Here is a 57,421-nt window from a genome sequence, read left to right on the forward strand (position 1 = left end):
ATGAGGAGTCTTCATTTCCTTTATTGTGGCATAATTGAATTGATTAATAGGCACATTTGATTATACATAGCCATAGAGAGCCTATAACATGTAGACCTTTTAATTATTTAACCACTGAAAGCAGCAAGTTGTATGGGCTTGGCTAAGGATCTATTTTTTTTAAGACTAGGTGAGCGTTAGGCAACCAGCCTATTTAAATATAGTTTATCCTGCATCCTCTGACTATTTTCAGATCGTCGACATATTGTCCGTGAGAAGAAGCGCAAACCCGGGGCGTGGAACTCTGAGCGATGTTGGTCCCTAATGAACGTACAATTAGAATATCGGACCTCAGAAAATATCAAAACTCTAAATTAAATCATAAATGATGAATGTGATCCGTTCCAACAATTAGAAATACAATCTAAATTTTAGGATCATTTAAATTGGAGTCAGATTGAATTCGGAGCTAAAAAAAACTAATATAAATAAATTCTAATAAATAATAAAATTCTTTTCAGAAGCACTAGAAAAGGCTTACATGCATTAAACCTTCGACCATGCTGTTAGTTTCGTCATTGGGCTAATAGATGGACTCCTACAACAGATAATTAAATTGAATGTGACTGTATTATAACATTTTTTCATTTTTACAGAACAAGTCAGTTACTGATTTGCTCAACCCCCATGCCCTGGAATACACAAATAAACTAGAAAGCTACAAGAAACTCACAAGGGCGTTGATGGATTTGTTTTTTTTCGGCAGAGGAGATGTCGAAATGCTCAGTCACTACAAAAAATGGGGTTCTTGGGGATAAAAGGCCCAGCCTTAACCAAGAACAGGTAAGTAGGTAAGCACACTACAATATTACTTGCATTGGACAGTTTATATTTTTATGCAGGTCTAAAATTGGATATGCAAGAATTGAATTTATATGCAGTGATTGTTAATGTACTATATGCAACAAAGGCTCATTCTAAAATAGCCTTATATACATTTTTGGAGATCGCATATCAAAAGCGAGCGATTGCTCCATGTTTAAAACTTCTGTCCAGAGAGGTCATGTTTTGATCTAAAGATCTGCGCGGGACTAAATTTTGAATCCCGCACCCGCCAGGTTCTAGATCGAACCCGACTGCTCCCGCTTACATTCAGCATTTGTTGTCCCGCTGCCCGACCCGCCGCGCCCGATTCCGCTAAGGAGCAATGGGAGAACAAAACCGAAAACCACCCAGCTATACAGAGTCCGGACAGCCTATAACAAGCTGTCTGTATAAACACACACACTCACAGACAGACAAAGCTCTCTCTCATTCGCGCGCGCACTCACGCACTAACACACACCCACACAAACATAAGCACCAAGCACACACACAGGCAAAGCTCTCTCTCATTCGCGCGCGCGCACACACACATACACACACAGCAACAAACAAGCTAAACACAGCATCGCGCTATTTCATTTACACACATACATACGCGTGCTCGCTCGGGAGTCGGGAGTGATATTGCTAGACGGCCCGCTCCCGTCCCAAATTAAACCAGTTACCGACCGCTCAACCGATTTATTCGGAAATTTATTCCCGCGCCGCAAAAATCTGGTCGGGTCCCGCGGCTATGGTAAGTGTTATGGTAATGTTATTAAGGTAAGTGTGAGCGGCTTGAGGACCCTGCATTAGTACAGGGCTAAACAATCACATATTTCTGAAATAACATGGAGGTCTAATATTATTGACACTTATCCAGACAAGCAATTATTAACTCCTACAGTTTATATAAGCAATCCAGACATCAGCTCAAGTTCACCTGATTACTGATGTACAAAACAAAGCAGATTACAGTGTGAGAATGACTGTACTAGGTGAATGTGTGTGTGAACGCTCAGAATACAGATGTAGAGGCAAAATTAGATGATCATAACTGATGAAAACAGAAACACACACACACACAGAAGAGACTGTAGATCATCTCACTGCTACTGACTGATCCTGCAGAGGATTCTGGGTAAATCTCCCATCAGTCTTTAACACAGTTTCACCGAGGATCCATACTCAACCCAAAACCCAGGATAGAGCGGCTCAGTGAATGTGGTCTGGACTGAGTGGATGAGGCTCATTGAGTCGCTATAGATGTTGTAGAAGATCAGAGTTCCCACACTGTGATCCACAAACACTCCTATTCTCCTGCTCATCAACTTTACTGGGAGACGAGTCTCTATCATATTGTGTCTGAATGCGACTCTGTTAACGTAGCAGATTAAAGCCCAGGACTGAGCATTTTGTCCAAGCACACACTCATAACCTTGTCCCTTCCTCTTGATGCTCTTATATGACACTGCTATATCCACACGATCTCCTGCATTCATCTCAATCTCCCAGTAACAGCGTCCACACACACTCTCTCTGCACAACACATGAGCATGATGATCAAATCTGTCTGGATGATCAGGATACTGTTGTCTCTCTCCCACTCGGGTCACCCTTCTGTTCTCCTCAGACAGTCTGAGTTCAATGTGTGCTGTGTTTGGAGCCAGTGTGAGGAAACAGGCATCTGAACACAAGAAGAGACACATTTATAACACAACAACACTCACCACAGCCGTGTATGTGTGTGTATTTAGACGTACATTTGTGCAGTCCCGCTGTAAACCACTTCTCTCCTCCATGATCCAGACTATAAACACACACCGATTGACATTCAGTCAGTACACAATCACTAAACACACTTTATTTTAAGCAGCAGCAGTCAGAAATAAACACATCAAACATCACTAATTATGTACACTACTTTAATTCATTCATGTTTACATTAGACGGCTGTTATGCTTGATTGTAATTAGCTAATTATTGCATTATATTTATACTTTAATAACTGCATTAATAACTCCTTTAGAGTATCCTACTTCGTTCTGTCTAAATAGTAAGTAAAATTCACATAATAGCAATATAGACTCTTCTCATCCATCACAGTAATGCATATCTGGCTAACCCCATAGAGACTGTGTCTGTTCCTCATACTATAAGATCAAGAAATGAGCGTACTGTGTGCTCCAGAAAACAATCCATTTAAAATTAAAAGTTGGAGTTAAAAAATAGACATTATTTAAAGCTCTGTCTCCTAAACATCAGGTCACTAGCACCTAAAGCAGTTATCATAAATGAAATAATAACAGATAATAATATTAATGCACTCTGTTTCACTGAAACCTGGCTGAAACAAAATGACTATATTAGTTTAAATGAAGAAACTCTTCCAGGATTCTTATATAAACACGAGGCTCATTAAACTGGTCTTTAGTAATATTCTAAATGTTAACCAGAAAAACTCACTTATGTTTAACTTATTTGAAGTATTAGCGCTTAATATTATGCTTCTGGATATTATGAAAAAAAACAAAAAACTGTTATCTCCTGCTTTAATCACCGCATATAGACCCCCAGGACCCTTTGTCATTTTTCTAAAAGAGTTTTCTGATTTTATTTTCGACTTAATAGTCAAAACTGATAAAACACTAAATGTAGGAGACTTTAACATCCACGTACATGATGCTAATGACACAGTAGGGCTTGCATTTGCAGATGTGTTATAATGAGTCCCACCGCAAATTAGTAATAATGACTTGACTAATTCTTTCAATGATAAACTAGAAGGCTTCAGACAGAATATTGAGGATGTAAAAATAGACTTCAGATTCATTAAACATACCAGTAAATCAATATAATCTACAGTGCTTCAAAATTATAGAATAGGAAGAGCTAGATCAATCAATCAATCAAGCCTGTCACATACACTTTCATGTAGTGAGATTAAGTCTATTATTAAGAAACCACAACTGGACCCCGCCAACTGAGCTAATTATACATCGATTTATAAACTCTGTCAATATCTGTCTCGAAGACATGAGAAACATACCTGTATGAAGCCTGAAATGTGCACTTTTAAATGAGCCAACTATTCATATGCAATATATAAATGCAATGCAGAATTCTCCTTCTGAGCTCAGTATCCTGCTGATGAGTTCTGCCTTCTACATTCAAACACAAATCATGACGACCAAGGTACCGTTGCTATAATGGCATTTGAAAACAGCTCACTAAAGCTGTGATTTTTTCAATACATTTAACAAGTTTGCTAAACACTTAGCACACCAACACACCTAAAATATACAATTGGCTAAACAGTTAATTTTATGCTCAAAATCACACATTGTAAACTAAACCTCTAAACTAATGTTCAAAAGTTCAATTTACTAATGCTTTCACACAGTATGTCAGAACAGATAACATCATGTTCTAAACAGAACCTATACAGGCTATATAGGTTCTATATATCAATTAAAACACAAATTATATATATATATATATATATATATATATATATATATATATATATATATATATATATATATATATATATATATATATATATATATATATCACAGCTGATTCCCATCTAGTAACCACAAGAGGTTTATCAAATCACATGATCATACTGTACGTTCTAAAAGAGGACTCATAAGGATTTATAAAGGAACAGTAAGCGCATCAAAGAACTCCGTAACCAATACGTCCAGGTAAGGTCATGCAATATAGTGATTACTTTACTATGCACAGTGTGTTTTGCAGTAAACTACTCTATTAACCTGGTGTTCATTAGTACATAGGCCTACATTAGTTATACAGTACAGTGAAACATTTACACTGTGTCTAATTACTTTTAGAGAGTCATGGAGTTGGAGGCCAATCAAGTCCCACATGAAATTATCTATGTTGCAAGGCTGGCTTCAACAAGGCGTCGCCGTAGGAGAAACATAATAGGCCAAAGGGCCACCATTACCATGCCGGGCCAGAGAAGAAGAAGAAGTCGGGCAAATGCAGAAGACCGGGCAGAATAGAAGATTAGTTTTTTTTTTTAATTATTATTATTGCGGTGCTTTTTTGGTGTGTATATCTTGCAGTAATGTCCTTTTGCATATAAAGTCGTTACTGCAGCAATTCTGTATCTGTATTTTTTTTTTTTTTTTACAAACAGTAAACTATAAATTTTTTAAAGCTACTCTGGGATAGTCGTTATTTTTTGTATTGAATTTCTGCAGCATAAGAAATAAAATGCATGAATTTACTGTACTAAACCCAACAACACAAAACTGTAGAGAGGCTTCAAATATAAGGGCAAAGCTGACACATAAAATAATGCAGTTTCTGTAATGTCAGCTGATGATAGTGTTTTTATTGTCAGTGTTTTCTGATTGACTGAATGTTTCTGTTGGAAGAGAACATGTGTTAGTGTTTTGAACAATTATTTCATTTTGAAACATGTTTACAGTGTTTTGTTAGACATGGTGTAGTGTATTTGTTTATTATTGTATTTTGGACATTAGTTTAGAGGTTTAGTTTACAATGTGTGATTTTGAGCATGAAATTTATTGTTTTGCCAATTGTGTGTTTTAGGTGTGTTGCTGCATTAAGAGTTTAGCAAACTTATTAAATGTTTTGAAAAAACTGTCATAGTCATTGTAAAAAGCTAATTTCATGTGCTACTTGGCTGGCCTCCAACTTCATAACTCTCTGAAAGTAATTAGACACAGTGTATGTAAATGTTGTACTGTACTTTATGTCTACTGTTTGTACTAATGAACTCCAGGTTTATAGAGTAGTTTACTGCAAAATACACTGTGTATAGTACAGTGATGACTGTATTGCATAACCTTACCTGAACGCATTGGTGACGGAGTTCTTTGATGCGCTCAATGTTTCTTTCAAAAACCTCAAAAGTCCTCTTTTAGAACATATGATCATGTGTTTGTGAAAAACTCAACACATAAGTGTGGTTTCTAGATGGGAATCAGCTGCAATAAGCTGTTTCTCACTGGCAATGGAATAAAATACAGGGAATAATTTTTAATTGACAATATAAACAGCTGTTCACTTTGACTTTAGCCTATATAAGTTCTGTTTAGAACATGGTGTTATCTGTTCTGACATACTGTGTGAAAGCATTTGTAAATTTTACTGTAATATTACATTGTTTTGGTCTTGGTTGAGTTTGTGTGTAAAAGAAGTTCAAGCATTTTAAATTGGCTTTAACTGGTTGCATTTTGTGTCGAAGCAACTACAAATGTGTAAAATATATAGCCAACAAAGACGGATGTTGTGCTAATCATGTTAAGAGTTTAAAAAACTCGTTAAATTTATTGAAAAAATTGTCATAGCCATTGTAAAAAACTGTAAATGATGTGCGGACAGGTTTCACTTCCTAGTGCGGCTCATGGCTGCTGTCACTGTGAGAAAACACATACATGCAAATCAAACCTCCCTCACGGCCCTCAAACGATCGCTCTGTGCAACAAACTAAACGTTATTTACAACTTTATTACCTGTTATTCACAGTATATTGCAGGTTGTGTTTACTAAAGTAAGCGTTATTTGCGTGCACGCACACTTTCTCGGCAGTAAACAAACAGTGCCTCAGCTCACGTGTGATTTTATGTCCTTGAGTACATCATTACATGAAGACAGGAATAACATTTTGGGTGAGTTATACCTTATAAATACAGTATGTGACACTTTTAACGCCATTTGAAGGTGTCAATGTTGCTGTGAATACTTCTGCGGCTGCCTTTTCTTCTCTCCTGACCATGAAAATATAATTGGCTGAATCGTAGAAAAAGCTGAATTAGGATAATATTGAATTAAGATTGTGATCTTTTTTCGATTAATCATGCAGCCCTACGCATGACACTGCTTAAAGTAAACAAGGAATATGATGAAAGATTCCTCTCATCCCAGTCACAAAATATTTAATGCACTCCCATCTAAAGTATTCAGTGTTGCACCAGAAGACTCAGGAACAGTTTCTTTTCCTCAGCTGTAAACTTACTGAAGAACAACCTCAACCGCTGAACAATACTCACTAGATCCGCCATTTTAAAAACACAAACTTAAATGATGTAATTTACAGCCTCTGCATACCTCGCTGTACAATATACCTTTTACTCATTATATACTGCACTGTCTATATTCCTGCACCTTCTATCATACCGTTTCCACCCCCAAACCTACCCTCCACCCTTAATCTCATTTACCTTGCACTATATCCTATAAAGTTGTGCATACATATTTTTATACATGTATATTATTTGTATTCTTGTTATTTGCGCGTCTGGTTAGATGCTAATTGCATTTCATTGGCTTTGTACTGTAGTAAAACATGTTTTTGCTCCTCCACATACTTGAGTTTGTCCAGTGTGTAGTTTGGATCCTCCAGTTGTTCAGAGAGCAGCTTGACTCCTGAATCTCCTGGATGATTGTAGCTCAGATCCAGCTCTCTCAGGTGTGAGGGGTTTGAAGTCAGAGCTGAAGACAGAAAACCACAGCCTTCCTCTGTCACCATACAGCCAGACAATCTACAAACACAGATCACCATTAGTTTGACAAATGTCACTAACACGGCAGGAAAACAGATCAAAGGAGCACATGGAGAAGGTCACATGACAAAAACACAGTTGCCTGACACTCCTCAGGTACACAATCATACATTCGTTTATAGTAATTAAAATCAACCAATATTCTTGCTTGCAGAGCTTAAAATGATGCAACTACGTTCTTTTCTACATTTTGTTCCACCCATTTCATCCTGCTTATGAAAAAAATACAGTTTTGCTTGGCACAACAAATAAAAAAAATGACAAACAAATGATCGATTCATTAAATATTTAAAACAAGTATATAGATTACTATAAAAATACACTGTTCAAACTTATAGAAATGCATAGATTCAAGTGATGCAAAGAAGTAACACAGACATACAGGGCCTTAAAATTGAGTGAGAACATGCAGACAGAGCATATGCAATACATTTAGACAAATGTATGTTTTGACCAAGATGAAAACAACCCTCACTAAAATAACATACATAACGAGAATCATTTAGAAAGAGAAAACAACAAGATCATATGTAAACATTTTAAGCACATGTTATATGACCTATAAGATATGTAGAAACAGGTGGGGGGCTCGATCAGCCATCTCTGCTGAAACAACAAACTGCTTCACTTGAGAACTTCGAAGACCTAGGCTTCTTTTTTGCAACCAATAAATTTTTTTTTTAGATCCAGCATAATTTTCCACTACATTATTTCCGCTTATCTTAAAGCGAAGGGCACTTCGGCTGCTTCAGTAGATTATCAACTAAAATAGTGGCTGCTATAGTTGATGACACAGCTAAAAACTTGCTCGCTGTAAATTTTGACAGCACTGTTGCTTCGAGCAAACCGCCATAGAATGCAGAAGTCTTACAGGCAGATGATATTGACCAAGAAGATGAAGTAGTGGCGCTCACTATTTGGAAAAGAAAACTCACAGAGACTAATCTCTAATTATTAAATAAGTACTGTAATAGTCTAAAAGTTAAATGTAGATGCACTTTTCCTTTTTCCAGTATTTAAAGAATGCAATGCTCAGTTGTTGGCACACACACACACACACACATATATATATATATATATATATATATATATATATATATATATATATATATATATATATATATATATATATAAATAAATATATTTATATAAATCTCATTAATGTGTTAGGTGTCTCCCAGCCCATAGCTCTATAATTGTCAATTATAGAGGTGCCATGTGCAAACACAAAGGAGGAAGCAAGGTTCCTTGTTTAGCGGTCACATAAGCGCAGTGCAAGAATAGGACACAATAATGAAATGGGCTGGGTCTGCCTCATTCACAGGCAATGCTTGCAGGTTCATTACCTGGTCTAAAAGTGAACGCTGAGAACCTCGGGCACATAGTTGGGCCAGGGGCTCAGAAAAACATGAGAGTAGACTGGTCTAATTTCCCTGCATGATTCACTGACCTAAAATGCTTCCAGATATCTGACCCTTGTATTAATGCCAACGCAACCAGCAGAGCTGTCTACATGAACAGAAATCTTAAAGGGTCATGACACCCCCCACTTTCGGTTCAGGTCCACCTCAGAATACTCACCTCAGAGCAACGGGCAGGAGTGGGTGTGGCCAGCAGAGCAGGGGAGAAGGAGGGGAGTGAGCAAATGTTGTCAGTAGGTTCACAAAATGAGACACAAACCATGCGGAGAACTATGACTTTATAGTTTACAAAGTTAAAAAGCAAATAAATAAACAGTAATTTAATGTCCTGCTGCTACATTTGTAATTTCATATACAGATAACCACAATTTATATCATTATAAAGATAATCGTGTTCATATAAACACTAAATGAGGACTTTTCCCTCAATGCCCGAGTCTAATGGAGACTCAGTGCAGCAGTTCTCTACCCTGTCTATTTTAACCATTAGCCCTGCTGGTAATCTGGAGGATTTAGGCGAACACAGCAGCACGGTGATGTGTCTAAATGTGAACAAACTCCTGATGAAAGACAATGTCCGCCATTCTCCAATTCTCGTACTGCTCTCCCGACAAAAATGCTTGCAGCACACACACACTTTTGCAGTCTCGGCCCTGATAGGATCGCAGGGAAAAACATACAACAAACCCCATGGATCATGGAAACAAACACATACGACCCTTCATGAATGGCTAAATACTGTGTGCCGTGGGTCCGTGGACGCGTCTCACCCAGTCATCAACGTAGGATTTCTCAGCTGAGCTTGGAAAGCACGTGCTCTCATGAATAATTAAGAAGCCGGCTCTTCTCATAGGATAAGAAAACTCCGTTATGAATAATAATGAAAAAACCGACGCGTCATCTTTACACTTGCAGTTCTCCGCTATGTCGCAGATTTTGATCCTGCCTCAAAGCTTTTCCTGCCCCAAAAGCTCAAAATTACCCGGTGTTCCCCACAATTAAAGCTAACATGTGCTAACATTGTCCTAACTGATGCTCAACACACAAATCTGTTAAAATCTCAAAAAAAGTACTTGAGGGTTTCGTGAACCTTTAAAGAGACTGAGTTGAATGGATCGAGTGGACCTCGCTGCAGACAGAAGAGGCTACAGAGAGATCTCCAAGAAGGCATGAGACGGGGGAAGGATGGATCCGAAGACAGAAACCACCGCATTCTGAAATGCATGGTCAAAACGTCTTGACTTGTCAGAACCGCATCTTGTAAAAGATGAGTTATCTGACCGTGTTGCTTTCTTAGGGAAAGTGCTCTTTCGTTAGACTTCTCTTTTAAAAGTACCCTGTGAAACGCCCAGAGAGAGAAGAAAGGACCCAGCTTGACCACCACTGCTCACGTTGTCGCTCACACTGGATACAGGAGAAATGACTGTCTCTGTAGGAGGCAGCTTTCTCTCAATTTCTCAGAAACTCAGACTCGATCAGCAAACTCAGAACTCTCTCAATTGCACGTGAGGTTTCTGAAAGTGAAAGTGTGTTGAGCTCTCTGCAGCTGATGGCTTCATACACAAAAACTTTGCGTACGCCACGTTTCACGCTCACTTTAGGATTTGCTAACGATGAAATAAACGTGGAAATGCGCAGGTCCACGCCAACTTCATTTCTTGTGTGTGTGTGTCTGTTTTATTTCCATTGGTGACTCCTAGAGGCAGTTGTGTTAAATTGCACTCTACAAAGTGTCTTTGAGCCGTGTAATGGCAGCTGTATGAGACGGGTTCATCCGCATGTCTAGCAGGTATATAAGGTTTCCATACCATGCAGTTGACCAGCCAAACATTAAAGAGCAATTTGCAGCAGTCGCAGTTTTTCCCAATGTAATCGGAGCGATCTACTGCACACACATTGCTTTAAAGGCACCATCTGAAGATGAATTTGCATACGTGAATCAGAAACATTTCCATTCAATAAATGTGCAAATAAAATATGATGCACAGACTTATTAATAATTCCTACTTGTCTTCCTCGTGATGAAGAATATAGGCAAAATCAGATATGTAGCGGGGGGAAAAAAGAATGAGTTTATCAGAAGCTGGATTTGAACCAAGTTTATGCTCGAGCGTGTCACAACATGATGCCATGCGTTTTACAAGCTACGCCACTTGCGCTGTTGAAGACATTACAAAATTTTACAGCTTTACATCGCACTATTTCTTTTTTAATCCACTCAGAGCGATTTTCAGACCCAACTGCTAAACTCTGTTACCTCTATTTTTTTCTTTTGTTATTCATTCCGGAGGCCAAACTTGCAACCTCCGAAAGCAGCACCTCCAATTCACATTCTGTTCAAAGTTTCTCTTTTTGCTTGCTTTTGCCATTGCTTTTTCGTTGGGTTTTGCCAAAGTAGAGTCATTGGCATATTCATGTGGGGGAGGAGGAAGGGAGGGGTTTTGCGCTCGTGCATGTTGCGCTCAGTTTCACGTTCATTCAGTTGTACAAAGAGAATATGCGTGTGATTCGGCGTACACAGTGTTTCAGACATCTAAATTTTTTACTGCGTTCGCACATTTACAGCTTTGTGCGTATGCAATGTTTTAGTATGATTTCAACGCAAGTCTTCGTACATGAGGCCCCAGCCGAGGGTTTTATGACCTTAAGGTTAACTTCACACTTTTTTCCAAATATCAGAAGAGAAACTATTGACTATCGATAGTCATGCTGACACTACTAACCTCAAATTTGTGCTTTGCGATCAGATATAATGTGTGCCTAGCTGAGAGAGAAAGAAAGCGGCCCTGATCAACTCACTCTTCTCTCTTACCTAAGGGCCCATTTCCATTGACTGGTACAGTACGAAACGGGTCATGGGTTTGCGTTTCTACTGCCTAAAGTTTACCAAGACTACCCTTTTGGTCGGCGTGGTGTAACACATAAAGTTTCAGTCTACGTCATTCTCGCTCTAGACAACCAAAATCAAATAACGCTGGAGCGCAATGCATACTTCACTCCTAAACCTGATTCTTTACAACTACTTTACAAAAATCTTTAAATCTCTGCTGTGCATAATAATTTAGAACAATGCATTCTGAATTTTTAATTTTGAAATGATCACTAAACATCTTTGGGAGGTCTGTCCAATATAATTTGACATTTGATGACTAAGTGTACTTTACAATTAAGGAAATCAGAGAAAGATGAAGTTTTTTACCTCAGTATCTCCAGTTTACACTTTGGGCTCTTCAGTCCATCAGAGAGAAGCTTCACTCCTGAATCCTGCAGGTCATTGTTACTCAGGTCCAGCTCTCTCAGCACACAGTTTGAGGATTGTAGAGCTGAAGACAAACTCTCACAAGACTGAGCAGTGAGATTACAGCATTGTAGGCTGTGAGGAAAACAGAAAATAATGATTTTGCATTTAGCTAGCCAAGGTAATGCAGAGCTGTGACAAAAACATTTGAATGTTGGGTTTTAGTTTGGGCAAAGGAAAAATCACTATATGTACTCTGTAAATACTTAATTTAAGAGAGAACTCAAGGCTGTTTCAAGAGTTCACACTTAGTTGATGATTGACAATAAAGCGTATTTGGCATGCTGTCCCAGGAGAGAGTCCTGAGCTCATAAGATCCTCGAGCCCGGGGCTCCCTCCCACTCAGAGGGCGAGAGGGAGGTTTGAGCTCAGGTAGATCTTAAGAACTTCTCTGCTATTTATGGCTAATGGCACATTAGGGATTGCTACAGAGAGATATACTGCAGATTAAGAGATTGTCTATGGTGCTAATTTGGTTTGGTCATTTCACTTATGTCACAAGCTTTTTGGACTGTGGGAGGAAATCGTAGAACCTGTGGAAAACTCATGGGAGCACGGAAAGAACGTGCAAACTTCACACGGTAACGTCGACTGGCCTGTTAGAGGCTTGGATCAGTGACGTTCTTGCTGTGAGGCAACAGTGCTAACCACTGGACTGCCGTACCGCCCTATCAAGGAAAAGAAAGGAGAATTAGGGATGGAAGAGGGGATTCTTCAAGCTGAAGATGACAGAGGTAAGGAACTCTGGTTATTTGTAATGAGTCAGGAATTATCCGATTGGTAAATCATGCATTAGCTAATGCGCGACCAGCAGTGGTCAATCCTAAGCATGTGATCCTCTCGGAATTAGTTTATAAATGAACTTTACAAATAAACATAAAATTATTTTTAGTTGACAATTGTGTGATAATTAATCATTAGTTATTATTTATAAAAACTTTAAATCAATTATTTAATTTCCCTTCCCAGTTTTGAAGTGCACACCGTCTATAGTTAAACATTTAAATGTGTTAAGGGAAGATTATATTATTGTATGGTGTAAAAACAAAATGAGGAAAGTATTGATAAGAATGTCTGATAATGAAGTATATAAGGAGAATTGATAATGTGTACAGCAGGTAATCATTAATACATATTTTATGTAAAAGCACAAAAAGTCTGTGCTGTTTTTGCACTGCATGAATATAACTCAAATCGATGTGTGAAACGGGCATAAGTGTATACAGAAAACTCTTACAGTGCTCTTGTGGTGTTTTTGACCACTGGTATCAGTCTCATCAGTGCTTCATCAGATCTTCTGTATTTCTGCAGTTCAAACTTCTCTTGAATCTCTTCTGACATCAGGAGCACAAAAACTAGACCCGACCACTGAGCAGAGGACAGATCCTGTGCTGTAAGATTTCCAGAGCTCAGACTCTTCCGGAGTTCCTCCACAAAGTCATCATTCAGTTCATTCAGACAGTGGAAGAGGTTGATGGTCCTCTCTGCTGAATTTTCCTCCTCGATTTTCTTTTTGATATAGTCAATCGTGTCTTTGATCATGTCAGTTTTGAGCTTCAGCCATGGCAGAAGCTCCTTCATGTCACTCTGATTAGACTCCAGAGAGAGACCCATCAAGAACCGGAGGAAAAGGTCCAGGTGTCCATTCTTGCTTTGTAAAGTCTTCTTGACTGCAGCGGTATGAAGTTTAAACAGGGGCTTTTCAGAGAGTTTCCATTTCAGTTCCTTTTTCCAGGAATCAAAAAATAGATTTGCCTTTTTGTTTTTGTAAATGAAAAACACATAGAGAGCAGCAATGAACTCCTGAACGCTGAGATGTACAAAACTGTACACCTGTTCCCCTGAATAGTGGTTTTCCTCCTGAAACATTCGAGTACATAATCCAGAGAACACAGAACCTTGCCTGACATCTAGCCCACACTTCTCCAGATCTGTTTTGTAGAAAATCAGTTGTCCTTTCTGCAGCTGATTGAAGGCCAGTTTCCCAAGCTTCAGAACAATTTCATCAAAAGAACAGGCATTGGCTTCTGATTCAGTATCATTTCTGTATTTTTCTTTCATCTGTTGCTTTTGAGACAGTAAGAAGTTGATGTACATCCCTGTGAGAGTTGTGGGTGTTTTTTCATTGCTCTCTTGACCCAGCAGAGGCTGAAGAACAGTGAGAGAGATCAAGCAGAAGACGGGAATGTGGCACATGATGTACAAACTCCTGGATTTCTTGATGTGGCCGATGATGTTTCTAGCAACCTCAGGACTGCTGTTTTTGATGAAGTAATGCTCTTTCTGTTCATCATTGAATCCTCGCACCTCAGTCACCTGATCAATGAGGTCTCGGGGTATCAGACTGGATGCTGCTGGTCTGGATGTGATCCACATAAGGGACGAGGGCACCAGATGTCTCTTTAAGAGATTTGTTATTATCTCACTCACAGTCATTTCCTTATTAACATCTGTAAATCCATCATCCTTTTTGAAGTTCAATTTAAAGCGATATTCATCCAATCCATCAAAGATGAACATGACCTTGCCTTGTTTTTCAGGAAGAGAGCTCAGTCCTCCAGATATACTAAAGAAGTACTTGTTAAGCAGACCTATGAGACTGTACTTTTCTTCTTTAATCAGATTCAGTCTACGGAATGGCAGTGGAAATATGAAGACTATTTCCTGATTGTCTTTTCCTTCAGCCCAGTCAAGGATGAATTTATTGACAGACACAGTTTTTCCCACCCCTGCGATCCCCAGTGTCAGGACTCTTCTGTGTTTTCGACCTGTGTCAGGTTGAACTTTAAACATGTCATTGCACTTGAGTGGTCTATCCTGTTGGTTGTGTTTTGACTCCATCTGTATCACCTCATGCTGTCTCTCTCTTCCTCCAGTCTCATTCTCCACCACATATAGATCAGTATAAATATCCTCCAGGTACTTCTTATGACCCGTCTGTGAATTACCAACCAATATCTTCTCATAGTCCTCCTTTAATTTTTTCTTTAGTTCACGGCTGGTGTTTGTGTAATCAAAAGGAGGAGATTTACAGGTCTCTAAAACTGCACCTTTAAAAGAGAGAGGAATTTTTTTTTTTATTAAAGTGAAACATAATTATGTTCTGTGCTTCACATTACAAAGAAAAACAATTGCACGTATAAATTAAGAAACAAATTCAGATGAACGAAGACAAACAATATCTTCACCTTCAGCACGAGCAGACATGCAGTTTCCTGAAGGCCACAAATGTTGATAATGTGAAATGTAGGCACCCATTTGTACGCATTAGCATTATGATTGAGAATCACTGTTGTCCATAGCAATGCCGAATTTAGGACTGCTCATGTGGGGCCAGTTGCACCAACAGTGTGTAAGTTTAAATGTAAGTCAAAACTTAGTGTTACAACTTACTACTAAATATTTTTGTGTTTCACCACTGAATTTCATTTAAACGTAACGCTACGTTCCAAAAACATATTTACAGCAGCATGCCCCCATGAATAGCAATATAAAAGAGATGACAGCAAGATTAGTTTACATCAAGGATAATGAAGAATGATCTCTACTCGCAGCCTTTTTTTTCTCCCAAATCTCACTTTTTTCAGTCTGTGAAAAAAAGAGTTTAATTTTCTATCAAGGAGTGTTTTGTTTTAATTTTATCAATAAATTAAAACGAGAATTTCTTCATGACTGACTTTTTCTCTCAGTTCTGTTCTCTTTCACGTGTAGTATATAAAAAAAATCAAGTTTAATGTTTGATAACATGTATTTTGCGTGTATGCATCATCTGTTATAGTGACTGACTGTGATGTACTATAAAAATGTAATTTGTCATAGGACAGTTATATATAGATGCATTATTTGCATAATTTTAAAGCAATTTAATGATTTAAATGCCTTTTATATTAGGTCATTCAATGCTACTATGCATAATTTTAGAGAGAGCTTACGACCTACTAAATATGCTTTGCCTTAAGAACATGTGGTGCAACTGAATTAAGAACAAGTTTAGTTACAGACTAGCTAGTAGTTACTAAGCCTCTAGTGTGGACTTTACATTCCAGTTTAAGACAGAACTTAGGATCAGCTAGTGCAATTCTTCCCTGGTTAAGAAGCTGTGCAATAAATGTTGTGACAATACATCTGACTCAAAAACCATTGCTAGGACAGGGTTTTAATATAAACATTTTAAACTGATAAAATTGTGAGTCAAATGATCACATTTGTAAAGTTTGATAGGAAATTAAAAATTACCTTGCTTATGTTTATTTTCCAGCTCTTCAGCCAACTCATTCTGGTTTATTTTCCTCAGGATGTCTACTGTGGTCTTCACAGCTCCTTTTGGTCCAAAACATGACACCATCTTATCCACTGTCTTCAACCTGTCTGCATTCTCCATTTCAGCTTTTGAAATATCTCTATTGTCATTTATTAAATACCACTGAAACTCCTTTAGTTCAGCTTCTACCAGTTCATCCAGTGAGTTCTTGAGCAGCTGTTTAGCATTGGCCATCGTGCTTCACTCAGTCACAGCTACAGGAACAACAACATCTGAATTAGTTTCACAATTAACATATGGACCTAAGCATTTATTTATTCTTTTAAATACTGAAATGAACCTGTGAGCAGAAAATTTACATTTTAAAAAGCTACAAGTTGAAAATTGATTGTCACTCTTTTAAGTAGCACTTACTAACCAGGAATAATGTAGATGGTTCTTGTTCCTCTATACTTAACTCTGTAACTTTTGTTCCTGTATCATCACACAGGAGTGTTTTAATAAATGTTCACCTCAATAAACCACAAACGGTTCAGAAAACGATTACAACCAGTTTTATAAAAGACTTAAGATGACAGGTGAGACGGGGAGAATCGCACACATTTGTCTACTGTTGAAGGACCCTGGCATACTACAATCTTGAGTACACATGCCCATCACTGGGGTGTTCCTTGAAGGTTACCTTTTTTTGGCATGTTTGAAGTGATTTACTCTTATGCTTACAATTTAGTCTCTTAATATGACCTCTCTCTGGAATATTATGCAGGATTTATTGAAAAGCAATTAAGCACGAGAAAAACGTGTTTGCTCACCTTGCCGCCATAACCGGAAGTCCGAAGGTTACTGTTTTGTACATCTAGTTTAGATTTTATAACTCTTTGTACCCGTGAAACCCCCAGTCTCCATGTCTATGTCTCTCCCCATATCTGCCACCAGCATTGATAGCGCTGCAGCCCAGTGCACACAGAAAGTACCACCTGATCACTTGGCAATCCAGGATGTTTTCAGTAAGCAAGCAGCCACCAAACCCATCAACAATGGGATTGTGCGATCAACCTGCTGCCTGGCGCTAAGCTCCCCAAAGAATGAACCTATCCCCTGTCCATTTCGGAGTGCAAGGCAATGGAGGACTATGTGTCTGACTCAAACAGGGATTCATTCAACCATCCACCTCACTGTCAGCTTTGAGCTTCTTTTTGTGGGTGAGAAGGATGGAAGTCTCCGGCCCTTTATCAATTATCGTGCTGTAAATTCCCAACTCATTCCCCAGCCATATCCACTTCCTTTGGTCCCAGCAGCTCTGGAGGAACTACAGGGAGCTCACATATTGAACAAGTTGGATCTGCGCTTATAACTTGGTACATATCAGGGCAGGGGACGAATGGAAGATGATGTTCATCACTCCGGCCGGCCCCTGTGAATACCAGTGGGTCTTCTTCACCAGCCGTCTTCCAAACATTCATGAATGAGATTCTCTAAATGTTTCTTCACCACTTTGTGATCATTTATATAGATGATATCCTAATATACTCCAGGAATCTAACTGAACTTCGCCAAAATGTCACCCAGGTTCTCCAGTGCCTCAGACAACACCAGTTATTCATTAAACTAGAAAAATGCCCACATACTATTAGTGCAGTTCCTCAATTACATCATCTCCTCCAAAAGCATCCAGATTTACCTGGGGAAAGCACAAGCCATATGTATGTTCAAATTAAATAATTTAATTTAAAACAAAGGAGAATCAAACAGTCGGTTTGACTGTACAAGTGAAATACCTCACTCGTGGTGCTAAATCATTTGCCATCAGTACGCAGATAGGTGATCGGCTCAAACGCTGGAGGTGTAAGAGACCGTGTACGAGGACTGGGCTGCCTGTATGTGAGTGCTCTGAGGTAGGGGAGGGTCCGACAGCATCACCTGCAGCTCATAGAGCAGGGTAGGAACGATACAGTATGGACACATGAGAGTATAAAAATCACCGAAAATAAAACACCGAAAAAATTCGCTAGATTTGTCGCTAGTCACTTCTTAGACGATTTGTCACTAAGGGGGTCTGAAAAATCTGTAAATATAGTGACGAAATCGCTTAGTTGGCAACACTGAGCTGAACACATTCTGTCCTTTACAGGAGACACGGCCCAAAGGAGATTGTTTGAAAGTGGTCTACAGCCATTCAAGATGCAGAACACAAAGCAATAATCAGGACCCAGAACCCAATATGGTAATCAGGATGCAGAATACAAAGCGCTGTATTAAAAAGCATGTCAAATTCCACAAAAAAAAAAAAATTAATTCTGCAAAACTGCGAGACCAAGAAAGGTAAACTGCTTTCTGGAGAGGGACAACAAAGGCAGCTGCCGTTCGTCAGTTGTCAATGATCAACGCAGGCTGAATATTCGGCAATAGAAAGCTTTACCCTCTGGACCCATGCCGAGGGGGGTTACAAAAGGAGACTGCGCATATCACAGGTATGGCAATAAACGATTAACTTTACTTAAACAAGACTGGACTAGACTAGACAAGGATACTTTGAAGGTTGGTTTTATAGTAAGAAGAATCACACAGAGTATGCTGATAAGAAATCACAATAATCTGGCAAACAACTTCAAAAATGGGCGAGTATATGTAGAGGAGGAAATCAGATGAAAAGAGCCACAGATGAGTCATGAATTCTTGCCAGCGCTGATTGTGTAAGGCTACAGCTGAGACAGACAACAGACTGGACAGAGGAGCCCAGACAAAACCTGGCCCATGACAAGTTGAATTTAAATTCTTTAAATTATCTTTCTATTATAGAAATATGTCAGTCATCAAACTCTTATTTTAACGAATATAACTGTTTAATAAAACTGTTTAGTTTAAATAGACAAAATAGATTGTCTATATGTAATGATAAACACATTAGAATATCATGTTTAAATATGAATAAATATTTTTAAAAGGTGGTCTGCTAATTTATGCTGAAGACTGTATATATCAGGGGTGCCCAAACTCAGTCTTGCAAATTTTAGCTCATACTTGCCTCACACCTGCACGGATGTTTCTAGAATGCCTTGTAAGAGCTTGATTAGCTAGCCCAGGTGTGTCTGATTGGGGTTGGAACTAAACTTTGCAGGACACCGGCCCTCCAGGACCAAGTTTGGATACCCCTGGTATATATATTTATTCTTTAAGCTTTAATCTATTTTATATAACTTATTTGTATCTCCCCTATAGTTAGGGTCAGGACACTTAGGGTCAGGAGACACTGACAGTTCAGATCACCCCAGTGGGTCAGAAGGCTTTGTTTCAGGAAGCACAGCGGGGTATACAACCCCAGCTGGTCAGGAGACTTTGGTTCAGTAGGCACTGGATAGTCATGGATCTGGCAACCCTGGAGAGTCGCATGGCCCCGGCGGCCCTGAGAAATCACATGGCTCTGGCAGCTATTTGAGGTGAGTATTTATTTCTTTACTGAATACTTTCAAGTATTTTGAAAGTACCTCTGAAGTGGTTTGCCATGCATGTGGGTTTGATACACAGCTAATAAGATGCCCTTTAAAGTTACTTGCACTCAACACCCCTGATCTTTTGATTTCTTTATTTCTTTTTTTTTGTTTAACGTCATCGCAGTCTGGAAGTGCTTTAGTTCCCACTAAATTTCTCCTTAGCCTGTCTAATTTAGACTCAGTTGCTTTTTAAAGCAACTATTTAGTTTTTTGCTCCTCCATGTTTCAGCATATATTTAAATCTACAGACCCCTGCAGCGCAGAATTCAGAGAATACAAAACAAAAGATGCTAAATACAGTTCCCCTTCGGGGGGAACTCCAGCACTATAAGTGGATTTGATGTTCTAAATCCACGTATGGGAGGATTCGGTTCAGAAGCCGCTCGTCTGAAAGAGTATTGAACGGGCCAATGAAAGCAATGAATTGGCAGCGCAAGCCTGCGCAGGTGTGCTGCATAGCCAATTAACTGAGCATATAAGCACACCTAGCGCCAGCAGACGCTAACCATTTCGCTCCAGAGACTTTTCTGATCGAGTTCATGAGGGTTCCTCCTGCTGATCTACAGCCACTTCGAGCGAACGAGTGTTTCCCGGTCCAGAGCGAGTCCACGCAGGGGCAGACGGTCGAGCTGGGTTTCTCCCTTGCCTGGCGTCCCTTTGGGTCCGGTCCTCCTAGAGCGGTGCGTATTGCTGCAAAGCCTCCTAAAAGAGCAACACAGTCGTGCAGCACGTCCTTTTCAGGATGGCGCTCCGACTGTGCGTTTCTGGTTGCGGGGGTTTCCTGGCTCCGGATGCTAGGCATGATCACTGCATTACATGTTTGGGGGTTTAGCATGTTAATGTGGTGCTCAGGGGCGGTTCATGTCGTCAGTGCGATGCCATGACAGTCCCGCAGTTGAGATCGCGGTCAGCTTTCGTAAGAGAGCGAGCCACCTCTGTCGCCTCCTGCTCTGCAGCAGGCGCTCGGGCAGATCTGAGGGCTCCAGTGAGAGACAACCCGCCGCCTAAGGGCTCGCGGACCTCTCACTCCTCCAAACGCTCCATCCAAGCTTCGGGTACTGGGAGTGATCCGTCTAATCAGATGGTAGCTCTCACGCTCGCTGACACCGGAGATCAGATGTCCTCCACTGCATCGGAGGGTGGGCTTTCATTGTCCGACGATGATCCGGACCCGCTCGCCCCCTCTGGGCAAGCGAGCGCCGTCAAAACGGATCCTGAAGCGGACATGTTGGCCATGCTTTCTCGGGCTGCTTCGGCCGTCGGGTTGGAGATGGTTCATCCCCCAGCCCCGCGGCCGGACCGACTAGATGGGTGTTACGTAGAGGACCAAAAGGCGAAGCCTTCGAAGCCTCTCATCCCCTTCTTCCCGGAAGTGCACAGTAGGCTCACGCAGTCCTGGAGGGCACCTTTCTCTGCCCGCACTGCGTCCGCCTCCGCCCTCACCACCCTGGATGGTGGAGCTGCCAGGGGGTATGAGGCGATCCCGCAGGTGGAGCGCGCTATTGCGGTCAATCTTTGCCCGCGTGACGCCCCCAATTTGCGCGGTCCGCCCCGTCTCCCGTCCAAAGCCTGTAGGTTATCTGCCTCCCTCAGAACTAGAACTTACAAGGCTGCGGGCCAGGCAGCTTCCGCCTTGCACGCGATGGCCACCTACCAGCGCTACCAAGCGCAGGCGCTGGCCGAGCTGCACGAGGGTGGGTCTAACCCAGGCTTGTTACACGAGCTGCGCACGGTGACCGACTATGCTCTCCGGACCACTAAGTCCGCCGCGTGCACACTGGGGAAGATGATGTCCACACTTGTGGTCCAGGAACGCCACCTCTGGCTAACCCTGGCAGATATGCACGAGGTTGACAAAGTTCGCTTTCTTGACTCGCCCATATCCCAGGCTGGCCTGTTCGGCGACACCATCTGTGTATTCACCCAGAAGTTCAAAGCGGTGAAGGTGCAGTCAGATGCGATGGGCAATGTCATCTATCGGCGGGGCCGTAAGCCCGCTCCATCCCCGGCCGAGCCATCCACCTCCGCTGCTCCTCGCCGGGGGCGCCCGCCAAGCACGCCGAAAGCCGGTAGCCGGACCGCGAAGCATCCCTGAGACAGGCCATCCGGCCATCTTTCCCTGCTGGAGGGCGGGGCCCCTATTCCAATGGTACTTTTCAGTGCCACCAAAGTTTCTAACAAAGAGCATTTTTTCCCTTCCCCGGATGTGACAGCTCAAGCCCTGCCAGTCTGGGACGCGCTGCCTCTCAGCTCGCAGGGTCTGCATGCTCCGCCAGCGGCTCTCGGGCGCTGGGGGGACGGTCTCCCTTCTCCCAGCCCCCTCTCAGGTATCAGGGTGCGGAGCCAGAGCAAATCGCTCTCCTCCAGCTCTTCTGCGGGACCCTCGCGCTCCCCGGATCAGCACACCCGCTCCGCGCTGCCCCTCCGCGGGTACATCAACGATTGCTGCGATTACGTCATTAGCGAGGGCTCTGCCTGTCTGGTTAGCGCGGGCCAGCCCCTCGCGGTGGCTCATACGCACGATCAGACTCGGCTACGAACTACAGTTCTCGAAATGGCCTCCCAAGTTCACGGGCGTGTATTTAACCAGGGTAAATCCCTTGTCCGCCCCTGTCTTGCGAGAGGAGATTGCTGCCCTCCTGGCGAAGGGTGCAATCGAGCTGGTACCTCCAGCAGAGATGAAAAGCGGGTTTTACAGCCCGTACTTCATCGTACCCAAAAAGAGCGAGGGGTCACGGCCAATCCTAGATCTGCGCGTTTTGAATCGCTGCCTTCACAAGCTGTCGTTCAGAATGCTTACGCAGAGGCGCATCCTCCGATGCGTTCGTCCTCAGGATTGGTTTGCAGCCATAGACCTGAAGGACGCGTATTTTCATGTCTCCATTCTTCCACGCCACCGTCAGTTTCTGCGGTTTGCGTTCGAAGGTCGTGCATGGCAGTACAAGGTCCTACCCTTCGGGCTCTCTCTGTCTCCGCGGGTCTTCACCAAACTCCCGGAGAGTGCCCTAGCGCCCCTGCGGCTCGTGGGCATCCACGTACTCAATTATCTTGATGACTGGCTGATTTTACCCCACTCTCGGGAGCAATTGACTGCGCACAGAGACGAGGTGCTCCGGCATCTCCGCCTATTGGGGTTGCAGGTCAACTAGGAAAAGAGCAAACTCACCCCGGTGCAGAGGATCTCTTTTTTCGGAATGGAGCTGGACTCGGTCACCATGGTAGCGCGCCTCTGTTACTGCGCTGTGTCGCCGCACCCTCAGCCCCTGGAACGACCCCTCGTTCCTGCAGGCCGGTGTGCCTCTGGGACAGGCGTCCAGTCATGTTGTTGTCTCAACAGATGCTTCCAGCACAGGCTGGGGAGCCGTGTGTCGCGGGCATGCAGCTGCGGGCAGGTGCCCAGCTGCATTGGCATATCAATCGCCTAGAGCTGTTGGCAGTGTTCCTTGCTCTCCGCCGTTTTTCTCCGGTGCTGGAGCAGCAACACGTGCTGGTCAGGACGGACAGTACGGCGGTGGCAGCGTATATCAACCGCATGGGGGGTATGCGCTTTCGCCGCATGTCTCAGCTCGCCCGCCGTCTGCTCCTCTAGAGTCACCTGCGGCTGAAGTCGCTCCGCGCCATTCACATCCCAGGTATGCTCAAACGTGCAGCCGATGTGCTCTCACGGCAGCAGATTCACTCTGGAGAATGGAGACTCCACCCCGAGTCTGTCCAGCTGATATAGGCGCGATTCGGGGAGGCCCAGATCGATCTGGAACGCTCATTGCCAGTTGTTTTATTCCCTGACCGAGGGCTCTCTCGGCATCTCGGTTCCTCAGAGGCGCTAGGCGAATTAATCCAACTCGCCCCCCTCTCACGCCCTCTTGGGATCTCGCCCTCATTCTCACGAGCCTGCGATTTGATCCCTTCGAGCCACTCGATACAGTATCTTTAAGATTTCTGTCCCTGAAGACAGCTCTGCTGGTCGCGTTGGCCTCCATTAAGAGGGTCGGGGACCTGGAGGCATTTTCGGTCAGTGACTCGTGCCTGGAATTCGGGCCGGATTTTTCTCACGTTATCCTGAGACCCCGCCCGGGTTATGTGCCCAAAGTTCCTACCACTCCCTTTAGAGATCAGGTAGTACCCTGCAAGCGCTGCCCCCAGAGGAGGCAGACCCAGCCCTGTCCTTACTTTGTCCAGTTCGCGCCCTGCGCATTTATGTGGACCGAACTCAGAACTTTAGATCTTCTGAGCAGCTCTTTGTCTGTTATGGCGGACGGCAGCAGGGAAGTGCCGTGTCTAAACAACGTTTATCCCACTGGATTGTGGAGGCCATTTCATGTGCTTATTTGAGCAGAGGTCAGCCGCGCCCCTCGGGAGTGCGTGCGCACTCCACTCGGAGCGTTGCATTCTCTTGGGCGTGTGCGCGCGGCGCTTCTTTAACAGACATTTGTAGAGCTGCGGGCTGGGCGACACCCAACACATTTGCAAGGTTTTATAATCTGCGAGTGGAGCCGGTTTCCTCAAGGGTGTTAGGAACCTTTGGTGATTGAGGAAACAACTTGGTAGGTGTTGTAGCACGCTTGCGGTGCCTTTTTTTCCCTAACACGGAGAGATGTGCACCCTCCTGTCTGTCAGTAAAGTTCCCCATTCGGTGAGCCCTGCAGATTCCTCCGAGGCCCCCAGCACTGACTCAGCGAAGGAGTCACTTGCTGGCCCACTACGTTGTAGGCCTGCCCGCTGGTCAGCCCGCGTTTTGGGTATAGGTGCGTGCTATGGCCGATCCCCGCTGGTGATCCCCATATGCTTTTCCGCCACGGTTAAGTTCCCCCCCTGGGTGGACCCGTGCTTTCCCTATCCGCTAACCACCTTCTTATGCGCACTCCCCCTTCTCAGGGTTAGTCCATATGTAATTCCATTTGTTTCCCTATTGGGTGCGGATGGTCTCCGCAGCGTCCTCCCTACTGGGATGGCACGCTTCCCAACATACTGTCGTATATTCCTAGAATTATCTAGACGCTAGCGACTCCCAAAAAAATATACCTATTCCGTAAAGCTTCTTTGAAGTGGGATAAGTTAGGGCCAAGGGCACGTTGGAGGACCGCGCCTCTCATGATCTGGGTGCGTCACGCTTGCCTGACTGCCTTCTCATGATGGGTGTTGGTAAGGTGCAGTCATTATGGCGCTTTCAATGGGCTCCCAAACGTGGATTTAGAACATCAAATCCACGTATAGTGCTGGAGTTCCCCCCGAAGGGGAACGTTCTAGGTTACTAAAGTAACCCTTCGTTCCCCGAGGAGGGGAACGGAAGCACTATACTCCGTCGTCATAATGACTGTCCCTTAGCTGTTAAAAGTCTCTTCAGCTTAAAAAGGATAGCGTCTGCTGGCGCCAGGTGTGCTTATATGCTCAGTTAATTGGTTATGCAGCACACCTACGCAGGCTTGCGCTGCCAATTCATTCTTAATTGGCCCGTTCAATACTCTTTCAGACGAGCGGCTTCTGAACCGAATCCTCCCATACGTGGATTTAGAACATCAAATCCACTTATAGTGCTTCTATAGTGCCCTCCTCGGGGAACGAAGGGTTACTTTAGTAACCTCGAACGTTTCCAAATGTCAGCGATCGGTTGTCCAGTAATTGTAAAGTTTATTAATTTTTAGTTGATCTAGATTCATGCAGCTTCATTTTTTATTTATTTTTAGATAAAGATGTTGAAAGTTAAAAGCTAATGAAAGTATGTAAATTATTATAATTGAAAAAATATTGTTTGGTTTTCATTGTTTTAATGGAAACTAGATATAATTAGGGCTTGACATTAACACCCGCCTACCCACCAATTGCAGGTAGATTTCAGCTGTGGCAGGTTAGACAGACACCCGCACTAGCCACTTTAGCTGGTTAAAAGTCATTTTCAAATTTTCAGCGCTGGCTCGTCACAAAAAAATGTAATTTTAGTTTAAGACTGTTTGTCAATGTGCTCGCTAATGTGATCTTAGAAACAAGAAGCAGCACGACTGACATAAACAAATGTTTGCGCGAGTAAAAGAAGGCAGGTAAGGACTGAATGAGAGGATGAAGTGGTGTTAGTGAGAGCAGCAGGGGGCGCCCATCCTATGGTCTGTGTGGGTCCTAATGTCCCAGTATAGTGACGGGGACAGTATACTGCTCAGTGAGTACCATCTTCCAGATGAGACTTTTACCCGAAATCCAGACTCTCTGTGGTTGTTAAAAATCCCAAAATTGCCAAATTTGCCCACTGGCCTCTGCCTACCATGGCCTCTTAACCATACCCATGTCATATTGGCTTCATCACTCTGTCTCCTCTCCACCAATCAGCTGGTGTGCGGTCTGGCGCTATATGGCTGCCGTCGCATCATCCACTGGTGCTGGATGAGATTCCCCCCAATGTGTAAAGTGTTTAAAGTGTCCAAAATACATATACAAATGAAGAATTATTATTATTATGATCATGCACATGGTGAGACACAGGTGATCCTCTCTCATTGACTTAATCACACAGCTGATGTGAAATGCATTTCCTCACGCGAAGCAACAGTGCCTTTAAACGCAACTAGAGTGATCAGTTCTCTTTGGAATAGACTAAAAAAAAAAAGAGATGCTCATTTACCAACAGTCCTGCTGCTTTCAAGCCAGGGCTCGAGTTTTTTTTTTTTTTTTTAAGCAGCAGTGGTTGCTGCTTTTGCTTTAACTATTCTTTGAACAGATTATTATAACGTTATCCGTGTGCACGCGATCATTATTTCATTACAACACACACTTTTCCACATGATTTCTTACAATTATTATTTGTTAATATGATATAATGACCATCCTTTATACTAAAATTGCTTTAATGTGTTTTATCCATACGCTAGTTAACTGGTGATCTGGGACCTACAGCCTGGACAGACTACTGTGCATAGTTCTAGATACATGAGATTATTATTTTAAAAGTCAATAGTTTTTTAAGAACATTTTTTTGCTGAACAAAAAGTGTATATATGCAGCGATATATTGACACATTGTTTAAATTTGGACCAAGAAAATAATTATTTTGGTGTGGCCAGAGAACAAAAATGGGTAAATCCTCATAGTGTTGAGCCTTGAAAAGTCCTATGAAATAAAACTAATTGCACTGCAACACTATGAAACCACAACATATTTGCTCATGTATACACACACACAACACACAAAAAAGTGAAATGAACAAGGAAGCATGTAAAAATAATTCAATTTAAATCAAGCAATTTCAAGTATGTAAACATGCAAACAGATGTGTGTGTCACAGGACTTCATGTCTGAATAACAGTGACCTTACTTGTTAATTACTTTTTAGTACATGCTGAACTTTTAATTAATGTATCAATTACTACATTGATTTATACTTAATTTAACCATCATGAACTCATAACATGTTAATGCATAATTATATCATGACTTGGAGAGGTGCATTATCCTTAACCCATTCCTAACTTATTGTAGTGTTACCATCATCTGTTAGTATATGATTAAAATATAATCAAACATACAGATTTACATAAATCATACACATTTATTGTCAAGACATTGATGATAAAAAGCTATACTGCATTGTAAATGATGGATTCTGTCTGATTAAAATGGCAACCAAAGACTCAGCATTTTCACTTCTGTTTCTAAAGGAGCGGCACATCATGGGTTCAGTGAAAAACATCTATCACAAACACCCTAAACGGAGCAGATAAGAGTAAAACAGCTGCAGCATTATCAGAGCACCTGTGGGGGTTTACATGAGTGACTTTACCTGAAGCAGTAGAAACACTGGACATGGAGAAAATAGCAAAGACACCATACTTCTCCTCCTCTTCTCCTGTGTGGCGAGTTACAGACTACAGTAAAGCTGCATACTGCGGGTGCCTCTCATTTCCTCTTCCCACTTCCTCTCCTCTCCTTCAAGCCATTTCTAGAAGTTCTGTATATAAAAGAAAATACTTTTAATTTATAAAAAACTCTTTTCTGAATATAATGTGTAGTTTACACAAAACTGAACATTCTGTCAGCATTTTCTCACCTCACCTGTTTGAGTTTCTTTTTTCTGTTGCACTTTATTTTAATCTCGTTAACTGCTATCTACATACATTCATATTAATCATTAGGTACAATGCACTCATTATTTATATACATGTACACTGTAAAAATTGCTGTTAAAAACGGTCAGATTCTACGGTAAAATAATGTTTTTTTTCACTAAAACAGTAATATTCTGTTAAAAACAGTGCATTCTGGGTAACATTTTGGTTTTCGAGAAAGTAACCAGCTGCAGAAAACTGAGCTAACAGAGTTCAGATTCAACATTTTGAAGTCTGTGTTTGAAATCACATTTTGTGCCCTTGTTTACTATTTCATACACTAGTTAACTAATATAGTTCACCTGACAGTTTTAATGAACACTAATGAGTGAATTCGGACACTGATGAACACCTGCTGTTAATAATTACAATTACTGAAGAAAATAAACAAGAAACACAAACAGTGACGTCAGTTACAACATTAAATAAAATCAAGTAAAATAAAACAGCTTCAGTCTCTGCAGAGGATCATTAAACAACTCCACAAACAACAGCAGACACACACTTATTACTGACTGCTTGGACTTCCATACTATTCTCATTGAGATCCAACAGAAATTTAGGTGTTTTTTGCGTCACTGTAATGGAGTGAGGGGCTGATTTAGTTGGGCTCTTCACCCTTGAACTCATTTAATTAGACTTTCCAACTGCTGTAATACAGAGTTTACAAAACACTTTTATTATAGCAATAAAGTAGAAAGTCAATAGATAAATCTATTTATCTGAAAATTATTCTGCTAAAAGTTTTGGTAAAGGTCTGGATGAAGGGCCTCATGTAATAGCTTTTATGCTTAGTTGAAGATTTTTATTTAATTGATAAGTGGAAATAAAAGATACCTCTGTAATTACTTTACAGTTAAGAATTAACCTACAAAAAACAGCTTAGTTATGACAAAGACACACTCAGACCTCATGAATCAGACCTTGTATTTCAACAATGGTAACAGTTCAAATGTTTCATACTGCAATGCTGGGTGTGGCACAGTACAAATATCCCAGCATGCATTGTGGCATGAATAAACGTTGTATAACGGTCTCACAGTTTTCTTTATTTGTGTTTGATTCTGCTGTTGTTTATGTTTAGACTATTAGTTGCCTGTTTGTGAGTTAAACTGTTAATTGTGTTGAGGTTCATACACTGATTATTGATGTCTCTTTCTTTCAGAAATCATTGCCACATGTAATGTGAAACAACAGATTAAACATTGAATAGGAGCAGTAAATTATATTGTATTAAATTAAAACAGATTCTGCCATTTAATAGTAATGTGAACATCACCAGATCTTATTTAGGTTTTTGGCTGGCTTGCCACATCAAACTAGCTTTTTAAACAAAGTTCTTAACAATTGCAGCAGCCAAAATATATAAATGATAAATATGTCAGGGCTAAGAGCCTGACTAAAGCAAACTCTGTTCTCCATGATGGTGACGTAAAATGTTACCCTTTCTCTCAAGAAGAACTTTAGAAAGATGTTACATAAAAATAAACGTTTCAGTAATAAGTGTAGCTAAATATGATGTTTGTAGAGTTGTTTAATCATCCGCTGATAATTTAAATGATTTAATCATTTGTTGACCTTCAGGTTATTTCATTATAAAGCTGTGACTAAAGTTGCAGTTTTGTATGTTCTGTTCTTGTTTTTTCCCTTCAGTGTTTCTTAATTTGTTCATCGCTAATCCTCAATTATCATTTAATTAGTAATATAATATAATATAATTCAATTAATTAATTTACTTCAGCTTTGCTCCATGTTTCTTGAACACTCAGTAGTGTGGACACTTCAACTAAAACTGAAGTATATGCTCTGGGGTTTAAAGGGTTAAAGGTGTGAGAGGTAAAAACACAGTGTAAAAATGTATTTTAACAGTAATATACTGTTAATTTAAACTACGGAAGCAGACTGTAAAAAAAACAGTAGATTGCTGGCAACCACAGCTGCCAGTAGTTTACCGTTAAATAAAGGAAAAACCGGCATTTTACTGTAAAACCTGAAGCAAATTTCTTCTGTGTGTCACCGTTGTGGAGGAGAGTAGAGCCAGTGTATGAGTTAAAGATGAACAATGAGCTGCTGATGTTATTCTGGATGTTTATTTATTAAAGACGGCGGCTGTTTAGTTGCTGATGCAGTCAGAATCTCTCTGTGTTATTTCCAGATTTACATGTATGTGGGCTGATGTGAAATTTAAAAAATTTGAGTTAAACTGAACTTTTCTAATTAACTAAAATAAGTTATCATTATAAGTATCCTTCTAAGCATATATAGCATAATACTTCATAAACTCATACAGCAGTTGGCCAATTTGAGGCAGTTGCTGTCAGTAAACAAAATGAGTTCACTTGAGTATTTTGTATATCAGTGTAGTCCAAGTATTTTTACAGCAACATACTGTAAAATAACAGTATATTGCTGGCAACTGCAGCTGCCAGTATTTTACTGTTTTTTAACGGGACAATTTTTAACAGTGGGGTACATATCCTCCACCAAGTGCTGGCAGTTCGATAAAAAATACAGACTGTGGAATGTGTTTTTAACAAAAATATTATGTAAACTGAATTTATGAATGTTAAAAACAGCAGATTACTGGCAACCACAGCTTCTGGTATTTTTCCGTAAAATCAAAAAAGGAAAAAAAAAAAGAAAAAAAAACAGCAACAGATGTGTCACCATTGTGGAGGTTGGTTGCATCTGTGTTCAAGTCCAAGATGAACTGAGAGTATTTGATGTTATGCTGCTTCTTCTTTTGTTTAAAGGTAACTGTGTAGTTACTAATGCAGTCAAAATCTGTTTGCTAATTGCAGTCACACGTGAACACATTATTGCATATAAAGACTTTACATTTTTCTGCACTAAACTATGATTTTGTAAACTGAACATTGTATCAGTTCATGATATATGGTACTTAAAATTCACTTTAAGTGAAAACTTGATGTCAGCCTTTGAATATGTTGCAGACATTCTCAGAGCACAAGAAGCCTGCAGTCATTAACCAGAGGCACAGTCATCTCAAATGAATGTCCTGTAATAGTAGGTTTAACATGTGCGTGCAGAATAATCTTTCATTATTTAAACAAAATTTAAACAAATGCTGTTTAAAGTGTTTCAAAAATATGATGATTAATATTGTCACAACCCAGACTAGAACCTAGATCTCTGGTGTAGTGACTGGAGAGATGTACCACTGAGCCATCCATATCAAATAATTCTGACTTATTACCAAACAGTCAACTGAGGTTCTTCTCAGATAGAGGTATACAAAATGTTTAAACAGAGAAATAAACATAAAAGGAAAACGCTACGATGGGGGAAAACAAACAATAAGGCAGTAAACAAAAAGGAAAACAAAAAGCTCACTAGACGCTGACCAGAGGGGAATTGTACAAAAGTGGAATAAAGAAAACCAGGATAATAGAAAAAGCACAGCATGACCTAGTTTAATCGGGTCCTTCTGGCTTACGCCTGTTTCACACCGTAAGTGAAAGCAGTGCATGCGCAGCGCTTATGGAGATGCAGCGCGCAGTTCTTCGGCAGCTGCTGCAGAGATCAATCTATCTCCATCTATTCTATCTAGTTACCCATCTCTCTCTATATACACTTTTTTTTAAAAAAACATTTCATCTGTTCCAGAAATGATCAGATGTGCTCCAACATTAGGCATGTTCAAATCAAGACTGAAAACACATTTGTTTAGCGGTGCCTTTACTGAATAAGCATTGTGCTGCGTCCGACAGATCACACTAATGTGTTTTTTTCTAATTTTTCATTATCTTATAACATTTTAACACATTTTTATCTGTTTTATCTAATTTTTATTCTTATTTTTATAATTTTTATTTTTATTATTTCTTTTAATTTTCTTACACTTGTCTCTTTTATTCTTGTTTATGTAAAGCACTTTGAATTGCCACTGTGTATGAAATGTGCTATATAAATGAACTTGCCTTGCCTTGCACCTAGGCCCGTGGCAACCTCCTCCTATGCTGTTTCTTTAACCTGCAAGTCTTTATTTTACAAATTATATAGATCATACAGTACTGTGTGCTTCTCAAGCTCTATGAGGAGCGTCATTCATGTCTGGTGCACTCAGAAGACAATCGCCTGTGATATCATGTAATTTGGTGTTTGATTGTCAGGATATTGTAGGCCAAGTTATAATAATATGTATACAATATAGTTATTATGATATTTATACACGATCAAACTAGTGTTATTTTCTCCATAAAACAGTGAAACATAAAGCTGAATAAAACTTACTTCCTCTGCTTCAGCTGCACAGCACACAGCGAGCTCACATCATCCAGCATGCGTGTCGAACTAAACTACCCACAATACACTTCGCTATGGACTACAACTCCCGTAAATAGCAGTCTTAAAGCGGCCACTTCTATTTCCCCTCTCCTGCAACACTAGTGTGCAACTTAAGCAAAATGGATACTAAAATTGTGCTACATTTGGTTTTGTAGTTCGGCCTAAATAAATATTTGTTGCAGTTTTTAATCGTTTAAGTTAATTTGATTGACTATATATAAATCTGTTGATACTGTTGATGGTGAGGCAGTGGCGCAGTAGGTAGTGCTGTCACCTCACAGTAAGAAGGTCGCTGGCTTGAACCTCTGCTTAGTTGGTGTTTCGGTGTGGAGTTTACATGTTCTCCCTGCCTTTGCGTGAGTTTCCTCCGGGTGCTCCAGTTTCCCCCACAGTCCAAAGACATGCGGTACAGGTGAATTAGGTAGGCTAAATTGTCCGTAGAGTGTGTGTGTGATTGATGAATTTATTGTGTAAAATTGCTACTTTTTTCTGGCATTCAATTTGTTTTTGTCATTATCAATGCACTGTCACGCCTCGCGTTGACGCACTGCTCCTGCGTGCGGCATGAAAGCTGTAATCTGTTAACATGGACACCCAAAAAACATGCGCTGCTCACACTCTGCTTACGCTATTGGCTTGAAACAGGCTTTGCACATTTGCTGATCCAGGATAAGAACGAGCCGCTACGTCAAGCCCGGTGTAGATAGCCAGGATAAGTGCACATTCACTGCATTCTTCAGCAGACCATGAGATTGATCCCAGAATCAATAATGCAAATACGGATAAAACCTGATGTGAGGTAATGAGATTGAAAAAATTAACTAAACTTGTGAACACTGAATAGTCATTCCATATAAATCTAATAGTCCTCATTTCATTACTTCAATTCAGTACAAATGTGAAACAATTATATTCAGTGTCTTGTTCTCAGGAACAGTGGGTAGCATGATTGCCTTACAACAAGAAAGTCTCTGATTGAGGGGAGTGAAGACCTGGGCTGGCAGGCCATTGCAAACTGCCCAAATTTTCACTATCCATCTATGTCATTTTTTTCCGCCCAATCTTGCAACACTGTGTTCATTTCGCTGTAGTGACCCGATTTATAAAGGGACTAAGCTAAAAATAAAATGAAAGAATGTACTTTTAAAAACGATTTTCCTTATTTTAGAGGAGAATTTCTTAGTTTGTTTTCTGCTTTTGTTTTAAGAAATTTCAAGATCTCTCAAATGGTTTAATAGTATTTAGAAAAATAAAACTGTATAGATAAATGTAAAACAGTTAATGTTGTATAGCCACAGCAGAAGGTTGTTTATCATCAGAATCAGCTAAAGCAGAAACACTTCAGGCACACACATGAAACCGGTCTGACTGCTGAGATTCTTCAGGGTTTTCAGTTCATGTATCTACAAATAAGAGTATATGAATTCACTGTACTGTAAATCACTATTGTGTTATAAAGATGCTCAGCCCTTCTTTTCCACAAATTTACACTCATAAAACAAACTAAATGCATTCATGAATACTGTTATTGCAGCTTAAGTTTTCTACATTGAGGAGCTTCTGTGACTCTTTGAGCCTATGATGTGAGCTTAGTAAATGACTGTTCATGTCTGAGGTAGAAAAGCTGCTCAATTTATTGAAAGAGTCTGTAATGAATAATGTAGACACCGTTTTACATCATAATAAAGCTGTCGGGTGAGTTTCTCTCTCAGAGTTCACAGCAATATGATAAGAAACACAGTTTGAGAATCGCAGACTCACTCATAAACACACAGATCACTCATAAACACACAGATCACTCATAAACACACAGATCACTCATAAACACACAGATTGTGCATAAACACACAGATCGCTCATAAACACACAGATCGCTCATAAACACACAGATCGCTCATAAACACACAGATTTCAGTAACCCAATAAAAGCTTCCTGCTTTCTGTGATCCTCTTCCAGAAACACACTCAACATTAAAAGGTGGAGATTAAATCCTCAAAATGTCTTCAGCTCAGCAGTCTCAGAACAAAAAGAGTCTCAGAAACAAAAAGAGATGATCGACCAATAATCAGATGACACTCATAGATGATATAAAGTACAGAAAGAGCAAACTCTCACCTCAAATAATGGCTGCAGATCTTTCTGTTCCTCCGCTGAACTGTTGAGTTGAACAAGAGGTCGGAATTTTTTTTTCACCTCTGAAAAGCATGTCACAACTAGTTTGAGACATGAGGAAAAAACAGTCAGATGAAAAACACAGACACACACATAGATAAGATCCAACCTGTGCAGATCACTGATAAAAACAGATCACATAGAACTACAAATCTGCCATTTTATGGACTACATGTCATTCCAGTCATGCATCACACACACTCCTGACCCTGACTGATTGCTAACACACAGCTGAAGCTACTCATGGACTGATTTCAGGATTATATACACAGCACACAAACACACAGGTTAAGGTTTTGATATAGCGTTGCTTATTTAGTTATTTTCGAGTTATGATTTTATTTTGTATTGATTCAACTGATGGTAAATCTAATGTGTGTAAAAATGCTTGTATGTTTGCAAGTTCAATATTATCTTTTGAAGTATACAATTCTTTATAGTATTTTTAAAAAGCCTGTTGTATTTCCTCCAATCTATGACATGACTTTTTAGTTTTGGGATATTTGATTTTAAATATACTCATCTCTGCCTGTTGTTTCCTTATTCTCCATGCCAGGAGCTTTTTTGCTTTTGGACCATTTTCAAAAAAAATTGCTGTTTTAAAAATGTAAGTTTTAATTGTACTTGCTCATCAAATATTTCATTGAGTTCCTCTTTAATTTCTTTGATCTCATAAAAAATATCTGGATCTTTTTTATTACCATATTTAGTCTCTTATTCTTTAGGTTGTATATTCAGATTATTAAGTAATTCAGTTTTTTTACCCTTGATCCCCACATTATAAGGTTACCTCGCAAAACAGCTTTAGCTGCATCCCATAGGATACTAGGTGACACCTCCCCATTATCATTATATTTTAAATATTTGAATAGTTCGAATAGTTAACACGTTTAATCATTTTAAATATGCATGGTCTGAGATGCACGTTGTTCCTATTTTACAGTCTTTTGTTTTATCTTGATTTGACCCAAACATAAAAAAATAATCAATTCTAGAATGAGACATGTGGGCGGAAGAGAAGAAAGTATATTCTTTTTTAAGAGGGTATATGTCTCTTCATACATCTATCGTCTATCATCTTATTAGACGATGAGTCCAATTTAGGATGAATTTGTACATTCCAGTCTCCCCCACAGATCAACATACCTGACGCCTCCTTGGCTAAAATAGTAAATATTTATTTGAGAAATGCTTTGTCTTTTTCAGGTGGTCTATATATATTATCTAATGTAACTTTGTATTGTTGGATAGTTCCTTTAATTAGGTTATATTGTCCTTCTTTATCAGTAATCTTAGTAATTAATTGGAAGTTGATGTTGTTTGAGATTAATGTCATTACTTCTCGTTTACGACCATTATTATAATAGGAAAAGTAAACCTTAAATCCCATTTTATCTAATACCTTATGTTCTGTATCATAAAGATGTTTCTCTTGCCAGAAGTTTATCTGTTGCTTTTCTCGTTTCATTTTAGCCACGAGTTTGCTTCTTTTAATTGGATTTAGTAACCCATTAATATTCAATGTAATTATTACTCTATATTTCTGCTTTTGTATATACTATAATCGGTAACACTTTATAATAACTACACACCATGAACCATTTATTAAGCATTAACTAATGCTTGGTTCATTATTTGTTAAGCATTAACACAACATTACTAAACATTAGTAAGCAGTTTATAAATGCAGCTACAAATGCTGTATTCTTGACTTACAAGCGCATATATAATGTGTTAACAAATGGGTTAATACTTGCATTTTCATACTTTATTAATGATCAGTTTTTCATTACCTATAATGAAGTAGTGCATTATTTACAAATCTTTTATTTAAGAGCAATTGGTGGCTTTTTATTATTAAAACTCATTATTTATTACTGTACCTACTAAGCATTTATTTATTCTTAGTTACCTGATTGTGACCAAATCTAGTAAGGACTATTTTTGCTTAGTTAATGCTTTATAAACGACAAGTAAATGCCCAGTTACATTATGAGAAAAAGGAAATGAACGAGTGATTCAGAACATAAATGTTTATTGCAAGATACCAAAATTACTCATCCCCATATCAATAGAAAAAAATAAAACTTTAGCAATGTCAAAAAATAAATAAACAACTATTGTATACAAGCAGCAAAATGAACAAAATAAGCAAGAACATGAATGCGCATTTAAACATCAAGATGTCAACCAAATAAGTTACATAATTACTTGTACATTCTAGAAATGTCATACAACCATTTCAAATGAAAACATAAAACATTGCAATCTTACATTAAAAAAGAAATACATGTAAATAATGTAAACATTGCTGAATATAAGTTTCAGGAGATTAGCAGATTACAGAATAGCAGATTTAGTGGAACACTGGATTAAAGGAGTGCCAAAATACAATATATAAAATAAAAATAAAAAACATCACCATTTAACAATAAAACATTATAAAACATTTCAGTGTCTTCAACTTTTAAAGTGCATGTTGTGAATTAACTATTTTGCATGGTTCACTTAAATGAAAACGTTATAATCACTCACCCTCATCTTATTCTAACCCCCTGAGACCTTAATCAATCTTCAGAACAAAACATTTTAGATAAAATCTGACACCTCTCTCATCCTCCATAAAAACCAATGGTTCCGAGACATCCACAAACGAGACCAAAAATACTGTCAACAATTCCATGTGCCATTAAAGTTAAACAACTGAAGTGACATGCAATGTTTTGACAAAGTTTTTGGTTCCTTTTCTGGACTTTGAGAGTCTTGGGCCATCGCTGTCTAAGAAGTATGAGAGAGCCTCAGATTTTATCTAAATAATTTTAATTAGTTTTCTGAAGATAAATGAATGTTTCAGGAGATTGAAATAAGGCTGAGTAAGTAAAGGCATAGTTCACCAAAAAATAAAAGAAAAAAATATGTTTGCTCTCCTTCAAGTGGTTCTAAACCTACCTAAGTTCTTCTGTTGAACAAAAAGGAGATATTCTGAAGAATGCTAAAATCCTGTAACCCTTGACGTCCATGTTACAAAAAATAATTACTACAGACATCACTGGTTACAACAGTGGTTCAACAGAACAAACTCAAACAGGTTTGGAACCATTTGCGAGTAAGTAAATAAAAATGGGTGGTTGAAGTATTTATTCATTAACAGTTTTTTTGTTGTTGTTGGTGAACTACCTGTTTAATTAACATTTTTCACTGTGTGAAATTTAAATTCACTTTCTTTGTATGGGCAGCATCTTTTTGGTGCAATTTCCGAAAAAAAAAAACTTTAAAAGCAGCAAAATGAACAAAATAAGCAAGAACATGAATGTGCATTAAAACATCAAGATGTCAACCAAATAAGTGACATAACACTTACGGTGTTTCTTTGCCAGCCATTCATGCCACTCTATCACTGCAAGGTGGTCAGAAAGCAAACTGTCAGTCCTATTTCCCCTAAGTCTCCAGATCTGCTCCTTGTACGATCTCCAAGCCCTCTCGATGTGCTGAGTGTGGGCACCAGTGCAGGAATCTACATACCACCTCTTGTGGTTGACAGTGTAATGTTTGTAACCTAGTGCAGGTAGTATCGGTAGGCACGCCACTCATCACTAACTGATGACCCAGGCCTCACATGATGTGCAACAAGGGGGACTAGATGTTTTCGAGATCTTCTCCCCACAAGACGCAAAAAAATGTTTCCCAGATCTTTGCCGTTGAGAATGCCTCACACTTAACATCCCAAAGACCCAGTTTTTTCTTTTCCATGCACCAGCCATTTGTCCTCTTCCATACTAAAAACAAAAAAAGACAAACACAAACATATCCCTTAAAATTAGAACTTTTAAAAAATATATTTCTCTTTTAGGTCTAGCTGCTAATGCTGAAACATACTTTTCTTTTGTGCGGAAAATGGCTTTCGTCAATCACTACAAACAGCCTTTTTCCACCAATCGGCTGGCCGGTTCGCCTTCTCATCCTCTCAGTGGATGTGACACAGACCACCCTTATTTTCTTTGCCATTTTACTTAAAGTTGTTGAACTGGCTGAAATGTTGTCATCCATCAAGTCTATCTGTCGTAATCGTAGACCCTAAGAAAATCTTTAAAGGCAAAATGTGGTGATTTAAACACTGATGTTAAATGTGGACTCTGTGTAGTATAAGGCTTTTAAACATTTTTCAGATTTTTTGGGATTGAAGCAAATTATTAAGGTACCAACTAGAATTACTCCCAAATCGCTGTCTATTATTGATTTGACTCTGACATCTGATTCAGCTATGATAAGTTGTAGTGGTGTAATTGAGTGTAGTATGAGTGATCATTTTTTGGTATATTTATGTAGAAAAGTGCATAAGGTGAAGCTTATGGGTCATAATACTGTTTTAGTGAGGTCAATGAAGAATTATAGTCCTAATTTATTTTGTGATATATTGGATAAAGTTGATTGGTCCGGGGTATGGGGATCTGAGGATGTGGAGGCAGCATGGGAATGTTTTAAGGATCTGTTAAGTAAGGCTTTGAATAAAATAGCACCATATAAAAAAAAATAAGAGTTAAACAAAGATCAGACCCTTGGATTACAGATGAAATATTACAACTGTTAAAGATAAGAGATGAGAGTTTTGCCAAGTTTAGGAAGGATAGTAAGTGTAGCAGTTATGAGTTTTTTTAAGTAAAGAGAAATGAGGTTAGGAACAAAATAAGAGAAGCAAAAAGTTTTTTTTTAAGGATAAGATAAATGAAAATAAATTTGATCCAAAAAAAACTTTGGGGTGTACTGAGAAATCTAGGTTATTCAAATGCTAAAAGTAGGAAATCATCTAAAATTAACTTAAAGGTAGAAGACAAATTAATAGTTCATCCAAAGGATATTGCCGAATCTTTTAATCAGTATTTTATATTGTTAGCAAAAAAATTATGTGGTCAGCTTCCAAGGCAACCTGATATTTACAACGAAGATAGAGTGATTTCTTTTTATAGACAACAGGACATTTTGCTGGATTCTTTTAGTCTGAGACGGGTTACAAAAAGTGAAGTTGTAAAAATTATTAGTGAGTTAAAATTAAATAAGCCTCCTGGAATTGACAATATTCCTGCTAGATTTTTTAAAGACTCGGTTAAAGTGATTGCCCCCTTGGTGTCACATATTTTAAATTTATCTATTGAACAAGGGAAAATACCATGTGATTTTAAAAGTGCTAGAGTTGAGGTTCCAAGATGGCGGCTTGAAAGAAGGCTGTGTGTAGTTAAGCGGTAGTGTCACGTTGTCATATTTTATTATAAAACTTTCAGTAGGTTACGTTTTTACACGCGCAGACTCAGTATTTTACAGTATGAACATAGATGACTACTTTCTGAGGCAATCGGAAAATATGCCACGTAAAAAAACGCAGTTTACCAGCCGTGAAGAGGCTAACGAACATCCTGACGGCGCTAACACGAGGTCATCCACAAACCCACTGTCAGAAGCGGTAGCGGAGATTACAGCTAATATCTCTAAACTCATAGATGATAAAATGGAACCGATATCACAGCTACTGCAAATGTACCACGCGGAGCTAGACAAGCATAATAAAAGGATTGCAGAAGCAGAAACCAGGATATCTGAGGTGGAAGACGAATTGTCCCCTTTCAAAACTAAACTACAAAGTCTGGAGAAACTTGTGCATGATTTGAATGAAAGGGCGGACGACCTTGAAAACAGGGGCAGACGGAAGAATATCCGAATTGTCGGATTACCTGAGGGCATAGAAGGTGAAAATCCAACGCAATTTTTCGAGTCATGGCTTCCTGAGACCCTCGCCATCCCAACAAAAGAGGGCCGTATAAAGTTAGAAAGAGCGCACCGGTCCCTCGCTCCAAAACCCCCCGCCACGCAACGACCACGTCCTATCCTGGTAAGATTTCACAATTTCCAAGACAAACAACGTGTGTTAAATGCTTCGTGGGAGCTGGGATACAGAGGTTCTCCTTTAATTTTAATTTGGAGACAGCACAGTGATGATTTTTCAGGATTTCTCCGCGTCCGTTCTCCGTAAACGCAGGATGTTCGACGAGGTCAAGAAACGCCTGAAGTCCATAGGCGCGGAATACAGGCAAATTTACCCTGCCCTCCTCAAGGTAAACTTTCGTGGCTCAGTGAAGGTGTTTCATGACCCAGCTGCTGTTGTGGCATTTCTAGACTCGTTGAATGCAACGTCTACCGATAGTACCTGAATCACCTGATGGGAGACCACTTGCGTGATAGTCCCCCAACTCATACCACAGACACTCACACATTAACGTGAAGGCAGACATTGTGAATTTATCTGGGTATTTGAGAAATATTGGCCAATAAGGCATACTGTTCGGTTTATTAAAACCATGCTGATTTTTATAGCGGCACTACCGCTTAATATTTAGGTAGGAGTTTTCTTAGTAGTTCCTTTTGTCGTTATGGGGCCTCTAATTCACAGTTACTCTCATAACGAGAGCTGGTGTGAAATATTTTGATGTTTAATGACTGTTCTATTGTTCCAGTTTTGTGTTTGTTGTATACTTGGATGAATCCCTTTTTTATCTCCCCATTTTTTTTCATTTTCATTCTTTTTTCCCTTCTTTTTTATTTTATTTTTTCCTTTCTTTTCGTACGATATTCATGCAACCTTATCTATATAAATGGAGGTCACATTATGTTTAATATATACTTAAAATGGTAAATCTGAAGGTCTGTACTTGGAATGTTAATGGAATTCACACACCTGTTAAGAAAGGTCCTGACTTATCTAAAAAAGGAGGGGGTGGACGCTGCATTACTTCAAGAGACCCACTTAAATGACCAAGAACATACTAAGCTTTCGCATGGGGTGTTATGCCCAAGCCCATTTTTCCTCTTTTACTTCAAGGAGTAGGGGTGTAGTTATTTTAATTAAAAAAGGTGTGCCACTTCAATCGGTGGAAGTAATTAAAGACACTAGAGGGCGCTATTTACTTCTAAAAGGGCTTTTACATGGGGAAGAAATTTCCTTCATGAACATTTATTGGCCTCCTGGTCACCCAAATAATTTTCTTACTGAAGCCTTTGCCAAATTAGCAGACTGGGGAGTTGAATCATTATTCATTGGGGGTGACTTTAATTGCCATTTATGTCCTATTATTGATAAATTCCCAGCAGGGAAACTATCAGTACAGGCTAAAACACTTAAGGCCCTGTGTGAAGACTTTGATTATGTAGATATTTGGAGGGCTTGCCACCCTGCAGAGAGAGAGTACACTTATTTTTCAAAAGTTCATAGTTGTCACATGAGAATAGACTATCTATTCTCTCCCAAAAATATGTTGGAGCACATAACATCTTGCAAAATCGGAGATATAATAATATCTGACCACGCGGCAGTTTTCCCTGAATTTTCCTTTGGAAATCAAAATAATAAAGCCAGTGGTTGGTGATTTCATCCATTTATATTAGCTGATCATAACTTTGTTACATATTTTACAGAGGAATTCAACACTTTTATGTCCATCAATTCGGTCTCAACTGAAGATTCATCCTTATCATGGGAAACAACCAAAGCATTTTCTAGAGGCATTATAATAGAGTACACACATAGTAAAAGGCGTAAACAAGCGGAACAAAAAGAGATTTTAGAGTCTAAGTTTAGGGATGCTCAGAGAACATACATTAATAAACCAAGCCCTGTTAAACTAAAGGAAATTATGGCGCTAAGGTCTGCGTTAGACTCTCTTATAACAAAACAGGCAGAAGTGAAAATTCACTTTGCTAAGCAGAAAATGTATGAACATGGGGATAAAGCTAGGAAATATTTAGCACACCTAACAAAGAAAAAATCTTACTCTCAATCTATACAATCTATTATAGACAGTAACGGTAAACACTCTATGGACAGCATATTCATTAATAATACATTTAAAGATTCTTTTGAGAATTTCTGCAAATCAGAACTAAAAGGGGACACAACACAAACCACAAAGCTTTTCTTCTCGACACTTAATCTCCCCACGTTATCCGAAGATCAGTCATTACCCCTTAATGCCCCTATATCTAAAAATGAGGTTCTAGCAGCAATAAAGAGTTTACAATCTGGGAAAGCACCTGGTCCAGATGGACTTAGTTGTGAATTCTATAAGGAATTCAAAGACTTATTAGTGGATCCATTATTAAATATGTTTAATGACTCTTTTAGAAAAGGCCGCCTACCACAGTCACTGAGAGAGGCAAATATATCCTTAATTTTGAAAAAAGGAAAACAACCAGAGTACTGTTCGTCATATCGCCCCATATCACTGCTAAATGTAGATCTGAAGATCCTTTCAAAAATTTTGGCCACCCGCCTTGAAGGCTTTCTTCCTGTATTAGTAAAGGATGACCAAACTGGCTTTATTGTAGGCCGTAACTCGGTAAATAACATGCGACGTCTTTTGAATGTGATTCAGTTTGCTAAACAACAATCAGTAGAAGGTCTTGTGATCTCATTAGATGCGGAAAAGGCGTTTGATCGCATCAAATGGCCCTTTTTATTCCATACGTTACATAAATTTGGTCTTGGTGAACAATTTATTAAGTGGGTACAAATATTGTATAATGAGCCTTTTAGTGCTGTACTCACTAATGGCTGTAGATCCTCTATGTTCAAAATTGAGAAAGGAACAAGACAAGGTTGCCCTCTCTCACCCCTTCTGTTTGCCTACTTAACTACTTAACTTGTGTCCTACATGGCAAAGATGTTTTATTTCATGAGAGGTGGGATCCATTTTTGTTACATATGGGTTTAAACATAACCTCCATAATCATCAGAGGATTGATTTAACAAGGATGCAATATCGCTACTTTAATTAATGCCCCCCCCCCCTTTTTTTTTCTTTCTTTTCTTTCTCCCCAGGTTCTGTTCACTTGTTTGTTGTTGTATCTGTTTTGCTTAAAAATTAATAAATACATTATAAAAAAATTAAAATAAAAAGTCAAAACGAAATAGAAACTAAAACTAATGAAAAATCCAAAACTATTATAACCTTGGTCCATTATCGGTGAATCAAGTCAAGAAGATTTACCAGTCTCTTAAGAGTTTTTTGTCAGGATCTGTCAGGTTTTACCCTTTCAAACAAAGCTAGTGTTGTCCCTTTGAAATTCACATAGTTTTTCCCGGATCTTCGCTTGATGTTTTTCCATACTTTTCTTCCATGTCACTCCAACCTTTTGCCAAGGTCTTTGTTTCTCTTTCCCAGGGATTCCTATAATAGTTTCTTATTCGCTGTTTATCAGTCCTTTTTCTTTCAGATCTCTTGATGCCTCCGTCATTGAATTGTACATGATCGGCCCGTTTACCAAAAAGATTTTAAGTCTTGCCGGCGGTGGTGTTTAGAACTTAATTCCCTTTTCATTCAGAATGCTTCCTTCCGGGATTCCAAAAATCTGATTATTATTTCTACGGGAGTGTGTTTCTAGATCTCACAGTTTCTCTTTTAAATTTTCTTGTATTTGAATGGATTGATAGAGCATTTCTTTCATCTCAGCAATGTTCTCCTCCAAAATTCTCCAACTCGCTGCCCCACTTCGTTGACCTTTTCTGTCGTTGCATTTAGGTCCGTGATGAGGTCATCCAGTTGTTGATTGACTTCTTGTTTACAGTTACTTAATTCCATTTTCACATCTTTTGTGAGAGAATCTTGGAAGGCGGTTAAATCAGATTTAATATTCTTCTGGAAGGCTTTGATGTCTGTAAATTTCATTTTTTTCAGGATTAACTGGTTGTTTTGTCCTAGCCTTTTTGTTTTTGTCCCTCCTCCATGTCATTTAAATATGGTTTAGGTTATTATATATGATGTAAAAAGGAGCATTAATACCAGTGTGTATGGAAGCGCTCTTTCTATGCTGCTACATGTGTCGGTGCCTTACCAGAAACCATCCCATGTGTTTCTTAAGCTGCCCTGATTAAGTGAAACTTTGTACACACTGATCATGTCTACAGTTTCTCTCCAGTGTGAATCCTCTCATGTGTTTTCAGGGTTCCTGAGCGAGCAAACCTCTTACTGCACTGTGAACACTTGTACGGTTTTTCTCCAGTGTGAACCCTCTGGTGGCGTTTCAATTTTGCAGCTGTAATAAAAGTCTTCTCACACTTCAAGCACATATACTCTTTCTCTCCAGTGTGCATCATCATGTGTTGATTAAGGGATGTTGAGCGGCTAAAACTCTTCCCACACTGAAGGCATGTGAATGGTTTCTCTCCAGTGTGGTTCCTCATGTGTATATTAAGGTTTGATGATTGGCTGAAACTCTTCCCACACTGAGTACATGTGAATGGTTTCTCTCCAGTGTGGATCCTCATGTGCTGATTAAGGTATGGTGATTGGCTGAAACTCTTCCCACACTGACTGCATGTGAATGGTTTCTCTCCAGTGTGGATCCTCATGTGCTGATTAAGGTATGGTGATTGGCTGAAACTCTTCCCACACTGAGGGCATGTGAATGGTTTCTCTCCAGTGTGGATCCTCATGTGTATATTAAGGTATGATGATTGGCTGAAACTCTTCCCACACTGAGTACATGTGAATGGTTTCTCTCCAGTGTGAATCCTCATGTGTTGATTAAGGTTTGCTGAGTTGCTGAAACTCTTCCCACACTGGGTGCATGTGAATGGTTTCTCTCCAGTGTGGATCCTCATGTGTTGATTAAGGTTTGATGATTGGTCGAAATTCTTCCCACACTGAGTGCATGTGAATAGTTTCTCCCTATTGTGGATCCTCATGTGGATCTTTAGTTTGCTTCTGTTTGCCAAACTCTTCCCACACTGATTGCAGGTAAAACAACGCTTGTCTCTCATTTTTAAAATATCATCAGTCTCTAAATGAGTTTTGTCTTCAATTTTGACATGATGTTCCTCCTCTTTACTCCTCTCATACTCTTTAACTAGGTCTGAAATAATAAAAAAAAGTTCAGCTTTTAGTAAATCATTAAAACTCTCAGTGAAAACTTTAATTTTGATGCACATTAAATGTAAAAACAGCAGATCATATTTAGATTGATCTTGTCATATTAACCTCCTAGTGTCCATTACACACATACACATTTAAGCGGATACTCATATGATTAATCCCAGAGCATTTTGGTCATATTGATGAGACATAAATTTGAAAGCTGTAAATGGCCAGTTTCTATTTGTATATATTCGTAATCACACAAAACAACATGTTTTTGAAAAACTTGTAAAGCAGATAGGGAATGCTATTTCATTCTGTGCCTGACTGGTAAACCTGTCAGAAAAAAAGCAGCTGAATCTCTGAGAATATTTGCCCCACAGACATGAGACATATCTGCATAACATCTGCATAAAGCCTTAAACCTGCACCTTTAGATGACAAATGTTCTCTGGTTTAGTAATCTGCATGTAACGAATGCAATGCAGAATACTAACACTTAACGGTTTCAGATCATCAAACAAATGTAAATATTAGACAAAGATAACATAACTAAATGCATTGTGCAGTTTTTAAATGAAGAATTTTATTCTTAAAAGGAAGACAAAACACTGAACTACACAGACTTGTGTGAAAATGTTTTTCCCCATTAAACATAACTTTATTTATCACACCGGGTTCAAGTTCTCTAGCCACACCCAGACCTGATAACTACCACACGTTCTCAATCAAGAAATTACCTAAATAGGACCTGTCTGAAGTAGACAAAAAGAGCCTCAAAAGCTAGACATCATGCCAAAATCTAAAGACATGTAAACACAAATGAAAAAGAAAATTCTTGTGTCATAAGTAAAAAAAAACAAAAAACAAAAAAAAACTGAATCAAATGCAGAAAAACAACAAGGGTTTATTAAGGAGTGAGAAACGGAAAAAGCAAAAATCAAAGTAAACACCCGGTCGGGTGAGCGCTGATAAAGTTTCATGGGAAAAAACAACCAGACACTCACTCACTAGCGGTCCTGGACACAAATACAGGGTGAGTAATAAAATAATATGCACACAAATGATCGATAACATACTGAAAAACATGAAGGGAATGATGTGGTATAAACAGGAAAAAAGGGAAACGAGAGCTCCTGTGACTGCAAATAAAAGCAGATGACATGAGATAATCTGTAACCCAGAACAGGAGAAGAGAGCAAAAGCGTGAGGTACGGTGACAGTACCCCCTCTCTCAAGAACGGCCCCTGGCATTCCCTTAAGACTCACTATGGAACTAATGAAACTGATCAATGAGAGAGCGGTCCAGAATATCCAGAGCCGGAATCCAACATCTTTCCTGTGGACCATAACCTTTCCAGTCTACCCGATACTGATAACCTCTCTACCTCTCCTCCTCACATGCAGGGGCCAGTGCACTGTGTATGTGAGTGCACCCTCAACCAGTCTGGGAGGCAGAGGAGCAGAGGTTATGGGGTGCAGTGGGGAGAGAAGCATGGGTTTGATCTTAGACACCTGAAAAAAAGACTGGATGAATGTTTTTAAACTTAGACTTAATTTGAGTTGAACCAACACTAGACTGAACACCTTGATAATGGGAAATGGTCCAATGAAGTTGGGTCCCAATTTATGTGAGGGAAGTCTGAGAGGAATGTCTTTAGAAGACATGGCTAAAGCCATAAAGAATCCGATTCCATGGACATAAGAATGTGAGAAGGCTTTCATAGATACAGTACATGTCCCGGTCGAAGGTCTGTAATGTTAAGCTAATTATTCATTAAAGGCCAAGCCATTCTCATACGTGACGTACTGTTCTTTGTGAGACTGAAATGTTGGTAATAGCTGTGTTTCCATCCAAAAATGAGAACTAAATTTATTTGCAAAACTGGAATATTGTATGAAAAATACACAAATAAATCAGCATTTCCATCCAATGAATCAAAGAGAACAAAATCGTCACATCCTGATTAACTGGTTCCAAGTATCAACAGTAAAAATAGAATTTATTACGGCAGAAGAAGTTACATGAATCTTTTGCTTATTTAATAAATGACTTTCCCCTCAGAGGACAATGAACATGTGGTGGCGTTTGAAGCCATGAGATGCAGAGAACAGACACTCTTGACACACTCCAGACGCTCTGGAGATCATTAATGATACAATAACATGAATACTGAAATGGTTCAGGTGTTTTAGAATGACCAAAACAACATTTTAGACGCTCTGCAGTGTGCTCAGCCTGCTGGTTTGTGCATTCACACACATTTGTATCATCATAAAATCTCTTATAACCAACCTTTTTTAATGCACAAACTGGAATTTGTTCAGTAAAGGTGCTTGCGTAGTTTACGTAAGTTTTATCTTTTCTTATAAAATAAAAAGTTTATCCTACTCAGTTATGCGCATGTTTTTTATGCCAATATTTCAAAAGTTATGTGCATCATGACATTTCCATCAACCAATTTTTTTATGCTCATAGCCCATCCAAAATGCACTTAAAAATAGGTGGCTGGAAACGTAAGGCTAAGCGAGAAAAAGGAAAGGAGACTGACAAAAACTCACGAGTTTAGAGAATAAAACCTGCTACTGACCAGGTAGGTTCACAGAGTAAGTTACCACGGTAACTGACTCGCAGTTAAAGTTAGATCTCTTTCAGAAACTGGCTTACCCTGCTTTCTCAAGTTTGACAAACCTGCCATTTTGAAATGATAACCCAGACTTTCTCTCATTTCAGGATTAAAATACTCTGAGTTTTCACTTGACCTCCTTTCTGAAACAGGGCCCTGAACTCATATGCTATTGTTTTAGAACTTCAATTGCCTATTGGAGAAATGACCAGGATTAATAAACTTGCTCCACAAACAAATGTGTTCATGACTATACATACAAAAAACAATAAAATAAGAAAATATGACTTTGCAACATCAAGCAGCATTAGGCATGGGCCAGTATAAGATTCTGACGGTATGATAAGCTTGAATAAAAATATCATGGTTTAACTGTACTTTTTCCCTTTGAACAAAATATTTTCATTGGAGAAACTTTTACAATATCTTGGAGCAGTAAACATGTCTGGCAAAATCATTCAAATGAATAATTGACAACTGCTGTCTTCATTTGTTTTAAAAATACAGATTTATTTACAATTTAAAACCTCATAATTTGGATACATTTTCTCCTGGAGATACTGTTGTCCTAAAAAACTTAAAATAAAACATTTTTAAAAAGTATATACTGTAGGAACAATACAGCTGAAAATATTGGCGGTTTTAAAACCTTGACTTTTCTCAAACCGAGGTATACCTTGTAAACTGTCCCATGCCTAAGCAGCATAACACGGTTTTTAGAATCTAAAAATTCATCTTTTAAAAAAAAAAGTCTCAAGCAAAAAGATTTCAATGGCGGTGCCTGCTGGTACGTGAAGAATTTGGTCAATACTGACAAACTTTACGCTCAAATGTTTGCTTATCATCAGCATGCTGTAATCCATTTCTTAAACAGCAAAAGTCATTTTTAGACTAGTTTGTTGGCCAGTTGTAGTCAGTGCAATGCTAAACGTTATTGTTCCACTATAATGTGTTTGTTTTGTCTCATGTCATCCCAAAGCAACATCTTATAGTTTACAATACTGTACAATGTTTTATAATAATTAATTATTTTAGTGTCCATTTCATTCAGCATATTTAATATTGGGGGCATCCACGTTTTCTGACATACTTTAAACCAGAGTTTCTGCAGGTTTCACCAAGTTAAATTTAAGACATTAAGACATTTTTAAGACCATTATGAAATTTTAGACTCATAAAGGGCTAAAGATTTTTTCAAATGGCCCAGATAGAAAGGATTTTATTTTCCCTATCAAAAAATAAATAATAATAATTTTATACATTTAATTATACAATAATAAATGAATAATAAAAACATTTAATATTTTAGATATTTCTTAGCAAAAGATCTTAAATATTGTGTAAAAACAAGCAAGCTCTACTTCACTTTTTTCCAACATAAATTTTCTTTAAAAAAACAAAAAAACAATTAACAAGTGCATTAAAAGTTTTTAAAAAATTAAAAAAAAAATATGCACAACAGTCTGTCCTCAGCAGTAAATACATGGAGCACGTTTAAACATATGTTACTGTAAGGAAAACAATTTAAGCATTATGATAAATAGAGTTAAAATGACCTTTTTGAATAAAAAGTTTACTGTTTTATTGAGATGGATTGTTGGTGATTGTATGGGGTTTGACCAGATTGAGCAGCAAAACATGAACAAAGGAAAATGAAGACTTGTTTAAAAAAGATTTAAGACCTACAATACAACATTTCAGTAAATTTAAGACTTTAAGGCCTAAAATTTTGATTTTGTAATTTACAACCCCGCATAAACCCTGTTTAAACACAATAGCCCTGGTAATTAGTTTTTATAACATTCATTTAGTTCTAACTCAGAGAGAGAGAAAGAGAGAGAGAGTTTTAATTTTATTGCCATTTCAGCGTCTATGGCTATGTCATGGCAAAAGGAAAATAGATCAAGTAAAAATATTCTAACAATTAAAAGTCATCAACAGCAATAAATAATGTACAAGGTAAAACATATAAATAATAATAATAATGATAATATATAAGAAAAAAATCTAAAACCGTTTTTTAGGATTTCCTTTTGATAAAAATTCTCCAACTTTAGATGGATTCACGTTTAAAAATATTTCCTTTAAAGTCTCTCCAGATAAATATTGTTGTCTAATAACATTAAAAATGGGGCATTCCACAAGAATATGTTTAACTGTTTGGTTTCTGTTGCAATAAAGGCATTTTGGTGGTTCTTCTCCTTTGAGTAAATGTTCATGTGTGAGTCTTGTGTGTTCTAACTCAGATAAAATCTGTAAGAACTAGTAACAACTACTAGAAAAAGGTTTAAACCCATAAAGAAGTTGAGGGGAAAAAGGGAATTGTGATCAACATGACATGCAAATGGAAATTACTAAGCCAACACTATCACCGTAATAGCAGATATCTTCTATGAGAATACTGTAGGTCAAACATCGTCAGCTCAGTTAAACTTTAATTTATTATTTTTAATTAATTTTATATAGCGCCTGTGCTCTCAAGAACTCTTTACAAACAGTAGAACAAGAAAAGCAATAACCTTAAGAAGGTAGAGAAAATGGGAGACTACTAATGCATAAAAGAATTACAAAAGACATGAGAACAATTAACAAAAGAAACTTGTTACTATCTTTCAATAAGTGCTTATGTGCATTTAGTAGAACTAGGCAGCACACTCAGGGCTACAAGATGGATTAATTTAGTATTCTTATTATTAAAATATATCTGAATGAGGATCAAATGACTGAGTTGGTGTTTGAGAATGAAAACCAACCTGTTTGTTCCTGCAGATCTTCCTGTTTGACTGTGAATGTTTCTTCAATCTTCACATCTTCACTCTCCTCTTTAACAAACGCCATCTTTATAACAGTGTGGAGATCAGTCGCTTCAGCACGAGTTTTTCTCTGTGTTCGGACACTTCCTGTTTAAAATGAATAAAACAATGAACAGAAACAAAAATAACTTATCTTCAACACTTGCTGCAACAGTTTCTTTATATGAGAGTAATTAAAAAGAAATCAAGTAAAAGAGTGAGTCCGAGCAAGAAACAATGAGCTGATTAAAAGTAGTACTCCGTTTATTATATATAGTGATGTATACTTAGAATGGAGTGATATTACGCTATTGAATCAAGTAAACCTTCATCATTAGGACACTTATTACACACTTTTCTGTTGCTTTATTCAAACAATATAGGTAATATAAACCATAAAGTTAGTTTTATATTTACACACTCGTTCATTTAGAAGTCTCTATATTATTTACCATGTTACTTTGAATATTCGATGCAAGTGTGAATTAAAAACAATATTAACACTGTTTATTTGACAGTGAACACTGTTGTACTTTGATAGTCATTTGCTGCCAATATGATTTCACTATTTAGAGTTTGCAAATAATACTTTTAGGAAATTATATTAAGTGGAAGTCAGAATGTGTGAATATAAAACCAACTTTACCTCTAAGTTATGTAAAATAGTAACGTTGTATAAAGGGTTAAAATAATATTGTCAACAGCAGGTACATAATTTAGCATCGGATAAAAAAACCTTAAACTGTAATCAATCGGTTTATATAAGTGTAAAAGCTTGAAAACAAACCTTTCTCCTGTTGAAATAAAGCGCAAAAGCGGCGCCGCCTTATGACGTCACAGCACCCCGCCAAAATAAAAGTCATTTTGTTCAGCTTTTTTTTTTTTTGCTACTGTCATGAGTCATGACTTATTGATAAATTTCTCCCTCGTTTTCACTTTACACTATATCAGCTCTCTCTCACACACACAGACATATTTAGTATTTGAAGCTGATCAAAACATTTTAAAGATAATTTTGAAAAACCTTTTTAATTCACTTTATGACGACTTGCATGTCTAGAACCAGGCCCGGATTAAGAACTCAGGGGCCCCTGGGCACATTGTCTTGTAAGGCCCCCTACGTGGCCATACTGTATATATATATATATATATATATATATATATATATATATATATATATATATATATATATATATATATATTTTTTTTTTTTTTTTTTTTTTTTTTTAAGGGTATTTCAATGTATTGCCTTTACAAACTTATAAAGCATATTATTGCTATGGCATATAACGCACAATGCTTCTCCAATCCAGTTCTATGAATCTGAGTTCTATGAATCTGAGTCTTTCATAATACAAACACTGATTTACTGTCTCTCTCCTCCTCTCCCTGTATTTTCTCTACTCTTCTCGTGATGAAGACTTGATTATAAACCTAAAAGTATCCGAAATCACAGACACTATACCTCTTCTCTCCCGTCTCTCTCCTCTTCTAGGCCTTTCTCTCTCTCTCTCCCTCTCTCTCTCCTTTTCTGTCTGTCTCTTACACAATGAATCCAGTCCGCGCTGCGCTGCCGTTAGCCCCCTCCGCCTGGTTAATGCTAGCTACTCATTTAAAGTTACCATAACGTCTTCTTCTGTACCCTCATTCTCCTGATCATGGGTCTGTTTAAAGATGGTGTGTATGGAAAATGCCTCAATAAAGATGCCTCCTCTCCTCTTTCTCTCGCGTTTGCTAAATCCACTTGTCCACTCATTTTTGATCTATGACAGATATAACGTTACACTAAAGTCCGCTCAGTTTAGTGCGGGTTATTACAAAACTGACGTTTCCGCGCTTGACCAATTACAGCATTCTGTTTAGTTAAAGATAGAAAGGCAATTTAAATATAATAATAATATTAATATGTGTTCCCGACTTTTTGGCTCAGAGGAAATACAGTTGTCTAAGCAATATAGTTTTTGCAGAGAGGGAGTCACCTATAATAATAAGGCTAAACATTATTAAATACCCACGAGACACTTGTGACTTTATATCACATTTGCATTATTTTTAAAAAATGTTTCCTTCCTGTTAAAAATAAATATATTTCCAATCTGATATGTAAAGGGGAGAAAAAAAGTAGCACGAGTTCAGCTGTTGGTGGATTCGAACCGAGTTTATGATTAATCGCGTCAAAAGACGATGCAGGGCGCCTTACAAGGTACGCCACTGCGACTGTTGATAACAGCAGCTCTATACTTGTCTTGTCTCTATCAATCAGGCATCGATGGGCGTAAACCCTGAATAGCTTATTCCAACTAGATGCGCTATTTGCAATTGGCCAAAAAAGACACTCCGAAATTGTCTTTTTTTTTCTCCCCCCTCGCAGGGGCCCCTAGTGCGCACGGGCCCCTGGGCCTGTGCCCATAAGGCCCATTGGTTAATCCGGCCCTGTCTAGAACACATTACTAAATCTCATCCTTGTGATTAGGGTCTTTCCTATTTCTACAACTTCCTGAGTTTTTTATATATGAATTGTTTTCTCTTAGTGTCTGTTTCTTGTCATTCTTTATCTTCTGGAATCATATTTAACTTTACCTTAAAGAAGCATTAAAGGGGTAGTTCACAAAAATTACAATTCTGTCATTTACTCATCTCTACCAGTTCCAAACCTGTTTGAGTTTCTTCTGCTGAATGCAAATGAAGATATACTGAAGAATACGAGGGGCAAAAATGTCTTCACCCAAGTAATCAACATTTTGTTTTAGTTCCTGCCTGACTGCTTGAGTCCATAAAGTGATTATTTTCAATTTACACACCGGTTTCTCTTTCTTTCAGATTTTACCTCATTACTAGGGCCAAACAGAATCTTGACCTTTTTTGCTATTTCTTCTGAGAATTTTGTATAAAAAATAAATAAATAAATAAAAACTGCGGATTTATGTGGTGTTATTTTGGGAGTATCTTAATTAAAAGCTTTTTATAATGCAAATCTATCTAGATCCACTTGTTTGGTAAACAAAACAAGTCTCTTCTATAATATCTCTACTAAAAGACAGAAAATATTACTTTACACACTGTATTGTAGATAAATTAAATAAACATTTTCATATTAGTTAATAATATTACTGAAATTAATGAAAAACTGAAAAAATAAATAAATGTACACACATTTATACAAGTAAATAAATAGACTCAATGATGGGCTAAATTCTGCGGATTTCTGTGCACACAGATTTTATGTGGGCCTACTTATAACCTTCTGGTGTTTCTATAAAAAATGTCACATTCTATTGGTGCATATAAATACGCTGTTTTTACATCCATCAGGTGAGCAATCAGGGGCAATGCGGTGGCCCATGGATAGCATGTTCGCCTCACAGCAAGAAGGTCACTGGTTTGAGCCTCGGCTGGGTCGGTTGGCATTTCTGTGTGGAGTTTGCATGTCCTCAATGTGTTTGCATGTGTTTGCTCCAGTTTCCCCAAGTCCAAAGACATGTGGTATAGGTGAATTGGGTAAAAGCTCAAATTGACTCTAGTGTGAGTGTGTTTGTGTGTGTGAGTGGATGTTTCCCAGGGATGGGTTGCAGCTGGAAGGGCCTTTGCTGTGTAAAACATGTCCTGGATAAGTTGGCGGCTCATTCCGCTGTGGTGACCCCACATTAATAGAGACTAAGCCGAAAAGAAAATGAATAAATGGTGAACAATCAGATTTTCTTGCACAGCTTTTGCATTAACACTCTTATACTAGTCATGTTAGCAGTTGGAGAAAAAATCTTGTCATAGTTCACACCTTTTTGCTGGCTGTACCATTTGGCAAAATACCATGTTTTGTATTTGTCAGACCATCACTATCTCTCTCAATTGTAAAAAAACAATTTACCCCCTTTTTCTTTGCCTTTAGTTAGGTTGGTAAGAGTAAAGGTTACAATTTCTTTTAACGATTGCATGTCTTCATTCACAGCTTTAACCCATGTGAGCGACAGTTCATGTGTTCATATATACTGTGTCGCTCACATGCTGCAGAGAAGTGTCAAAGTGAGTCTTGCTGACAGCGGCTTGGTAAATGCATTGGTCAAGGCTCACAAAGTTGTCATTTTAAATATAATTATATTACAAATAAATAAAAGTTTTATTATTATTATAAAACTATTATTATTATGCAAATATTTTAAATAAATAACAGAAATCAATCAGCGAAATAAGATCTTATAAAAATATTTTGCATGAATTTTAATTTCACGAGTTTCATGAGAATTCTAGACAACACAAAATAATAATGTATAGAATTATCCCTGACTCTGACAGCAGTGAAATAATGATAACCCACTTCTAGCCCAAATAAACCTTAAATTTGGTCTTTGTTTCACCAGCAGGTCCTATTGTGCTGAGACTAGATTTTTTTCACAATTTCAGTCCTCATAAAACTTGTTTATGAAACAATCTTTTTATTTTATATCGAAATAAGTCTTTATTTTAGGATTTTTTTTTCTTTATTGGATAGGAAGGATAGCCATGGTGACATTCTTAATTCCAAAAACTTCTGCTTAAAACATGTTTTTTTTTTTTGTCATTCTAAAGAGTTTTACAGATTTGTTAATGTTATTCCTAAAAACATCATAGTATTGATCAGAGGTATTCTTTCACACTATTCTGTAATGTTTTCTCTTTCATCTCTGTTTTTGGTCAATTTATGTTTTAGAGATCCAAAATGTAGTAAGTTTTTAAGGAATATTTTTATTCAAAAGCTTAATCCTAATCAGCTCAGACCTCATTTCATTTTTAAAGATTTTAATTCACAGGAATTAGAAAAAATAAGAACAAGTTACATTTCTTACCCAATTCTGCCCAAAATTAAAGAGCTTAAGTTTAAAATGATTACTGATGTGTATCCATCAAAATAATTTCTGAGATTAATATTTGATACTGAGGATAACTTTTGTCAACTTTGGGAAAGTTATACTGAAAACACTGAGCATATTTTCTACAATTGCATATACTCATGTACATGACAGAATGCCTCATGTCAATATCCATGTAAACCTTTTTTTGTTTGCTATAAACTAGTTAAATTTGGTAAAACTTAAGAAAAATTGTACACAGCATTACCTGGTTAATAACCTTTTTAGCTTTATAAAATTTTTCATTCATAAATGAAGTGCTTCAGTAGTCTGTTGAGTACTGGAATTACAACAAACTACTTAAGCTCTCATTCACAATAGTGACACTGGGTTTCCCATACAACAATTTATTTGTAGTAATGTGGGAGTTTTCACATGAACATATATTTAAAGGCAACCAGTCGTGTACAGACAGTTTAATTGTCTTCATGAAGAAAACTTGTCTTCATTTGTTACCCACAACACATCAAGATTTGATCAAGTCAAAATCTCATAATCTGACACAAATCTGATCTGTCGTAACAGGCAAATGGCATTGTGTAGTCTGAACAGGGCTTTAGGGAGTCTGCTTCAGTTGCTCACAGTCATTGCCTTATGGCAAGTTTACACCGCACAAGTTTAGGCGGACTTTCATTCTCCAACAAGTTTAGTGAAACTGCAGACAAAAGCCCAAAACTTGAGGCAAATGGTTGTTTGTTCACACGAGTGAAATCCGACAATGTGAATGATCGAAAACACAATCTAAAGCTATACTTTCACCTGGCACCACATCGCACACCTCCTCTGACTGCGCGCACACCTCACGACGCTGACAAGGCTTTTATACTCACCGCATTCTTTGCTGTGATATTCTTTAAAACGACAGGGGGCGGCCAAAAGAATCTGACCATGAAGTCAGATAAATAAACAAAGTAGTAGAAAATTTCCGGAACTACACTGTAAAAAATTGCTGTTAAAAAACGGTCAGATTCTACGGTAAAATAATGTTTTTTCACTAAAACAGTAATATTCTGTTAAAAACAGTGCTTTCAGGGTAACATTTTTGTTTTCGAGAAAGTAACCAACTGCAGAAAACTGTGAGCTAACAGAGTTCAGATTCGATGTTTTGAAGTCTGTGTTTGAAATCACACTGTGTGTCCTTGTTCACTATTTCATACACTAGTTAACTAATATAGTTCTCCTGACAGTTTTAATGAACACTAATGAGTGAATTCAGACACTGATGAACACCTGCTGTTAATAATCACAATTACTGAAGAAAATAAACAAGAAACACAAACAGTGACTTGAGTTACAACATTAAATAAAATCAAATAAAATAAAACAGCTTCAGTCTCAGCAGAGGATCATTAAACAACTCTACAAACAACAGCAGACACACACTTATTACTGACTGATTTGACTTCCATACTATTCTCATTGAGATCCAACAGAAATTAAGGTGTTTTTTGTGTCACCGTAATGTTGTGAGGGGCTGGTTTAGTTGGGCTCTTCACCCTTGAACTCATTTAAGAAGACTTTCCATCTGCTTGAATACAGAGTTTGCAAAATGCTTGTATTATAGCAATAAAGTTGGGAAGTCAATAAATAGAGAAATCTATTTATCTGAAATTAGTTTTGATAAATGTTTTGGTATAAATCTGGAAGAAGGGCCACATGCAATAGATTTTATGCTTAGTTGCAGGTATTAATTTAATTAATGAAAAGTGGAAACAGAAAAGATGCCTCCGTAATTACTTAACAGTTAAGAAATAACATACAAAAACAGTTCAG

At 38.4% G+C, this 57,421-nt stretch overlaps 2 protein-coding genes across 2 annotated transcripts; both read right to left on the reverse strand.

The window, feature by feature from the left end:
• Nucleotides 1-296: 296 nt before the first annotated feature.
• Nucleotides 297-34,433, reverse strand: si:dkey-265e15.2 (the record flags this gene model as incomplete). The annotated part of the gene is given in 9 exon segments (NM_001442392.1): nucleotides 297-2,530; nucleotides 2,607-2,653; nucleotides 7,212-7,385; nucleotides 12,027-12,200; nucleotides 13,363-15,175; nucleotides 16,362-16,640; nucleotides 27,643-27,724; nucleotides 27,757-27,810; nucleotides 34,392-34,433. Coding segments are annotated over 6 exon segments (2,994 nt in total). The 5' UTR covers nucleotides 16,621-16,640; nucleotides 27,643-27,724; nucleotides 27,757-27,810; nucleotides 34,392-34,433.
• Nucleotides 34,434-41,853: 7,420 nt separating this feature from the next.
• Nucleotides 41,854-51,603, reverse strand: LOC147844807 (uncharacterized). Its single transcript, XM_087249210.2, has 3 exons — nucleotides 51,553-51,603; nucleotides 50,727-50,873; nucleotides 41,854-45,344 (listed from the first exon to the last, which is right to left on the reverse strand). Exons 2-3 carry the CDS (start codon nucleotides 50,809-50,811, stop codon nucleotides 44,392-44,394), a joined length of 1,038 nt encoding a protein of 345 aa, XP_087105336.2. The 5' UTR covers nucleotides 50,812-50,873; nucleotides 51,553-51,603; the 3' UTR covers nucleotides 41,854-44,391.
• Nucleotides 51,604-57,421: the final 5,818 nt, after the last annotated feature.

Source organism: Danio rerio, chromosome 4 (genome assembly GCF_052040795.2).
Source record: "Danio rerio strain M-AB ecotype USA chromosome 4, GRCz13ab, whole genome shotgun sequence".
NCBI lineage: Eukaryota > Metazoa > Chordata > Actinopteri > Cypriniformes > Danionidae > Danio > Danio rerio.

Excerpts from the sequence above, each read along its gene's own strand:
- LOC147844807 (XM_087249210.2), bottom strand. The coding sequence starts at position 50,811 with ATGGCGTTTGTTAAAGAGGAGAGTGAAGATGTGAAGATTGAAGAAACA. Across the intron at positions 45,345-50,726 it reads AGATCTGCAGGAACAAACAG|ACCTAGTTAAAGAGTATGAG; the intron begins GTTGGTTTTCAT and ends TTATTATTTCAG.